At 46.8% G+C, this 58,548-nt stretch overlaps 5 protein-coding genes and 1 long non-coding RNA gene across 8 annotated transcripts in view; 4 read left to right on the forward strand and 2 right to left on the reverse strand.

Annotated features, from left to right (window-relative positions):
- The window catches only part of LOC120671260, a 2,319-nt gene extending 1,535 nt beyond the window's left edge, over positions 1 to 784 (reverse strand). Inside the window, exons 1-2 of one of the 3 annotated variants that reach the window (XR_005673574.1) lie at positions 249 to 784; positions 1 to 154 (exon numbers count right to left, since the gene is read on the reverse strand). The exon at positions 1 to 154 is cut by the window's left edge and continues 722 nt beyond it. This is a non-coding gene — a long non-coding RNA (uncharacterized LOC120671260). The remainder of the gene's footprint in view (positions 155 to 248) is intronic. The other 2 variants (XR_005673573.1, XR_005673572.1) reach the window with 2 other exon arrangements.
- Positions 785 to 8,477: 7,693 nt separating this feature from the next.
- LOC120671262 (E3 ubiquitin-protein ligase KEG-like) lies at positions 8,478 to 11,925 on the forward strand. The gene is made up of 5 exons (XM_039951550.1): positions 8,478 to 8,654; positions 9,068 to 9,435; positions 9,545 to 9,636; positions 9,999 to 10,472; positions 10,734 to 11,925. The coding sequence occupies exons 2-5, from the start codon at positions 9,070 to 9,072 to the stop codon at positions 11,692 to 11,694; spliced, it is 1,893 nt and encodes a 630-aa protein (XP_039807484.1). The 5' UTR covers positions 8,478 to 8,654; positions 9,068 to 9,069; the 3' UTR covers positions 11,695 to 11,925.
- Positions 11,926 to 12,358: 433 nt separating this feature from the next.
- Positions 12,359 to 15,568, reverse strand: LOC120671263 (elongator complex protein 4-like). The gene is made up of 8 exons (XM_039951551.1): positions 15,421 to 15,568; positions 14,414 to 14,667; positions 14,250 to 14,325; positions 13,556 to 13,712; positions 13,296 to 13,374; positions 12,999 to 13,158; positions 12,828 to 12,919; positions 12,359 to 12,753 (listed from the first exon to the last, which is right to left on the reverse strand). The coding sequence occupies exons 1-8, from the start codon at positions 15,566 to 15,568 to the stop codon at positions 12,589 to 12,591; spliced, it is 1,131 nt and encodes a 376-aa protein (XP_039807485.1). The 3' UTR covers positions 12,359 to 12,588.
- A 2,347-nt stretch (positions 15,569 to 17,915) lies between these two features.
- On the forward strand, positions 17,916 to 20,277 carry LOC120668972 (zealexin A1 synthase-like). The gene is made up of 2 exons (XM_039948797.1): positions 17,916 to 19,020; positions 19,155 to 20,277. Exons 1-2 carry the CDS (start codon positions 18,127 to 18,129, stop codon positions 19,791 to 19,793), a joined length of 1,533 nt encoding a protein of 510 aa, XP_039804731.1. The 5' UTR covers positions 17,916 to 18,126; the 3' UTR covers positions 19,794 to 20,277.
- Positions 20,278 to 31,754: 11,477 nt separating this feature from the next.
- LOC120669415 (Werner Syndrome-like exonuclease) lies at positions 31,755 to 32,441 on the forward strand. The gene has a single exon (XM_039949173.1). It carries the CDS (start codon positions 31,755 to 31,757, stop codon positions 32,439 to 32,441), a length of 687 nt encoding a protein of 228 aa, XP_039805107.1.
- A 3,288-nt stretch (positions 32,442 to 35,729) lies between these two features.
- Positions 35,730 to 37,820, forward strand: LOC120671264 (zealexin A1 synthase-like). Its single transcript, XM_039951552.1, has 2 exons — positions 35,730 to 36,725; positions 36,831 to 37,820. Exons 1-2 carry the CDS (start codon positions 35,832 to 35,834, stop codon positions 37,452 to 37,454), a joined length of 1,518 nt encoding a protein of 505 aa, XP_039807486.1. The 5' UTR covers positions 35,730 to 35,831; the 3' UTR covers positions 37,455 to 37,820.
- The last annotated feature ends 20,728 nt before the right edge of the window (positions 37,821 to 58,548 follow it).

The following is a 58,548-nucleotide window of genomic DNA, read 5'->3' on the forward strand; positions in this document are numbered from 1 at the left end:
TTTACTGCAGATTTCATCAAGATTGAGGAAAAAATTGATACAAAGCCTAAGGGATTGCAGATCCAGAACTTTGAGCCAGCAACGTGCAGATCCACCAAAGGCCTTCACGGGTTGGGGGCAGAAGGCGAGTGGACTACCCAGCAGTTGACCCAACCTAGCACCACAAGATTTGGAAATCAAGACCATCACAAAATTCTTGAAACGGAACACAAATTCACGCGCATTGCATGGAGCTCCTTTTGCATTACCTGTGGATGTCGTCTTCCCAGCAAGATGGATCAAAAGAAAGGGTTCGAGGGGGGTTTCAAGATTGGGCTCGAGGGAGGAGGCGCTGGACCTTGGGGACATCAGGATTCAGCGGCACTGTGGGCTGCGAAACCCTAGATCGAACCTTGTCGGTGAGAGGCGGTGGCGACTGGTGGAGGCGACCAGCGGCTTCGAGGTGAGCGCAGGAGCCTCCTGCGAGCAAACCTGGAGGGCCGCTCTCCTAGGCCCCCTTCTGCGTCAATCTTGGTTGGCATGGGAAGCAGAGAGAATGGGGAGGGACGGGGAGGCGTGAGGCGAGGAGTGCACGGGGCGGCCCATGGCGAGGAGTGGTCAGGGTAGCGCGCATGAGAGGAGTTGGAAGGCGGCGGGGATAGGGCGGCGGCGGTGCTCGACGAGGATGGGCAGCGCGCGGCTAGCTCAACGAGGATGGGACGGCGCGTGCGAGGAGCTGTCGGGGCAGCACCGCAGCACGCGCAAGAGCAATTGGGGGTGGCGGCGCATTGTGTTGGGGGTCTCAGGCTAGGACACGGGGTGATGCAAGTTAGGGTTTGTGGTCTGATGGGCCGGCTAGGTCCAGGTGACACCAAAAAAAAACTCATGGATACGCCAAAATCAGTTATTTTTACGGACTGATTGTTCGATGTAGTACATAGATTTGTCGACTGGCCATTCATAAGTAAATGTGGGTACATTTACCGACGGACAGTTCCTCGGTGAAACAAGAATCAACGACGAATCATCCATTAGTAATATTTACCTACAGACTGTCTATTGGTAATATTGCATTTTTAACGACTGACTCCCGTCGTTAATTTGGTATCGTGGTGTAGTGACGTGAGTGCACGACAAATTTCATAATTTTTTTACCACATTTCAATTTTATATAATTTATAAACGATTACTCATATTGTTTGTATTCATGTGCTGTGCGTAATGATTTGACTGGTTTCTTTAATTTTGCCGTGTGCTTAAGGGTCGGCTCACGGCAAAGCCTTGTGTTTGCCGTGTGCCTAACGTCAGCGCACGGCAAAGACAACGTTGTCCAACACCCGTTAAGATCGGGCACATGTGGCTATACCTTCACCGTGTGCTACCCTGAGGCACACGGCAAAGACAGATGTTCGCTGTGTGCTGCGCCTTGGCACACGGCGAATCTTGACGGCGTCATACGGCAGCCAACGACCGTTAGTGGCAGCGCACGTGGAACCAGCTTTGCCGTGTGCCGTAGAGTGGGCACACGACGAAATCTGGGGTCGTTGTGTGTCTTGTCCGCAGCACACAGTGAAGTTGAATTTCGCCGTGTGTTCCTGTTTCGCCGTGTGGTTTTGGTGCTGCGCACGGCAAATCTGATTTTTACCGTGTGCCCGAGAAATTGCACACGGCAAAAATTTTGGCACACGACAAACTCTTGATTTCCGGTAGTGGCAGCTGCCATCTTCAGAGCGTAGCAGATTTACCAGCACCAAATTGTCTACCTCCAGGATAACATTAGCATGGCCTTGCTCTCCAACTAACAGCCCGTCTCGTGTTGCTAGCGCTTCCCCGGTGAGATCAGGGATATGCGAGTACCTGTGGGCTGCGGCCAAAAGAAGACGATGGTCCGCGTCTGTGACAATAACACCACCTGCCCCAGTCGAGGAAGATGACTGAAAAGCCACATCAGTATTCACCTTGATCCATTGCTCCTGCGGTTTAGCCCAGCGGCCCGGCACCTTTGCGGTATCGAATCGGACTTGGCAAGCATGACCGCTTAATAAGTTTATTATTAGACTAGAAATTATACCCGTGTGTTGTTACGGATAGAGTTGCTATAAGTATTGAATACGTATAGTAGTTGATTAAAGAGGGTTGTTCCGATTTTCATACGAGATGGACTAAAGTCCACTTGTTAATAACACATGATGGACCAAATCAAAAATTTAGGTGGAAATCTTACTTGTTTTAGAAATAGGTATATGTATAGATATAGATTAGTGAACAAATTTTCAGTAATAATCGCTATGCACGATTACTGAACATAATTTAGTAATTTGACTGTGATGACTACTAGGTGTAGAATAAGGAGTAGAATAATATTACCGTGTATATAACTATATATATGTTCAAACAAAATGAGAAGCTAATATATATTGTGGTCCTTTGTACGTAACTTGGCCGCAAAATGTCAAATTGTCATCAAATCATAAAAAGCAAGAAATAAAACGATTCTTGCAGATGCTACGCCACGGCCCATCTCCCTTGGGCATTCCGTCAGATTTGATCAGATGAACAAGATAACCAGGATGACCGCCGTCGCCACGAGGCCGGCGAGCCCTACGGCGCATGCCCAGCCCTGCACCAAAATCGAAAGGAAACAAATCAAAATCAAGCCCGGCCCGGGTTGATCGATTGGATCATGATGACACGCGTTTCGATCGGTCGATCAAAAGAGAGAGAGAAGACACGCGTACCCACTACTACAAAAACAGTCTTTTGTCCCGGTTCCATAAGGCCATTTGTCCCGGTTTTGGAACCGGGATTCGGCCGCCGGGACAAAAGCGCTGGAGGCTTTTGTCCCGGGTGGTAGAACCGGGACAAAATGTCCCTCGTGCTAAAAAATATTTGCGCCCTGCGGGATTGGAACCCAAGACCTATTGCCTAGCGCATGGCCTGCTTGCCAACTCACCTAAGTAGTACATGTGACTCAGTAAAGAATAACTCCCTTTTGAACTATCACGTGGAGGGGCCTTTTGTCCCGGTTGGTGGCTCCACCCGGGACAAAAAGGGCCTTTTGTCCCGGTTGGTACCACCAACCGGGATAAAAGGGTCACCCTTTTGTCCGGGTTGGTGTTACCAACCGGGATAAAAAGGGTTGGACCTTTTGTCCCGGGTGGAGCCACCAACCGGGACAAAAGGGGGGCCTTTTGTCCCGGTTGGTGGCTCCACCCGGGACAAAAGGCCCCTGTCTCCCCGCTCCTTTGGACCCGGGACAAAAGCCACCTTTTGTCCCGGGTCCAAAGGTAACCGGGACAAATGACCTGGAACAAAGGCCTATTCTGTAGTAGTGACCGGACAACCGCGCTCCGACTCCGAGCTGTCTTCGGCGTCGACTGGCTTGGGCTTGGGCACGAGGAGCGGCGCTGCGGGGGACGGCGACGGCCGCGCCGGGCGGCTGCTTCTGGCCGGGTTGTACATGACGGGGACGAAGGTAGACGCCGAGCAGGCGCAGTGGCACGCCACCGCGCAATGCCCAACCATGGTCGCCGGCCGTGCGCTAGCTAGCTTGCTGCCCGTGCACGAAGCCCCGGCCCGGACTTCTTCGCCGGCCGCCGCGGGTTGCTGCTCGGGAGGATTGTGAGTTACTTTGGCTGTAGATTGCACCGCCGCCGGCGTAGCTGCTGAGGACTTTGGATTTGCAGGAGATCAGCTAGGATAGAGCTTGTGTTGGGAGCTCAGCTTATATCCGTAACAAACGTCGAGGGAAACCGGATTCGAATCGGGTGGCCCGTCAGGACTCGATTCGCCCTTTCCATGGGCGTCGCGTGCTGGACCTGGACACGACGATTCAGGGAAGCGCGGCCCAGGCCATGTAAGTCTGGCCTGGGCTGGCTCGTTAGCTCGTGGGCCACCAAAAATTGCCACTTTGATGATTTGGGTCCTTTTTTGTGAATTTTTTAAATTTTTAAATTATTTTTTTCCGATTTATCAAAAATATATACCAATTTTATTTTTGCAAAAATGTCATCCTGCCGCCGGTTCATCCGGCGGAAAGGCAAGTACCGCCGGATGAACCGGCGGTATGGTTACTGTAGCGACTTCCAGCGGCCCGCCCTGATCGACAATTCAACCGGCGGTTACTGTAGCGAATCACTGTAGCACGTTTTCAAAAAATTATAACTAATTCATATGGATTCGGATGGAGATAAAATTTATATGAAAATTATAGATCTCGACGAGATCTACAACTTTGCAATTCAAACTTTTTTCATTTAGAATCATTCTGGTGTTTAAATAATCGACACAACATTTAGATCTAAAAAATCAGATCTAAACAAAGTCGTGCTGCTCATCGGGAGTGCACCGGGAATTTTTCATCTAAACAACGCTAGACTTGTTGTAATTACAAAGTTGTTTAGATCGGCGATTTCCGGTGCACTCCCGATGACCAGCACAACTTGTTTAGATCTGATTTTTTAGATCTAAATGTTGTGTCGATTATTTAAACATTAGAATGATTCTAAATGAAAAAAGTTTGAATTACAAAGCTGTAGATCTCGTCGAGATCTATAATTTTCGTATAAATTTTATCTCCATCCGAATCCATATGAATTTGTTATAATTTTTTGAAAATGTGCTACAGTAACCGCCGGTTGAATTGGCGGTAAGTCGCTACAGTTCCGCTGGAAGTCGCTACAGTAACCATACCGCCGGTTCATCCGGCGGTACCTGCCTTCCGCCGGATGAACTGGCGGCAGGATGACATTTTTGAAAAAAAAATTCGACATATATTTTTGATAAATCGGAAAAAAAAATAATTTAAAATTTTAAAAAACTCCTTTTTTTCCAACTCAATGGATGATTGCAAGACGGACATCCTGGGCGTGCGGCCCGTACGCAAGGCTGGGCTGGCTTGTGGGCTCGTGGCCCATGAGAATGAAACGCGAGCACGACGTTGAAGCAGATTGTCGAGCAGCTTCATTTGCCAAGACTTATCTGCAAGATGCTCGAGCGATGTCCACAGTGTTCAGAGTTTTGGAAGCAAGCAACAACGTATGCGCATGCGCCGTGTTTGGATGGAGGTTGTAAAAATTTTCAGGAAAACTTTTCAATTTTTTGACCACTAATTAGAGGTATTAAATATTGTATAATTACAAAACTAACTCCACAACTATGTAGTAATTACTGTAGCAAAAGAGATCTTTAACCATATGATTAGGGGATGATTAGGCACGGTTATTGGAGTACTAGTGTAGTCAATTATGGTGGAACTTGGCTCGTTAGATTCGTCTCCAAAAATTACATCCATCCATGAAAAAATTTCGCAAATAAATTTCGTTTAGTACTCCATACATATATTCGTCTTTTTGTGTAAAATTTTACAAAAACACGGTGATTATCGAGTTCGTCGAGACTTCTGAACTTGGACAGGAACCGGACCGTGTACGGACAAAAGCTTCACTTTTGACAGGAACCGAACCGTGTATGGACAAAAGCTTCGGCATCCCTTGCATCATCCCGTTCGGCTCGCCATGTCCAGATGCACAAGCGTGCCGCAACTGCTGGGCTCGTCAAGCCAGGGGTGTTTCGTTTTTCCTCTCGATTTCCAGCGATACTGCCTGCAATCCTGCAAGTTTTCACGCAGCTTCGCCCAGATTTTTTTTTTGCGTGTGCAGCGCACTTGATGATGAATGGTGGGTCAACTTCACTATCTTTTTCGCTAATCAAATGGATGAAGGGTCCACTGATATCCTATGGCACCGACCTGCTCCTTGAGCAATGAACATGGGCGGACAAAAGGTAAAGATACCTTGGTGCTTTGTTCTTTTCCCAGCATAAAAAAGGAAAGGAATGCTGCAACTGCCCCTGTCATCCATTGGGGATCAGGACTCTGCGTCCAAGGCTTGCCACTTTAATGATTCGTGGCTTTTTTCATGATTCCAGCAGCTCATGAGATGAGATGACACACCACTTTGGTGCTCTCTCTCTCTCTCTCTCTCTCTCTCTCTCTCTCTCTCTCTCTAATCCATTTATGTGAATTCACCCAGGGCTTGGTTTTCTGCATGCCTCTTGTGTCCTGTACTAGCTGAGTCCTGGTCCAAGGCGTACAGGCAGGGGCCAGGGGATACCAGTGGAGTGCTCTGGCAGAGAACATGTTGCCGAAGAGTGCAGCATCTGGTGTCCTTGCCCACCGCACATGCAGGGCCCTTGCAGAAAATGGAGCTGGATGGCCAATGACCAATTGGTTTCAAGAGTCCTGGGGTGGCAGCATTGTGACTCAAGTTCAGTTGAGTAGACTGGTTAGGGTTGATTCCTTTCTTGTCGCAGTCGGCTCTAATCCCAAGCTCTTTCAAACGCAAGCAATCATGCTTAGGTATTTCTTAAGGTAGAATCAGAGCGAATCAGTAAGGAAAAAAAAAGAAAAAGAATGAAGAATCATAAACCTTCATGAGTTAATCCCCTTTAGTTTGGCTTTGTCTTTGTCAGAGAGATAAGTGGGAATAAAGAAGAGCTAACGACAATAAAATGTGCCGGAACAGTCACATCATCTAGTGACGTGCCTGTCACCAGTGTTCTAGGACAAAATAATGTGGCTGCCAGCCCTGGAGCAGCATTGAGCATTGGTGCTTTGGTTTGAAACTTTTTGTTGCAACCCAAAATGATGATAGCTGGCTGAAAAGAAGGTTGTTTGCCCTCTGGACTTTTGGCATGCACTTGTGGTTGCATCGACCTAGAGGTGCTACAGAGTTTAGTGCCACCTGTTCAGAGCACATGGTAGGGAATGATAAAGAGTTTTCTTCAAAAAAAAAGGAATGCCAAAGGCAATGGTTTTTAAATCACTTTGAAAAAATGTTTTTTAAATCATACTCAAACATTGTGCAAAATTCATTTTTATGAGTTTAATTGTTTGCCAATCTTGAAGACTAGAAGTTGAGGTAGCATGTTCTAGGAATTCATAGAAAATTGATAGTTCCTCCATTTTACAAAGACGGTTCATTTAGTATCTAAAATATGTCCTACAATAACTGTTTATTTAGATCGTAAGGAGGTTCATCTAATTAAAGCAATATCAAGTACCAAGAAACTATATGTAGAGAAAGGTATGTAGTCAATTAAATAGTTAAGTAGATTTTATTTTTCTGTTTCCAATGTATTTGCGTTTATTAAGAATTTTAGAAACAATAAACAACGCGGTTTTGAATCATAACTTTCATAATTAATTAGGGGTAACAACATCATTTCTCACTACTTGTAGTGTGTCTAAAATTTTATAAACAGACGCCTTTGTTGTTGGATGGAGGGAGTACGCAGTTTTGTAATACGGCCAAGCCGAATGTTTTCCTTGGACTATGTGTTCATCAGTTCACCTACAAAGCCTCATAGTTGAGATGGCACCATGGTTAGAGTAACTAGTGGTGGCGGGCATTAACCCGTGAGAGCAAGGTTAACAATACAGCCTGTTATTGACTGTAAGGATTCTTAAAGTCTACCTCCCAACTCACTCATATAGTAGCTTAGTTAGTCTATCATCATTAACACGTGGTCCACTTGTCTCTCTCACAAGCTCAATGGTTCTTGTGTTGAAACCGAATGCAAGTTTACAAATCGTTTATTTTCTCTCTAGTCTCCATCTCAGCATTCAATCTGCTTACAACCTCTTATAATACTTGATCTAAGATCTAATAAGATGGATGGTGCCGAAGCATCGAGTTGCCCCAAGTAGGAGGTGGCAGAGGAGTTGTCCACAGACCTCAACACAGCTAGGGTAGGGTTTGCATAGTGAAAAGGGAAGCTAAGGAGGAGCTGTAGCAACGTTTGTGGTTGAAAAAGGTTAGAGTTAGAGAGATGGGAGTATGTAGTACGCCAATGATGCTATATAGCAATGAGAAATTTGGCATTCATTACAAGAAAATATCAATCACAAGATATATAGAATAATTTTTAAAAAACTTCATAATAAATAAAAAAGAACTATAACGTTAGTTTTGAATTAACTCTATTATACAACTTAAATTAGTTTTGCATTCATACCCACTCATCATTTAAGAAATTATCTGAAATATCCTTTATATAGGATGACGTTCGCGAAGAGAGAAATTCAAATAAAATTAGGCTTCCTTTGATCTGGAACTTAAAAATCATATATATTTAAATATGAATTGACATTATTTTTGAAAGAAAATTCAGCTAACTAAAATAGATACGGCAACATATAAAAAAACAAAAGAAAATAGTATGAACTAGTCATTCCGTTTTAAGGGCCAGCTTGGATTGCTACCAAAATTTTAGTCACTATTTGGTTGGATACCAAAATTTGCTCACCTCTCACATTTACTTTACCAAAATGTGGGTATATTTTTTGCCCAACATTTGGATAGCCAAAACTTTGACATGCCAAAATTTTGGTAGCAATCCAAGCAGACTCTAAATTACTTGTCAATTTATAATTTTATTCCAATCAAAATTTTCTACTTTAATTTATATTAAAACCGCTGTGGGTAAAATATATAGGAAAAAGAAAACCCTCATTCAGGGCCTCAAGTTCATCTCTTCCTCTTCCTCTTCCTCTCCCTTCTCTCGGACTCTCTCCTCCCTTCTCTTCCTTCCCTGTCGGCGGCGACTGGGCGATAGGCGGCGCCATTTGTCCTGTCTCCGCCGAGCCCTTTGCCGGCGACGAGCGCATCCTCCAGGTATGCCGGCCGGCCCCTTCTCTTTCCTTCTGCTGTGCCAGACGGAGCACTCCAAACCCTAACAAAACTATCTGTATTCGGATCTGAATCCAGTTACAATATCTTACCTACTAACTTCGATTTCGTTTGCAAGAATTATCGGGTGTTCATGTGTACACGCATGTCCTATGCTGGGTCCGCCCCTGGTTGGGAGCCTTTACTTTCTGCTTGCTTACGGTGCAAGTTCAACTGGACAACTGCAATTAGCAGCAAACGGCGGCTCTTCTCTGTTTAGCAGCGCCACTGAAATTCGGAGCAAGAAAATCTCGGCGATTAGATAGAACACCATAAGCGTGGCTAGAACACTATGAAGTGTTGAGACTTTCCTGCTCAAAAAATTATTGGGGTTTGTAATGGTGAAATTTGCTCTGCAGGAATGGCAGGTCAAGACTCCGACTCCCAACCCACTGATGCATTTGAGTACATGCTGCTTGAGAAGGACCCTGATCTCTACCGGATGGTCTTCTCTGGTCCAAGCCAAATAAGCCCGTGGATTGACCCAAATGTGCTGAACCTGAAGCACAGGATTGGAAGAGGCCCATTTGGGGATGTCTGGATAGCAACTCACCATCAGAGGACGGAGGATTACGACCGGTACCATGAGGTCGCGGTGAAGATGCTGCATCCAATTAAAGAGGACCAGCTGCAGCTCTTCTCAGTGAGGTTTGATGAAATCTTCAGCAAATGCCAGGGTCTCGGTAATGTTTGCTTCCTGCATGGCATCTCCACACAGAATGGAAGGGTATGTTGGTTGCAGTGTGCTGATCTGTATTGACTGCTATACAGTCTCACTATTGTTGCCTTGGTAATGAAGTTTAATTCTCAGCTTATTTGGCTTCTTGGGTTTTCAGATTTGTATAGCAATGAAATTTTATGAAGGATCCGTCGGAGACAAGATGGCCCGGCTCAAAGGTGGACGGCTCTCTTTGTCAGATGTTTTAAGGTGCGGTGGAAAAGCCCAATGATTAATTTACGCATCCAGTACACCATGAGCCATCTATATGTAGAATATAAAACCTTTAGACTTGAGCGAATAGTTTCTATAAGGCACCAATAATTGTATTATAGAGTTTAGAAATTTGTTATAAAAATCATCTGGGGCATAAATCTGTTGGTTGATGGCTAGAAGCGAAGGAGCAGCATGGCATCTGCTCTTTACTGTCACACTGCAATTGTAGGGGATCTAAAATCTTATGTGCAGGCTTACTGTCAGTTATCCTTTCACATTGTACTATAACTTCAGTGTATTTTTTTTGTACGGCTATTTCCTTGAATATATTTTCTAATGAATTTTTAAATTTGCAGATATGGGGCTGATTTGGCACGTGGAGTATTGGATCTACACAACAGGGGAATATTGATCCTAAATCTTAAACCTTGCAATTTTCTCATAGATGAACATGACCGTGCTGTGCTTGGGGATTTTGGAATCCCGTCCCTGCTGTTCGGACTTTCGCTGCCTCGTCCTGACCTTATCCAAAGGCTTGGGACTCCAAATTATATGGCTCCAGAACAATGGCAACCAAACATCAGAGGTCCGATTAGCTATGAGACTGATTCATGGGGTTTTGCCTGCAGCATCCTTGAGATGTTGAGTGGCATTCAGCCATGGCGTGGAAAATCACCAGATGAGATTTATCAGTTGGTTGTCCTCAAGAAAGAAAAACCAATATTCCCATACAGTCTGCCTCCAGGCGTTGAATCTGTGCTTTCTGGATGCTTTGAGTATGACTTTAGAAACCGTCCCTCGATGAAAGATATTTTGCATGCGTTTGAGAGGTAACATGCCAAACATCATGGTTTCACATTATCAGCGTCATGCAGGTTGTTTGAATTTCAACTAGATGAGTTATTTCAGCCTGGTTTATTGTAAGATTAGCTTCTGAGATATCTAAGACTGCTAAGTTCTATCGTAGTATTGTCTATCTTTGGTCAATATCAATTATCATAGCCCCCCCCCCCCCCCCCCTCCTATTTTCTTTTGATCAAAATGTTGGAGCCCCAGTTGACCTAACTTATTTTCTATTTTTCATTGCTTAGTGCTAAAGATGCTGATCATGACAACACTGTCTGGGACAATTCTGAAAATGTAACAGTGGAGAGGCCAACCATGGCAAATCACACCAATTGGTTGCTCTTCAAGGACAAGCTGCAAGTGGGAGATAAGGTCCGCTCAAGAAAGCTTAAAAGCTCATGTAGTCCTGAAACTATGGAAATCCCTGATGGAACCATAGTTGGCATGGAGGATGATGGGGAACGTGATGGTTTCATTCTTGTACGAGTCCATGGGTTACACGACCCTTTGAAGGTTCGCTGCTCAGCTGTGGAGAGGGTAACATATGGTTTTGCTGCTGGAGACTGGGTACGCCTGAGGGAGGAGGACAAGAAGCGTTCTCAGGTTGGTATTCTTCATAGCATTGACCGTGATGGTACAGTGACTGTTGGCCTGATAGGAATGGACACCCTTTGGAAAGGTAATTATTCAGATCTCCAAATGGCTGAAGCCTACTGTGTAGGTCAGTTTGTGAGGCTGAAAGCCAACATTTCAAGCCCAAGGTTCGAATGGCAGCGAAAAAGGGGCGGAGGATTAGCTACCGGTCGAATTACACATATACATCCGAATGGGTGCCTTGTTGTGAAATTCCCTGGCAAATTTAGCCTTGGTGAAGTATGCAGTTGCTTGGCAGATCCCTCTGAGGTTGAGGTGGTGAGCTTTGACAAATGTGAGGGAATTGCGAAGAAGTATGAGCATCTGGAAGACTTCCATTGGGCAGTGAGGCCCCTGTTTATCGCTATTGGTTTCTTCACCGCGCTCAAGCTGGGTGTGTTTGTTGGGAATAGCATTGTGAGGCCAAGGAGTCGGAAGGTTGCGAGCATCTCTGATCAGGGTGATGATTACCAGCAACAACAGCAGGTAGTGCAAAACAATGCCAATGCAGCATGGCTTCCTTCACCAGTTGCAAACATGCTTTTCGGAGAAGGTGTTGCATCTTCTGGATGAGAACCATAAGATCAATGTAAAGATGGGGATATCCTGAAAATAACATGGGGAATCCTGGATCATGTACCGCTTCAACCAATCCTAGTTGTGCATATTTAGGCCTGGAATGTTTTATCTAAACATATGTAAATATCTCTACTGCAACTCTGCATCTTGGATTCTGTACATCTACTCCACAATCATCTCTAGATGTCTTAAACATACAATTATATGAATCTAGAGTTCCAATTTGGTCGACTGTTTATGCCATCTAGGGGTGTTAATTGGTGACCTTTAGGTGCACCTCCAACCCTCTTTAGTTCAAAGTTTTATACTATTTTTTCAAAATGTGAATTCATTTTGAAGTAGTACAAAATTTTGAACTAAAGAGGATTGGAGGCGCACCCAAGGGTCACTTAACACCCCTAATGCCATCCTAGGCACGTGCTGTGTCTTGGTATCTCATGTTTCCGTGCTTATGTATGAAAGCCTGAAACTGCCATTTGCATTTGGCATTACATAGCAAATTTGTTGCAGTCGGCCGTAGCTCCTTCCCGGAGTTTCCTCTTCATGAAGACCACTAATTCTTCAACTGCATCAGCACGCTATCACATTACGCAAATATCATCGTTCGAGACAGACATGTGCAAATTTAAAATTCAGTAACGTGCTGAGACAAGTCGACTAACTTGGAAAGTTACCTTCCATCAGGGGAGAGTAATATACAAGTTTAGCCTGTTCGAATGCTATTGAAAGTGGTGTACAACAAGCTGATAGATACAGTAACGGGTGAACCATCAAACTGCCTCCTATCTAAAACCTGAGCCTCCTAAGGTTGCATTTTACCCAGAGTAACAAGTACACAACACTGCCGAGCTCCTCTTCGTAGAACCGGCCATACCATCGGAATCCAAACTAGAAATCGAGTTGTGGACCTTGTGACGACGAGCAACTGCCTGATGCAGCAGCAGAAGGCCCACTTGACCCGTCCACTGGAGCCTGATTCAACCGTTCTAGCACCAGCGACCTCCTCTTTCGCAGCTTCAGAGAAAGTGTGGACGCCTCTAAGATCACAGGGACCTGCTTGTCAACATAAAAGTCGTTAAACAAACAAGCACAAAGTTTATTTTATAGCAGTTGTAAGACTTCACTACCTGGCTATTAGCTTGCGCCACCTTGTGGACGTGCAAAAAACCAACCATATCTTGGTATCCTGTGAGGAGTTTTGCCAAGTCGTTGTCCTCATCTGTAACCATGTAAACAGGCTATTAAAAGTCAGGATAAATTAGATGATAGAAATGGTTATAAAAAAGGGTCAAGCTTGCCTGGAATTGCTTTGATCGACAGCAGTGTATCTGCCAGGTGCTGCCATCTCTTACAGAATGAATTTGACAGAACCGTACTCGGAAATGTTATAACAGCGACTGAGTTAGATGACCGCACCATGGCCTTCACTGATCTGATAAATGAGACCATGTCCCAGTCCTGTAGTTCATAAATCAAATGACGTGCAAGTTGCAACACCATCAAAACTAGATAGAAAATAGGAAGCAAAAATAGGTTTTGAATTCTCAACAAACTGCGGTCACCAGCCAATGGATATCATTGAGCTAAATGCTTACCTTCTCAAAGTATCCACAATGCGGTGCACAGAGTGATTGTATAGCAATTCTCCCAGCAGTTAAACTTCCACCATCTTTTCTGAATGCAAAAAATGAAAGAGGTGTCCAGAATCAATACAAGGACAGGGCATGGTAGTAGAACCAAACTATCATTATTGGACAGCAGATATATTCGATGCTGATAAAAGGGCACTGCAACTATACCATGATATTCCTCAAGGAAAGCAATTTTTGAACATCGAATCACGAATTAAGCTCACCTTGGAAGCTTGGATAAGAAAGCAGAACAACGATCCTGGAGGTTGTTTAGAGTGTCTGCTTCTTGAGTGCTTACGCATTCAATATTCTGTCCATTAAGTAAATGCCTTTCCAGGGGCTTCCTCAAATCAAAATCAGTGTTAAATTCCTGCTTATTGTCTGCAATGGTACTAAATGAATCAGATTTTTCATGAACATCTTGAGGGACTAGAAGCAAAGCTTATGTTAAATAATAGTACTGGAAATTTTGCTAATAGAATCCAAATAATATATATTATGTGCCTAGTACTGTATGGTTGTCTTTAGACTATATTTTGCTGAGATGCTATCCTGTAAGCTGGTAATCCCAGCACCAGCAGATCTGAACCGTGACCTTTGTTTCTTTTGGGTTTCATCTCTAGACTACCCCAACTCGCTTGGGGAAAAAAGCCTATGTTGTTGTTGTTGTTGGGGGTAGGGGGAGGGGGATGAATAGCTGTTTGTAGTGTCAGCATCAGGTTGCAAACAATGATACTCAGGAATGAGCTGATCAAAAGGCAAAGAAATGATCAGCGTACTAGTGATGAATATTTCTCTCTCTTTTTAAATAGATTTGTATCACATCCTTGCAAGAACACCTGCAAAGTGCAAACAAAGCATGGTTCTGCAGAAAATCACAGAACAAATGGGAAATTAATAGAGGGAGCTAAGGGCCACCTTTATGTTCAGCACGAGAAGTCTTCTCATCTCCGAAGTATTTCTTGTACTGCCAAGCTATCCTCAATCCCTCATCCTGCACAATGACAAATTCAGAGCAATATAGAAAGAAGAATACTCCTCGGCAACTCCAATTATGGAATAAAATAATTCCGGAGACCTACATTTGCTTGTCCATCGCTACTTCCCCCGATCCCCATCGCTCTGTGCCGCCCATCCTCCTTTGAAGATGAAACCGGAGCAGGTAAAGTACCAAGGAACAACCGTGGCTCCTTCATAGGCCCTGCAAAGAGCAGGGGCTGCTTGTGCACAACACCCTGTGCCATGAAGCAGCGAAGAAGCAGAAGGTGATGTGGTGCATCAGTATCCTCCATGATCATTACAACTGAGCCTAGAAGGAATCCACCACCCAAAATCCCTGAAAGAGAGGGCCAAATAAATGGTGATTCAGAGACTACCAATGCGCAACATAATTTTTCTTTTTATATGAGCATCCTTTTCCTTTTCAATTTCTAAGTTCGACTCTTATGCTCTCTTCATCACGTTAAGGGTGTGTTTAGTTGGTGAAAAAGTTTGGGTTTTAGTATTGTAGCACATTTCGTTGTTATTTGACAAATAATATCCAATTATAAACTAATTAGGCTTAAAAGATTCAGCTCGTGGTAATCAGTTAAACTGTGTAATTAGTTATTTTTTTCAACTGCATTTAATGCTACATGCATATGTCTCAAGATTCGATGTGACGGATACTATGCAAAAAATTTTAGGAACTAAACAGGGCCTAACTTCCATGGAATCTTATTTCTACATATTCTGATATTCCTACCATGCTAATTCCTTCACGCATATGTTCCACTTCCACATATATCCCGGATAAAAAGCATATCTATTCTCCCATCCCAAGCCTGGAGGTCCCTTCCCAAGCCCAGAGGCAAGGCAGATTATAAAATATAAAGATGGGAACAAATTAAGCATTTTGCAAATATATGTAGGTCTCACAACATTCTAATTGGCAATGTTTCCGTCGAAACGCTCAAACATACAGCTAAAGGAACTCCCGAGCATCGTCGGTGCTAAAAGAATGAAATTTTCCTCAACGAGAAGATGTTACATATCATCCGGGAACAGAAGAGCGAGCGATGATTTCTAGTTCAAGCACGAGGACGCTTACTGTCCAGGTCGGGGATGCCGGAGGAGACGAAGGCGACGCCGTTCGGGCCAAGCTTGACGCCGGTGGCGCCGGACGAGGAGGCAGCCGGGTTGGACGTGACGCGGGAGAAGCTGCTCCGGCCGAGGGTTTGGCTACCGGCGGCGGCCATGGCGGCGGCGGCGATGATGGTTTTGTTTCTATTCCTTTTCGCCCCTGGGCCCTATTAGCGGCAGACGGACGGGTAGGGGAAGTTGCGATCAGTTTTGCAGATTAGTTTTGGGCCAAGCCCATCTCAGTTATGGGCCTATTTCCTTTTACCTGGGCCTTCTAACTGACATGTGCCGACGTGCGAAGATACAAATGAAATCAATTTATTTCTTTTTCTACTGAGTATAAATGAGTAGGCTCCTAGTTCTAACGAAAAAGAAAGATCTCAACTTCCTTCCTACCTCTGCATTCGAGTTATGAACCCAAGCTTTTCCAGCAAATACCAGGAGCGGAAATAGTAGCATTTAAGCTTAAAATAGTAGCATTTAGTATAATTTTAATCAACTTAGTATTTGTCCCTTGGTTTAACTGGGGCTGAAGAGTTTTTCTAGCTCCACCCCTGCAAACACGTTTATAATTAGCACCGAGACATATTACATATCATATGATTAAATGAATCATATTTTCGTGTGAATTTTGCTCTTCATATTTTTTTTCCCACACAGTCCTCTTTAGCCATTAGTGAAAAGAAAAACCCAGCATATAGTAATTGCTTCAGTCCAAGATTCTTGTGTCCTTGGACAATCGCAATTCGGTATCTTCTCTGCATGGAACGTGACAAAAGAAAAGGAAGTCACACCTAAGCCAATCCTAGTGCGCCGACCGTGACAGTGGTTGCTACGGCATATAGTTTAGTACACGGCCAGCACACTGTCATGCATAAACATCGCTGTGTTCGCTTGTCTGTGGCTGGTGCTGATTTGTTATGAGAGAACAGTACTGCTGACTAGTTGATAGCTGGTGGCTGGTGCTTTAGTATGTGAGAACAATACTGCTGGCTGGACAAGCCAAACAAACAGAGCGAGTGGCACATTGCTGTCGATCTCATTGTTTTGTCGTCCGAATCGGCATCTGTTTGGTGCCACATTCTTGGCGCGCCACTGCGTCCAACCCATGTCGTTTTGGGGGCTGGCAAAAGAACATCAATTACTCCACGTGTTTGCTTAGCAGGTATTTGTACGTCATCTTCTAACTGATTTGTTTATTTCATCGAATACCGTTTCGTACACGATTGCATTATTTGACTAATGAAGCTTGTCTTACTCAAGATACAAAGTCGCCGATAATATATGTGAGTATGTGACCAATTACGTGAGTAGCATGCGTGTTGTCACGACAGAAATATTTGAAAGTGCAGTGCAGTAAAGTCTCAGGTACAAAATGGAAACAAAATGAGGGAGATGCACATTCAGAGATTCGCATCTGAATGCATGCATGTCACAGCTTATTAACATAATTTTCAAATAAATTACTATAAAATTTGTACAAAGATCGTAAGTTTGCTTGACGAAATTAAATGTATTACAGCTGTGAGCATAAATGTACTGACAAAAAAAAAGCCTCTTTGATAAATTGTGTTGGGTCTTAACAGGCCCGTACATGGGTAGGCTCCCAAAGTTCACCAAATAGGGCCTCCAAATTTAAAGGCCTCAAAATTGGGTGAGACAGTAGCACATACTTAGCCGTCACCGATTAACAACAGCATGGACTCATGCTCAACCGTTAGTCAAACCTTTCCCCATCCCACCACTTGCTCTCCTCGTCTCTCCAAGTCTTTTTCTCGTCCGATTGATTACTTCCGTACAAGAACTCTTCAACTTCAACCACCATGAAAAATCATTCAGCCACTCTACTTCCCATCCTACCCCTTCCATTCCAAATTATAGGTTTTTTTTTTTGTAAATCTAGATGTATAATTTTTACTATATATTTGGAAATAATGTTTATCTAGACGCATAGCGAAAAATATACATATATATATTTGCCAAAATAATCTATAATTTAGAACGTAGGGAGTACCAATTACCCAAAAAAACCAAGGGTGCAAATAAATTAGTGACTCATAGGTGCACCTCCAACCTTTTTTAATTCAAAATTTTGTATTACTTTTTCAAACTAAGATTTTTTTGAAGTAGTACAAAATTTTGAAGTAAAGAGGGTTAGAGGTGTATCTAAGAGTCACCCATTCACACCTCTACCAAAAACGATAATGTTGGTGGCCATGGACTTAATTATCCTCTCACATCTCATATATATATTCCTTGTGTTTATTCCAAAGCTCAAATTTGGGCCGTGCTGTGATCATATCCGAGGGGTGATAATTTTGAAAGTATAATTGAAGATTTCATTTCAGTACCAATATGATCTCATGAGGCCACCAAATCTGTGATCGGTCGAGGCCGGATTTCCCTTAATATAAAAAATGAGGCCACCAAACGCATAAGCATGTGTGCAAGCCTTGTCTTTGCTCCACGGCGCATCTGCGAGTCATCCATACATTTGGGTGCTTCCCCTACAAAACGACACCGCGAGGGGCTATAATTTGGCCTCCATGCAGCAGCTGGTGGAAGACCAGTTCTCGCCATCCCAGCGACACCCAAGTTGCAAGCACAAGCATAAAGTGACAAGCCGGCAATGTCGCCATAGCTGGGCTTGGAAGCATCATTGGCGCACACACCAATGGAAGACCTCTACTACTTGTACCTCGGCTTGGCCCTGGTGTCGCTGCTCGTCGTGATCGCTCAGCGCCGGCGCGGCCCGGCGCACGGCCATGGCCCGCGGCTGCCGCCGGGGCCGTGGCAGCTGCCGATCATCGGCAGCATGCACCACCTCGCGGGCCAGCTCCCGCACCGCGCGATGCGGGACCTGGCGCGGCTCCACGGGCCGGTGATGCTGCTCCGGATCGGGGAGGTGCCCACGCTGGTGGTCTCGTCCAGGGAGGCGGCGCGCGAGGTGATGAAGACGCACGACACCGCGTTCGCGTCGCGGCCGCTGAGCGCCACCACGCGCGTGCTCACCGCCGCCGGCCGGGACATCATCTTCGCGCCCTACGGGGAGCACTGGCGCCAGCTCCGGAAGGTCGCCATCACGGAGCTCCTCAGCCCGCGGCGGGTGCTGTCGTTCCGCGCCATCCGCGAGGAGGAGGTCGGCGCGATGCTGCGCGCGTGCGCCGCCGCGGCCGCGGCCGCGGCGCCCGTCGAGCTGCGCGCGCGGCTGTCCGCGCTCGTGGCCGACGCCACGGTGCGCGCCGTGATGGGCGACCGCTGCAAGGACCGCGATGTGTTCCTGCGGGAGCTCAGCCGCTCCATCGAGCTCGCGGCGGGGTTCAACCCGGCGGACCTGTGGCCGTCCTCCCGCCTCGTCGGCTGGCTCAGCGGCGCCGTGCGGCGCGCCGAGGAGTGCCGAGACACGGTGTTCGGGATCCTCGACGGCATCATCAAGGAGCACCTGGAGGTCATTGACAGCAGCGGCGGCGGCGAGGCCGATGATCTCCTCGATGTGTTGCTCAAGATACAGAAGGATGGCAGCCTCCAAATCCCGCTCGACATGGACGTGCTTAAAGCCGTCATCTTTGTAAGCACTCTTCGCCTACACGATCACGTGCGCCGACAAAACGCCACCCATGGCCGTGATCTTCCCCGGCGCGACGTGTCGTGTACGCAGTGCGCATACGCGCTGACAAGCCTCTCCCGATCTCTTCTCTGCAGGACATCTTCGGCGCCGGCAGCGAGACGTCGGCGACGACGCTGGAGTGGGCCATGGCGGAGCTCGTCCGGAACCCCAAGGCGATGCGGCGGGCGACGGCGGAGGTGCGCGGGGCCTTCGGCGCGCGCGGCGCGGTAGCGGAGCACGCGCTCGGCGAGCTCCGGTACCTGCACCTCGTCATCCGGGAGACGTTCCGGCTGCACACGCCGCTGCCGCTGCTGCTCCCGCGGCAGTGCCAGGAGCCCCGCCGCGTGCTCGGCTACGACGTGCCCCCGGGCGCCACCGTGCTGGTGAACGTCTGGGCGCTGGGCCGCGACGAGCGGTACTGGCCCGGCGACCCCGAGGCGTTCCGGCCGGAGCGCTTCGAGGCCGAGGCCGCCGGGGTGGAGTTCAAGGGCGCCGACTTCGAGCTCCTGCCCTTCGGCGCCGGGCGGAGGATGTGCCCCGGGATGTCGTTCGGGCTCGCCAACGTCGAGCTCGCGCTCGCCAGCCTGCTGTTCCACTTCGACTGGGAGGCGCCCGGCGTGGCCGACCCCGCGGAGTTCGACATGGCCGAGGCGTTCGGCATCACCGCGAGGCGGAAGGCCGACCTCCTTCTCCGCCCCGTCCTCCGCGTGCCCGTGCCCGTGCCCGGTGTCTAGTCGCCGTCGCCGGCGAGGCTGTGGATTGCTCATTGCTCGTCTCGTGTCAGTGTGTCCGTGTGCTCCTGCCGATGTTTTGGACACCGGCGGCGGCCATGGTCTGCAGGAGCAGTATCTGTTTGCCATGGGCCGGCTCCTATAATCTATCATCAGTGCAAGACCGATAGGTCCAAGCCCAACTAGATAATTAATGGGCCGATCTACTTAGATATGGGCTTTTAAATGATTGGGGCAAGCGTGGACCTCTTCCAACTCGGCGTGAAATTTGTTTCAGGCTTGGTCCGTATGGGCATCTGACAAGCACAAGCACCCCTTCTATCACATTGTTTGGCATGTCTTTTCTTTTTCTTTGTGGGCTTGTGGCCGTAGCATAAGGTTAGAGTCAGACCATTAGCCCGGGAACTCAAGTATCACTTGAGCTTTGAATCCGTGTCATGTATTAAACTCATTACAAGCATGGTGTCTAACAGAGTTCATACAGTATCAGATAGTTTTCTCCGCAGGTTCAGAGTTTCTAATACATGGCTGCAAGGACAAAAAAAAGAAAGATCGTATTCTCCCGCAGAAATCATCAAGCTACACCAAATCATCTAGGACCAGAGTTTTCCTCACAAGGCGTACCATTTTTGTGTCGTGGTAAACTGGCAGTGGGAAACGAAACGAGTGGCAACGGGATACTGACCAGAAGCAGCTCACTGATGTTCAGGCTGGTGGTACCGTGCGTCACCTACACCTTCTGCTCTCCTGTCTTGCTACCTTGATCCAACAGCGACACAGCGACTGCATCTCGCTTTCCAACAGGATCACAGAAGAGGGATGGCTTCTGACCTGACCGGTTGTTCTGTTTGCGATGCAATCCAGCAGTGAACTTTGGTCCAAACCCCTGTTTGGAGAACTAGCGTAGCGAGAGCTATTTTGAGGGCTAAAATTTTACCAAAAGAAATAGCTCTCTAACAAATTAGGTTTGAGGGGTTTGGATCCAAGAGTTATTTGATCTTTAATGCACTCTCCCAGTAAAGAGAGAGAGAGAGAAAAGTCACTTTTCCAATGAGCCCCACCTCAAATATCCCGATTAGCACCCCTTAGAGCAACTTCAGTAGGGAGAGCAAATGGTCTACCATACGAAGATTTAGTCGGTGGACATTAAAAATCAATATCCAGCAGGGGAAGCAAATGGACTGCCATTTTAGTAGGGCTTCCAAATTTCTTACCCCACACCCCCAATTTGGTGGCCCACTATTTGGACTGCCAACTGTGGGCCCCACTGTTTTTTTTTTCATTTCCTTTTGCCCGATAGCTGGTGCCCGATCCCGATCCGATCGAGCGGCCAGCGACCGGGGAGCTTCGGCTCCTCCGACGCCACGCCGCCGGCCGCACTCCGCCTCCTCGCCATCCCCGCTACGGCCAATTTGAGGCGGACTGTCCACATCAATCACTCTCAAATCCGCGCTCCCTTTTTCCCTCCGTGAAAAATCTGATCCCCGCTCTCCACCATGACCACCAAACCACGAGATCCGCCGCTGCATTGGCCGCGGCCTGTTCGCATTCCAAGAATCTTGATCCGAGTAGCCGCGCATGCGGATCTAGCTCCACCAGGAACATCCACGACAGGATCATCAGGCCACACAGCGAGAGCTCCCCGGCGGCGCGGCCTCCCGAAGAGGAGCCGGAGCCGGCGTTCTTGGCCTCGAAGAAGAGGTAGGACATGACGGGGAGCAAGAGCGAGAGCACCGAGGAGAGGAAGAGGCGGACCTTGGGGTCGAGGGTGGCGCTGACACCGGAGATGACAGGTGGGGCCCAGTTGTTAGGTTAAAAAATAGAAGCCTCTTTACTTAGCTCTGCTGGAGTGGAGACTCATGTTTGGGTGAATAAAATTTAGAAGTGGGCTTCTAAATGAGCATTTGCTCACCCAAATTTAGCAGCACAACTGGAGTTGCTATTAGATCATTAGCCCGGGAACTCAAATATCACTTGAGCTTTGAATTCATGTCATGTATTGAACTCATTCCAAACAAAGCGAGCGGGCGCCGCGACTATATGTCGCAAGCGCAACACTGTCGCCTGAACAGGCTTGTCGGGATGATTTCGTCCTAATAATGAAGATTTCAGCCTAAGAGAGTAGAAAGATGATAGCCCATGAGAAGCAAGGTCATACATGCTCAATCTCTTAATCCAACTTAAAGACATGCAATCTAGTTAGCACAACTCACAAAAAGTGTTGAGCAGAGCTTGCTGGTGTACAAAATAGGTTCAAGAAGCTCAAAGATACCAGGGAACTAGCAGCCCACAAAAGAGAGGGCCAAGGGTTATACCTCACTCCTAAACAAGTCCTCCAGACCGGTTAACCAGTCCCCCTAACCAGTCAGACCAGTCTAGGTCAATGAAATTTCGAGACCCAAGTTAAAGAGCTTCATTTGATCCTCCAAGTCAAGACTTGATCAACCAAGTGGATCAGAGTTACTTCACAGGATTTCTCTCAAACTTTTCACATGGGTGACCTATGAGCACTTTTGACCATTGTCAATCAACTAATGTTGCATCCCTCTTGATAGAACGACATTCCTATACTCAAGATTAAATATAAACACAATTCAACCACTTGAGCTTTCAATCACTTCAATATGTGCCATACTTTTACTTTGTCAACTTTGTGAGTCCAACATTGCATTTTTTTCTCTTGAGCAAATCTATACTTGAGCTAGTGACTTAGAATTTTCATCATTCTTATAAATCCGTCCTTGAAGCTCTAAGTCTCTCCATTGTATCATCCAAAATGTATTTGATGTATTGCATGGCTTCTCCCAACAAGGCTTAGATACGATACTTTGAAAATCCCATGGATACTAGCCACTGCACCTTAGCAATTTGCACATGGTAAGCAATCGCTTCACTAAATCTTGCTTAGTCCCTCGCACTAGTCATCTCGGTTGTTTTTTTCACCACTTATCTTTACCTCATTGAGTTAAGTTTTGCACATCAACAATGAATTTCTTTTTTCACATTCAAGTCATCATGTCTTTGTCTTGCTTTCTTTGTAATTATGAACTTTTGATTCTTTAGACAAAAACTCTTCATTATGTCAATCAATAATTAGAAATCCTCATTGATCATTGCAGGAACATCTTGTTTCTGTTTTCATTCACAATATGCTTGACATTCAACAATATATCCCTTTTATTTGATTCTTTATTACATGAGCCTATGAGATCAACTCTTTTACAAATGAATCCCTACTCATGATATTATTAACAATGGCATTAGTCCTTTAATCATGTTGTCATTCAACTCATGAAAGCACATTAGGGATCTGGATGCACTTACACCTATACAATGTTCATAATGTTTAATTGTTTGTTGTACATTATTTTTTGTTCGTAAAAAAATATTTTTTCATGGTGTTAAAATATTTGTTCCCAGTATCCAAAATCAATTACTTAGTATTAGAGAAAATGTTTATAAAGTATTATGCAAATATAGGCAAGTGTGGTCGTATTTGGTAGATCATGTCATGAAAAAGATACAACCCAAATTTATATGGATGCTCGGTTTCATATTTATAGCATTTTTAGCCCTGAATCTATGTGCATGTGGGTGACATCAGCATCGTTATCCTTTTAAGCATGCGTGCACCCTTGATTAGCTAGCAACATACGCAACACAATAGGCAAACTATTTAGGGCCTGTTTGGCAGGGCTCCGGCTCCTCAAAAAATGGCTCCGGCTTTTTTTAGGGAGCGGCTTTTTTGATGGTGCTGAAGCCGTTTTGGAAAACATTTGGTAAACCTTCTCCTTCAGTTGTCATATATCCATAATACCGTTACCTTTTTATTTCCCCCTCTTTTTTCTTACCTTCCAATCTGATCTCTCCTTCTTATCCTCTTCTTCCCTCCCACTCCCGCACTGTTATCGCCATAAATTAACACGGTTAATTAATGGGTCGCAAGCGAGTTGGGCTTGAAGCAAGGATTAAAGAAGGCTTGAGAATCGGCTCCTGCGTGAGTATTTGAGCCGTGCAGGCCATGTATCTTTAGATTTAGTTCAGTTTGGATTAGAGATAGAGTCCGATTTGGACGCTTTAAGTTTAGATTGTTTCCCAAGTCTCCGGACTATAAATATGTACCCTATGATATTCGTAAAAGAAAAGAACATCATCACGTTCTGCAACAACACATTGGCGCAACGCCGCCCCTAATTCTAGGGTTTCATCCAAGTAAGCGTCATGCTGCCCTGATCGTCTTCTTGCGATCAGGGCAGCATTGTTCTTGCCTTTAATTTGGTATTACTCGTACTGAAGCGTTTTTTATGGCGAGTAATGCTAGTTATCTTGATGTTCGTAGCATGATTTTTAGTAGATCTATTATGCTTTTGTTGTTTACCATCTACGAATATCATGTTTTCTCTATGCGTTCATGGTTGATCTTAAGCTAATTCTCGTCGCAAAGAATTAGTTGCGTAGAGTTAACACCTTGCTTCTTTTCTATCTAGTAGATCCAATCTGTTATGGTTTATTCTTATTTTATAAGGATTAACTCAATATCTGCTAGGTTAGGCCTTGCAAACGAATTGGATGTTCCGGTGATGTAATAGATGCTTTGTTCTAACCTTGATAGGGATTGTTCCGGGAATCGGCTCTTGCTAGTTCTTAGGCCTTTGTTTTTTTGTTATGGTTTAGTTATCTATTATACTCTTTAGGCCTAGTTACGTGTAGGATGTTCCGATCTAGCGGTGAAGTTCTTACTGTCGTGGGTTGTATTAGCTAGGTTTAATTGAAGCAAGTTTTCATAGTTATTTACTTTATCCACTGATATCTGGATACACAGATCAGATCTGACACCGGGACTTGATCGGTTCTTTGAAAGCCGATGCAAGAGTCGTCCCGGGGAGCCGACCACGGCTCGGACTAATATTTACACATATTTGTGCATGCAAACAAATCGTGTTGCCTGTCGCTACTCATCGGTGAGTTTTGACGGACAACACGCACTGCCTCACTCGGTCGCCCCATCGCCACCACCGCACCGCTCTCTCTGTCACTGCCTAGCGCTTGCGCCGTCGTCATCCCCCTACCTCGTGCTTCCACTGCTGGGCGCTGCAGCCGCCCTTGCCTAGTGCTCCCACGACTCTCGCGTTGGTCGATTCCTCCGCTCCTGCTGCGCCTCGCGTTGTCCCCTCTGTACCCATTGGCCCCCGCACTTGCCACCATCCACCTCCTCCACGCCTGCCTCTCCACCTCTGTGCTCATTGCTGGCCGCCTTCGCCTCCATTCGCGCCACTCTCAGACGTCAAAGGTGGCCCGCGAGATGGAGGAGTATGAGGAGCCGCGCGGAGCCACGTTTTGTGACTCCTCCTTTTGCGTGGAAGCCGCAAGGGGCTTCGGGTGCGGCTCCTGGCCTAGAGCTGCTGGATTAAGCACCTTTTGGCATGGTTCCGGCCTGATCCTAGTGTTGGGCTCTGATCACTTGAACTACGCTTGACTCCAACTGCCAGCAGGATGACCGGTCACCTTCTCCTTGTGCTTGTGCAGTTGTGCTCTGACCTTGTTCTAGTGTTGGCGTGTAGCCTTTGGACCAAAGCAAATGAGATCCGTAGACGTTTTTTTTAATAATCTGTATCTGTATTTCAAGTATGGGAAACGTACAAGTGATTCAGAAACATACGAATAAGGATACAGAGATAGCTGTAGCTGCCAAATTACACAAAGGACTCTAAGAAAAGGGGGGGAAATACATTCAGATCCCTAGAACCTTTGCGATCCGACGACGCCCGAAATCCCCTTCCCTGGCTGATGCCACCGATCAGGGTAGGCATTCGGTTTCTTGGTTCGGTTTCTCAGTTTTTGAAGAAATTCGATTCCTAAGAGATATAGGAATCAGTCGGTTCCCAGAAATTTTAGGAACTAAGCACTTCGGTTCTTGGTTATTTTGGTTCGTTTCGGTTTTAACCGAATAATCGAAATTTGTTAGCAGAAGCTAAGATAATAAAAATATACATATTCTATGGTAAATTTAAACAATACTTTCTCTATTTTAAAAAAATAATTAAGTAAGAAACAATAATGATATAATAAGAGAAATACATAACAATCGAAAAATGGCATATCACAAATTATCTAAATATACTTTTATAAAAATAAAATATTTATGTAATTCGGTTCTTTCGATTAATTCGGTTAACTGAGAGTAGAAATCGAATATTTTTTAATTATTTTGGTTCCAAGATTTCTAAAATTGAATAAGGAACCGATTTTTTGTTTCAATTATTTCAATTTGGGTTCCAATTAATTCGGTTCGATTTTTATTCTTGATTAACTATGGCAACCTGAGCAGACACCGAGCGCAATCCCGAGCTAGAAGAGCCCCATCGCGCACTGGTATGAGAGTAGTCGAAGTAGACGCCCGTCGTGAAGCACGGGATGGTGCCATCAGCCGTCCATCAACAAGCTCAGCTCTTGGACCACCACTCGCTGTCGACGACCATCGCCATCGAGTGAAGCCCGAAACCCGCAGCCTGCTCTGCAGGCAGACTTGAAGTCAAAGGCCGGCGACGCCGCCGTCCAGACTCCAGATCCGTAGACGATTTGACTCGGCTGCAGAGCAGAGATACGCAGTCAGTACTCAGCAGTCGGCTTCTCCAGCAGCGGCGGACTGCACAAGACTGCACGCGTGCATTTCCTTCCCGACAAGACTGCCCAGAGCATTCGTAGGCGCCCTGTCAGCGCTGTGACGCCTCCAGAGTTCATACAGGATTAGAGAGTTTCTCCAGAGTTCATACAGGATTAGAGAGTTTTCTCCATGGGATCAGAGTTTCCAATACTCCTAGATGGATGCAAGGACAAAAAAGAAATATTATATTATCCCGAAGAAATCATCAAGCTACACCAAATCATCTAGGATCAGAGTTTTCCCAAGAAGGCGTACGTAGGAGTATTATCTTTGGGCGTGTTTAGTTCACGAAATTTTTTAGATTCGACTACTATAACACTTTATTTTTATTTGATAATTAATATTCATTATAGATTAATTAGGCTCAAAAGATTCATCTCATTATTTACAGCTAAATTGGGTAATTAGTTATTTTTTAAAACTATATTTAATACTCTATGCATGTGTCTAAAAATTCGATGTGTCGTGATAAACTGGTAGTGGAAATGAAACGAGAGTGGCAACGCGAGATGTGTTTAGTTTATTTTGGATTTTGGATTATTGGACTTTTGAAAGTGAATCTTTCATATTTGAAGTATTAAATATAGATTAATCACAAAATTAATTATAAATCTCGTCTGTAAACTACGATACGAATCTAATGAGCCTAATTAATCTATTATTAGAGCATGTTAGATTTACTATAGCAATTTAATGTCTAATCACGACCTAATTAGACTCATTAGATTCGTCTCGTGATTTACAGTCTATTTGTGTAATGCGATTTATTTTTTAACTATATTTAATATATCATACAGATGATTTACAAAAATTTTAGATTTTAGAATTTTGGATGTAAACAGGTCACTAATGTTCAGGCTGGTGGTACTACCGTGCGTCACCTACACCTTCTGCTCTCCTGTCTTCTACCTTTGATCCGTCAACCGAGACCGCGATTGCATCTCGCTTTTCGCCTTTTCCTGTGACGCAACAGGGATGGCTCTCCGACCTGATCTGACCTGACCAAACCGGTTGTGTGAACTCTGCTGCTCACAATATTCATACATACATGTCAGCTTGCGCTAAAAAAACGTCGATGTAGAAGTGCTAAATAAAATTTATTTATAAATCTTTTTTTACAGATGAGTGTAATTTTACGTACTAAATCTAATGATAATAATTAATTCATAATTGGCTACAATAATGCTATAGTAATCATTCTCTAATTATGCAGTCAAAGACCTCATTAGATTCTTATCGCGAAATAGCACAGGAATTGTGGAGTTAATTTTGCAAACTGATTTTATTTAATACCTCTAATTAATAGTCAAAATTTACTACAATAGCTTGTGCTACTTAGGCTGTATTTAAATCCCAAAAACGCAAAATGCAAAATTTTTGTAAATCACTTGTATGGTGAGTCAAAAAAATAAATCGCATTACACAAATAGACTGTAAATTGCGAGACGAATCTAATGAGCCTAATTAGATACTAAATTGCTACAGTAAAGCTACAGTAACATGCTCTAAAGATCCTCTCATTAGGCTCATTAGATTCGTCCGTAGTTTACAGACGAGATCTGTAATTAGTTTTGTGATTAGTCTAAATTTAGTACTTCAAATATTAAAGATTTTTTTAAAAAAAACATAAAAATGCAAAATATAAAGTGAACTAAACACAACCTTTAACCAAACAGAACCTCAGTTCAGTTGAGACAATAGCGCACCGTACCGGTACCCCGAAGCAGCGTTTGGGTTCCAGCAGGGCCTTTCTTCGGCTGCCGTGCCGTGCATAGACCCAGGACCAGGAGAGAAGGTTTGAACCAGTGATCTCCATGCACTAGGGAAGCTTGACCCTGTTTGGTTTGGAGCAGTGCTATTAGCACGAAAAAAAATTTATATGCATGAAGTACTAAATGAAATTTATTTATAAATTTTTTTCACATATGGACATAACTTTTCACGACGAATCTAATGATCTTAATTAATTCACGATTAGCTACAGTAGAGCTACGGTAAAAAAGGCTCATTAGATTCGTCTCGTGAAGTATCATAGAGTTTTGAAGTTGATTTTGTAAATTACTTTGATTTAATACACTTAATTAGTGGTCAAAATAAGCTACAATAAATTATGCTACTTATGCTACTTGAAATCAAACAGGGCTCTTGTCGTCACGCGGCTCACTTTCAACTTTCAGCGTCGGCCTTGCCATCGCGGTCACGGTTCACGGGTTGAGGGTTCAGGGAGAGAGGTCATCTTCTGGTCATGTACTCGTGCCAGGAGCCTAATTGCCTCGCTAGGGCATCTGCATCTGCGCCTGACCTGCTGTCTGAGCCCGAGGAGGTGGGCAAACTTTGCATTGGCCGTGTTTGGTTACGTGTGATTTTTTTCGCGCACATTTTTCGAGAAGAGAATCTCGTACGCATGGAGTATTAAATGAAGTCTATTTGCAAAACCTTTTCAGGGATAGTATTAAATGAAGTCTATTTGCAAAACCTTTTCAGGGATGGGTGTAACTTTTCGAGACGAATCTAATGGTGGTAATTAAGTGATGATTTGCTACATTAATACTACAGTAACCATTCTCTAATCGCGCGGTCAAAGTCCTCATTAGATTCGTCTCGCGATTTACACGGGGGTTGTGGAGGTGGTTTTGTAATTAGACTTCGTTTACTACTCTAAATTTTTAGTCAAAGTTGCTACAGTATTTTCATGGTTGCGTGTCTTGCGTGTTGGTTATAGCAAGCAAATGAGGAATTCCATTTCTATCTTTTAAGTTTTAACCACTAGTGAGACGCCGGTGCATTAGCCTGTGGTAGATGTTCGTCGTCGTACCTATACCTTAGCATTGGCCTACTTAGAGCCTGTTTGGCAGGGCTCCGGCTCTTTCAAAAACAGCTCCGGCTCCGGCTCATCAGATGGAGCGGCTTCTCTGGTGGAGTTGGAGCCGTTTTAGAAAATGTTTGGCAAAACAGCTTCACTTGTTAGATTGATGTGTAAGCCGCGTGAAGCCACGATTTTATGGCTTCACCTTGCCTGTGTAAGCCGCCGATAGCTTCAGGACCGGCTTCACACGTGAAGCCGGTTACAAAACAAACGTTTGGGAGGGCTTCACCTGGGAGCCGTTCGTGAAGCCGCTCCAGAAGCCCTCCCAAACGGGGCCTTATTCGGCACCGTGCTCTCAAAGGTATGGAACTGCATCACTGCTACTTAATTAGGGCGCGTTTAGTTTCCAAAAATTTTCACCTCGAAATTTGTGCCTCTCCTTTTGGACACGTGTATGGAATAATAAATGTAGTTAAACAATAAAATTAATTGTACAGTTTGGATGTACACGACGAGATGAATCTTTTGAGCCTAATTAGTGTATGATTAGCCATAAATACTACAATAACCCACTTGTGCTAATGATGCGGTCAAAGGCCTCAAAAGATTAGTCTCGCGATTTCCAGGTGAGTTTTGAAATTAATTTTTTAATTAGTGTCCGAAAAGTCCTTCCGACATCTGGTCAAACTGTTGATTTGACAACTAAAAATTTTTGGTTTGGGAACTAAACGCGCCCTTAGTAAGCAACTTAGAAGTTCAGGCCCTGTTTAGTTCTCACCCCATAAACTCCGTAAACGCAAAAAAGCCGTCACATCGAATGTTTCGACACATGCATGGAGTACTAAATGAAGTCTATTTACAAAACTTTTTGCATAGATGGGCTGTAAATCGCGATACGAATCTAATGAGCCTACTTAATTTATGTTTTGCAACAATGATGCTACAGTAAATATCTGCTAATTATTGATTAATCATGGATTAATTAGCATCATTAGATTCGTCTCGCGATTTACAACCCATCTGTGCAAAAAAATTTGTAAATAGATTTCATTTAGTACTTCAAATTAGCAAGATTCCAACGCAAAAACTTTTTGCGTTTCATCTAAACAGACGCTCAGGCCCTGTTTGGTTGCATAGCATGAGTAGCACGCACAATTCCCGAAAAAAGAATCTTCAATACATGAAGTCCTAAACGAAGTTTATTTGCAAAACCTTTTAATGGATTGGTGTAACTTTTCACGACGAATCTAATGACAGTAATTAATCGATGATTGGCTACAGTGATGCTACAGTAACTATCCTCTAATCGCGCGGTCAAAGGTCTCATTAGGTTCGTCTCGCGATGTAGTGAAGGGTTGTGGAGTTAATTTTGCAAATTGCCTTTATTTAATGCCCCTAATTATTGGTCAAAATTTTTGTGCTACTCATGCTAACCCAAACCAAACAGGGCCTCAGTAACAATGCACTCTTCAATCACTCGTCAATTCAGCTGGGGGCATTGGCGCATTGCTTTGGGAATTCAGGGGTGTTTAGTTGGTGAAAATTTTTAGGTTGGGTTACTGTAGTATTTTTTTTGTATATAGTAAATATTGTCCCACTGTGAATTAACTAAACTCATAAGATTTTTCTTGCAATTTTCAATTAAATTGTATAATTAGTTATTTTATTTAATTACATTTAATACTTCATACATCACGAAAAAATTTAATATAACAAGATACTATAGTACTTTTTGGGTTTCTTTTGGAACTGAACAGCCCCTCAGAAACCTTGTATTCCACAGAGATCCTTGTGAGATACGACTGTCCAGCAGTAGTCTTGGAGCAGGTAGGCAGGCATTGCCCGTTCCCTCCATCATGTCTTCCTTGCCGATACGATAGAAATCACTGCCATACTGCAGTGTGAATAGTACTGAAGTGACATGAGCCTTTATATTAAAAAAAGATTTTACTAGTAGAGCGTTCAGCAGGCAGCAGCTACAATCTTGAACTAGAGGTACAGCCGCACAGAGCTATTTCATCAACCTTGTTTAGATTTAAAGTTCAAAGTTTTAAAAGATATAATGTATTAAATATAGTAAAAAAATTATATTGCACAAATGAACTATAAATCACGAGACGAATCTAATAAATCTAATTAAGACATGTTTATACACTAAATTATTACAGAGCTTCAGTAAACATATATAAATGATGGATTATTTAGGTTCATTAGATTCGTCTCATAGTTTACGGACGAGATTTGTAATTAGTTTTATAATCAATCTATGTTTAATATTTTAAATGTGAAAATTTTCTTTTCAAAATTTCAAAATAAGTGAACGTCTCGACAAACCACCAGGCTCGGCTCGGCTGCCTTGCCTATATTTTATAAATATGATCACTGGTCAGGCTTTGTAACACACACAAGCTCCCACCCCCATTCTTCCGTTTGCCTCCGTCCGGTCCATCTGGCGCAAGGGCTCAAGCTGCTGCTGGCCTCCTCGCCGACAGCCATGGTGGCTCGTAGACTCGCCGTGCCCAGGCGCACTGTCCGCGTCGCTGGCCATGCCGTCCGGACGACGGTGACCGCGCGGCCGGCCGTCGCGCGCAGGTGGGTCCATACCGCACTGTGGCGCCAGCGCCGCGCGATCCACTCCGCCGGCGGCCTCACCGTGGGTCTGGGCGTGCAGTGGACGCCGCCCGTCCGCAAGCTCCCCGCCGGAGCGGAGCCGCGCCCGGGCACGCTGCAGCTCTGCACGGGCGACTACTGCCTGGTGTTCCAGGTCGCACAGGCCGGCACGGTGCCCCGGATCCTCCGCCGGTTCCTGGCGGACGCCCGGATTTTGTTCGCGGCCTACAACGTGGGCTCCGACTGCCGGAAGCTGTACGCTCACCACAGGCTGGTGGTGCGGTCCCCGTTCGAGCTCCGTGGCGCGGCCGGCATGGGCCGCGCGTCATTGGTGGAAATGGCGGCGAGGCTGCTAGGGATGCGCGGGGTGGCGAAGCCGCCAGAGATCGGCGCCAGCAAGTGGGACGGGCCGAAGCTGTCCCGCGAGCAGGTAAGGTACGCCGCTGTCGACGCGCATATCTCGTGCCGCCTTGGCGTGTACCTCCGCGCCGAAAGTGAGTCCTCGTCGGAAACCGAGTATTCCGACGACGACGCGGGGTCGGCGAGCCAAACGTCGTCGGAGCCATGGTAGCTAAGGCTGCCATTGGTAGCGATGCGTGGGTTCCTTGCAATGGCTTAGTGATACAGTGTCAGTGGTCGCCAACCAAAGGATTGATGTAGTAAGCATGCTGCTTTGAATGCTAGTTCGATCAGGGAAGGACGGGCCGTGATGTGACCCACTACCCTATTGCTACAAATGCTTCTTGTAAATGCCAGTGGCGAAATTATATTCTTGCAGTTGATCATGTTTCGTTTATGTTCTACTTGTATTTTTGCTGTCGCTGGATCCATCTCTGGGTGATTGTATGGAGAAACTGGACCTAGCGTGCCCGCGCTGGTGATCTTTGTTACGAACCAACCAACATGGTAGGCTCCTACTGATTCTGTCAATTATAGCACACATAAATTATATACTCCCTCCAACTCCAAAAAGAATGCAATTCTCGATTCTCAAGGTGTCAAACAATTTTAAATTTGATCGAATTTATATAAAATAATATTTATATTACAAATTAAGTGTCATTATACTAATCATGTAATATATAATATATTTTCATACTAAATTAATTTGGAGACACAAATGTCCCTAGTTTTTCTATAAGTTTAGTTAAACTTGAAAGCTTTAAATCTTTGGAAAGCGAGAGCTGTATTTTTTTTGGACGGAGGGAGTAAAAAGAATTTTAGTAATTGATCAAAATTTTGTACATTTGTTACAACTACTAGCATCGTATTCTTAAGAAACAGTATATTGAAAAAAGAGAACAGTATATAGTTTGTTTTGAGGAGACGAAGACAGATACTAGGGGCGTGTGTGTGTGTTCTTTTTGTATTTCTTTTAGACGCTGTAACTGTGTGTTCTTTTTGAGGAGCAAAGTTTGTATTTACCTACCTGAGAGAGCGAGGCTAGAGAGACCGATGAGATGCACTTGAGCAAACATGTAAAACTTATATTAAAGCCCCTCTTAAAGCTCAGTTACACATATAAAACTTGCATGAGGGAGACTGACAAGAAAACGAGTTTACAGTATAAATCCACATTTCAACTCTTAAAAGCCCAGTCAAAGCGATTTAGGAGGACTGACTTTTTTTTTTTTAGATAATGGAAGCATGTTCCAGCCTCTACATCTATGAAAGATGTACACAGCCGTAGGAGGACTGACTTGGCAACAATTTTTTAGTTTTGACAATACCTCTAGAAATCTCAGAAAAAATCCTAGAGATATTATGATTGGGACATAGGGAATCACACACTACCAAATCAGCTTACATGGTGTGATGTTTCAGGGATCATTCAACACTGTTGGTGCTAAGCAGAACTGAGGGAAACCTCAAATTCTTATCTCACTAGCTCAGAGCTAAGTATCGACAGCCGGTCGATGAAGTGGTCAAGTGAAATTGGCAGTGCAATCCGAATTGCATGGTTACTTTTTTTTTGGAATGAAACTGAAAATGCTAAAGTAACAGCCGCAATTTATCTTACATCAATGTTTGCAGCAATCACATACTACCACCACAATATTCCACTGCGATTAATCAACGGCTTAACTAATAGAATCCTCTAAGCTAGTTCAAGGCTGAACTCACCAACTAATAGAGCTTATGACGTTTCTTGAAACCTTCAGAGTTTTTTTTTTTTGAGGGGCAACCTTCAGAGTTCTCAGGGTATCCATTAGCTTCTGTGGTCAACTTCAATTTTTCTACTGTATCAGCCAGAACTTCACGGGCCGTCACCATCTCCATGTAGATGGCCACGGAAGTTCGCTTCCAAAGTATACCGTCATAATCTGGTCCCTGAGTCTTCAACTTTAATAGCTCATCATCTGAAAAGTCCAGATCCGGATCATTATGTGGTATATCATCTTTAGGAATACATAAAATCTTCAAAGCTGTTGCAAGTTTCATTGGACTCCATCCCTTACATTCAATGTCAGATATTTCCTCAAGCCAGTCACCACAATTAGTCAAAGAATCCAGAATGCTTGGTCTCGTATAACTCACAATCTTTACACGATACAAGCATACTCAATGATTTGTTGAATAACCATCTCTGGTGTGACAACAATACCATGACGCACGAGGACTGTTTCCAATTTTCCATCCCCAAACTCATCTGGAGGCGTTCCTCTGCTAAGCTCAGAATCTTCATCAGGCAATAAACTCTTCATGAGATTTTTTTACGCCCCAGATGACTTCCATCACAGTATCATCATATAGGCAAGGTATATTCAGCTCCGATTCAATGATGATTTTGTGCTCAAGCTTTCCAACAGCTAGCAGTTGGCCAGGGACATGGCACCCGCAGATCATCTCAACAAGTTCCTTATCAATTCCAGCATGACCCAACACATGGACCTTGTTCTTGAAAGTCTTGAAGTCTTTCAGCCAAATGATATTAGGTTGCCCCTGCCGGCTTGGTGAGCTTTTTTTTTTTTTGAGCCTCTCATCTGGGTACAGCTGTAGTATCTGTTCATGTATAACTCACACCAACCCTACACACGCACACCACACTCACACCACACGTACACAAACAAACCTACAACTACACTCAGATCAAATCGCGTCCTTCGTGAGATCACCGGATCCATCTAAGGCTCCGTAGGCGACGGCCGCGTCGCAATCCCTTTATGGCTCCACACGTGAGAGACAACTGAATTTAATAGAGCTTTTCCCTATGGGAAATCCGGGACGAGCAGCGCTCGAACCCGCTACCGGTGGCCTCCGCACTGGAGAGCGCACCAACCGAGCTAAGGCTCGGTCCCCCCCACCGGCTTGGTGAGCTTGTGGCGCCTGCCTCCTCCCTGCTGGCTGGGGCGCTACGCCGCTGCCTGCGCCTGGCCGCCGCCCGCCGCCCGCGCAACTCCGCCCCTGCCTCTGCCTGCCGCCGGCAACTCCGCCTGCTCGCCTGCCCTCGCGGTCAGCCGCCGTGCCGCGCTCCGCCGCGGCTAGGGTTCAGAATCAGGGCGGTTGGGACCCAGCGGCGGAGCGGGGAACCGGGAGTCGGGCAGGGCGCCTGGGCTGCTGGGCTGCTGGCCGGCTGGGCCAGGGGCCCAGATGCTCCGCAGATTGATCTGGCTGGAGGGGCTGCAGACGTGCATGACAGGTTTGGGATGACACAGATGAAATGGGGCCACTCCAAATGAAACCTGCCAAAACGCCAAGAAACTTTTGCGTTAAATATATAAAAAAAACCTTGACTATCACTAGTATAGTATATGCAAGATCAACATCATAGACCTGTTCTTGTGAGAAAAAGAGTTGCATCAGACTAGGATGGACAATGACATGGATTGGCTACCTCACAAAGCAGGGGCAACACTCTCTGCCCTTGCATCAGACTAGGATTGTACAATTGACTTTGTGCTCTGCTTCCACCAACCACTTTGTGCTCTGCTTCAATCATTCGAGCACCAAGGCCACGACCATGGCGTCGCTCCCGCTGCACCTGCTCCTCTTCCTCCCACTCCTCGCCGCCGTCTCATACCACTGGCTCAACCGTGCCGCGTCGCGCTGGCGAGGCGGCGACGCGCGGCTGCCCCCGTCGCCGTGGGCGCTCCCGGTGATCGGCCACCTGCACCACCTCGCGGGCGCGCTCCCGCACCGCGCCATGCGCGACCTCGCGGCGCGCCACGGCCCGCTCATGCTGCTCCGCCTCGGCGGGCTCCCCGTCGTCGTCGCCTCCTCGGCGGACGCCGCCCGGGAGGTGATGCGGGCGCGCGACCTCGACTTCGCGACGCGCCCCGTGACGCGGATGGTGCGGCTGGTCATCCCCGCGGGCGCCGAGGGCATCATCTTCGCGCCCTACGGCGAGGGCTGGAGGCAGATCCGCAAGATCTGCACCGTCGAGCTGCTCAGCGCCCGGCGCGTCCAGTCCTTCAGGCCCATCCGCGAGGAGGAGGCCGGCCGGCTCCTCCGCGCCGTGGCGTCGGCGCCGCCGCCGCGGGCGGTGAACCTGAGCGAGCTGCTCTCCGTGTACGCCGCCGACTCGTCGGTGCGCGCCATCATCGGCAGCCGGTTCAAGGACCGGGACACGTTCCTGGTCATGCTGGAGCGCGGGCTCAAGCTGTTCGCCAAGATGAGCCTGCCGGACCTCTTCCCGTCGTCGCGCCTCGCCATGCTCGTCAGCCGAATGCCCGGCCGGATGCAGCGGCAACGGCAGGAATCGGTGGCGTTCATGGACGCCATAGTCCGGGAGCACGAGGAGAGCAGGGTAGCCGACGACGGCAAGGAGGACCTGCTCGACGTGCTCCTGAGGATCCAGAGGGAGGGTGATCTGCAGGTTCCGCTCACCGCTGACAACATCAAGTCAGCGGTCGGAGTAAGCACTCGCGCACTTAAACCCCAATCAAACAAACAAACACCGGCCATGGTGTTTTTCCAGTAATGCAGAGTAAAGAAATTAGGCTGCGTGCGTGCCGTGCAGGACCTGTTCGCTGGAGGCAGCGAGACGGCGGCGACGTCGCTGCAATGGACCATGGCCGAGCTCATGAGGACCCCGAGAGTGATGCGGAAGGTACAAGACGAGGTCTGGCAAGCACTTGCCGGACGGCCTACAGTGACGGAGGATGACCTTGGCGATCTGCGTTACATGCGGCTAGTGATCAAGGAGTCTCTCCGGCTACACCCACCCGTGCCACTTCTACTTCCACGAGAATGCAGGAACACATGCCGGGTCCTAGGGTTCGACGTGCCGGTGGGCACCATAGTGTTCGTGAACGCATGGGCGATCGCGAGGGACCCCAACTACTGGGAGAAGCCGGAGGAATTCGTGCCGGAGAGGTTTGAGAACAGCAAGGTTGATTTCAAGGGGACGGACTTCGAGTACCTGCCGTTCGGGGCCGGGCGGAGGATGTGCCCGGGAATGGTGTTTGGGCTTGTGCACCTGGAGCTCGCGCTCGCCGGCCTCCTCTACCATTTTGACTGGGAAATGCCGTCAGGAATGAAGGCGGCGGATCTGGACATGACTGAGGAAATGGGGGTCACAACCCGGCGGCTTCATGACCTCCGGCTTGTTCCCGTCGTCCGAGTGCCGGTGCCGGTGGAGTAGTGGTCCGGGTGTGGTGCTTTTGTGTTTCTTGGTGCACCAGCAATGGCGGCGTTTGGAGACATGCACTTCTCATATGAACATGAGACCCGCCGAAACTACTAATAAGGTCCCTGTATATTTGTACGAGTAAAGTCCCTGGAGTTATGCATTCGGAACTGCATGTCCTAATATATTAATGACTTATTTTATCAGTGGAATATGCACACAACTACAATAGGTTAAAGATATTGGCAGGAGTTTAAGTAATTTGTTAGGCCTTGTACCTATAAGTGCCGGCCAGAAACTTTTTTACAGGTCGTTGGTTAAGATTGTCGAACAGAGGGATTGTCTCTGGTTATAGGCATTGCTGCAACGACTTAAGAATCATGAGGCGCTAGTCCTACTTTGATATGCCAATATTTGGAGTCGACAGCTATGTATATTTTTGCTTCCCAAGGACAGCCACTTATTGTCGGAATTGGTCAACAATGTCGAATTCTTCCATCTGATGGTCATCGTAGGTATGACCACATCTTTGTAAAATCTATCGAATTTTGGAACATGGGATTTAACATTGGATTTGTGCTTCTTCCATCGTTCACGGGTTGTCGACCCTCACCCGCAACCTATGAGCTTAGGGAATTTTTCAAAATCCGTGCCTTTTTCTCTATAACTAAGAATGTAAACGGATAGAATACGGACGGATATTACCGATATTGTATTTGTTTTCATATCTTTATTCCAATACGGATAGTGTTAGTTTTAGCCGATTAAGATTGTAATGGATATCGAATGTAACTTTTAGTATCCAGATACGGATCGGTTACGGAATTAAATATCCAGAATCGGATACGAACGGATAAAAACTTTTCCAAACCGTATCAAATTCGAATACGGTCAGAAAATATACGTACCATTTACATCCCTAGATTATACCCACCCCCCACCCTCGATTCCCCTCCCCCGTTCCATGGCATTTCTCTCCCCTCTCTCAAAATTTCCCAAGTCTGTGTCTTTCCCCTCCGCTATCGCCCCCTCCTCAGGAAGCAGCCGAGTTGTTCTCCAATTGATGGAGGGGAAGAGACTGACTGGCGGCGTCACATCGCATAGCAGAGACGCACCCACAACCCCCACGGCTGCGCCACCGGTCCCTTAGGCTGTCCGCACCGGGTCCGGTAAGACCTCCGCTAGGCCATCCTGGAGTAAACTTTTACCGTAAAAATGTCCGCAAGGGCGAATGGTAAGATGTACTATCTTTCAGTATTGGTCTCCACACGCCAAATTAAGGGGAGATAGAGGAGGAACGGGACTGCCCACGTGGTGTGGGGCCCGCGCATTCGTGCGCCATCGCAACCACCAGCGTGCAGGCAAGGGAGCAGGGGCGGCGTGGCCGCCGGGATCCGACCCGCCTGGCGCCGGCAGCCCTTGCTCGCGCGCGGAGCCGGTCGGCGGGGCGGAGCAGCGGTGCGAGGAGGCGGCGACTTCGGCCAGGGAGAGCTCCACCGAGCCTCCGCCACTACGAGCTCGAGGCCTCCGCGGCGCCATGGAGGGGCGCGGCCACCGGCGATGAACAAGCTGTTTGGTTGGAGGGGCGGCGGGCGGTCGGCGAAGGTTGCGCCGCCCTGGACGAGGGCGCGGTGCGCGAGACGCCCGTCGGCGACGAAGACGAGCGTGCGGGCATGGCGGAGGGCGAGCGCAGGTTCATGTCGCGGAGGAGCGGGCCGAGGTCGAAGATGGAGTGGTGGAGTGCCAGGAACATGGCGAGGAAGAGCAGCGCCGGCGGGCCGGGAGGAAGCAGCGGCTTGGGGTTCCTCTTCCTCTTGCGGCAGGCATGAAGAACCGAGAGGAGTGATGAGGCTACGAGGAATAGGATGGCACAGGCACAGAGCCAGAGGATCTGTTCCTCCATTGCTGCTACAGAGGAAGAGAGCTGCCCTGGTATGGATGGATGGATGCTATGGTGTGCGAACGGCGATGCCTGCGCGGCCCTTATTACTCCTCCTATCGATTAATTTCTGCACCGCGCTCGCAGAGGGGGCCGCCGCGACCTTGACGCGCTCCACGCCGCGCTCGCAGAGTTGACCACAGGGGAGGGAGAGGCCGGCCGCCGCCGGCCTCGCGCGCAGCAGCCATGGAGGGCCGTGTAGGTAGCGGCGTTGGCCATCACGGCGAGATCTGGGTTGGCGGGCGAAGCCGAGACGACAGACGGGAGCGAGTCGATATGGCTGCGAGGCGGGCCCGCGCCCCTGCGGAGCTCGTGGCGCTGCTCCGCCACGATCCAGCCGTCGAGATCCGCCCGCGCCGGACCGCCTGGCCTGATCCGAGCCCCACCTGTCCGGAGCCGGCGGACCTCCATGGCCCTGTGCTCGAGCTGCCACGGAGCTCGGCCGGCGGCGCCAAGATGCCCGAACTCGAGGGAGGAGGAGGCAGCGCCGGGGATGGCCCGAGCTCGAGGGACGAGGGGGCTGCGCCGCTGCTCGCCGCGAGCAGGGAGGGAGGGCGTTGGCAGGGGTGGAGGCCGCCGCGCTACCACTTGCTCGAGGAGGGAGGAGGCAGGGATAGAGGCCGCCGCGCCGCCGTTTGCCGCCGCCGCACGCGTGGGCAGGAGCTACGCGCGCCACCATGGATCTCACCGGAGAGAGAGGGATGGATCTCACCGGAGAGAGAGGGAGGAGCAGAGGACCGCAGAGAGGGAGGGAGGGCGACGGGGAGTAAAAAATGAAATGGGAGGCTGACATATGGGCCCCATGAATGGGTAGTTAGTATAGAGGATGAATAAGTGCTGAGAAATTGAATATGGAGGAGATAATTTTGATGACTAGACAAGAATATTATTTTTAGAGGATAAATTTAAAATATGACGAGTGCAGACAGTCTTAACCCCCTCACGCATCCTGCATCCACCCTAATGCCCCTCATCGCCGCCGGCAGAATCGCCACTGGCGACGAGCCCCATCCCGAGCGTCCCCTTCCGTAACGAGCCTGAGGCTACCCGCAGTGGTGCCTGTAAACGAAACGCGAAACAATATAGCGTGCGAATATAATGGAAAGGAGCGCTGCAGCGGGGCACGGTAAGCGGTACGCAACTTTAGCGCAGTGCTACGTTTCCTGGAAATCTAGGGGAGTACAGGTCGCACGCTATGTGCCACGCTGGCCCACCATGCCTTCGCTACCGTTGCTGCCCCGCCGCCTGCCGGTGCTGCCCCACGCCGCTCGCCACCCGCCATTGCTGCCCCGCCGCCCGAACGCACGTTGCTCCGCCCCCGCCGCGGCCGCTTTCCCGCGCCGCCGCCGCCGGCGTGCAGGGGAGGGTGAAGGAGGGCGGCCGCGCGCGCAGGTAAGGGGCCGCCGCCGCCAGCACACAGGGGAGGGGACGCGTGCGAACAGCCCCACCTCGTGCCACGCAGTCGAGGCCCCGCTGCTGCTGCCGCACGCGCTCGCCACCCCGCTGCTGCCGGCTGCGCGCTCGCCGCTGCCACCGCGCGCTGGCCGCGAGGCCGCGCACGGGCCGTCGGGGGGGGAGCGAGGAGAGAGGACCGCGCGGGATCTCGGTGGAGAGGCGGGAGGGGCCCGCGTGCGTAGCTCTGCGCCGCGCCGCCGCCGCTTCCGCGCGCATGTCGCCGCGGCTCCGCCGCTGGCTCACCACGGGCCCGCCGCTGCGGCCACGTACCGGCCCGCGCGCGCCTGCCGCCACGGCCGTTCGCGCGCCCTCCGGGGACCTCGAGGGCGGGGAGAGGCTGGGTTGAGGGCTCGCCGGCGCCGGATCCGGCCGCCGCGTGGCTCCTCGGCTCGGTGCTGGGGAGGCCACCACCGCCCGCCCGCCAGGCAGCGCTCCGCCGACGCTCGCTGCAGCACCCGTTCCGCGCGCCGCAACGCCCCGCCGTTGCTGAGTTGCGCGCTCGGCCCTGCTCGCTATGGCCCGCGCGAGTGGAGGAGATGCGCTGCTCGTTGGAGGCAAGGTGGCCGGGGAGAGGGACTTCACCGGTGGTGGTCGAGCTTGAGCCGGCGGCCACTGGAACTCTAATACCCGGCCATTGGGGGCATGCAGCCGAGCAACAAGTGGTGGAGGAGGTAGCTGGGAATGTGTGCTAGCTGTGGGCAGCGGTGATTTGGTTTTGGTGGCCGGAGGTGGGATTAATCGGCCGGCGGAGGAGCAAAGCTTTGCTCGGCGGAGGAAGAAAGAGAGCAGGCGAATGGGAGGGGGAGAGAGGTAAAGAAAAAAAATGATGGTGGTAGATGAATAAAATATATAGTAGTTGATATAGAGGGGAGATATAGAGTATGGATGAGTGCGGGAAAACTGAATATAGAGGAGAGAATCTCGATGACCAGACATGAATATTTTTTTAAAGGATGAATTTAGAGTATGACGAGTGTAGAGAGCCTGAGGTTTGTTACTAATTTTGTATTTCTCTTCATAGTTGTGTAGACTGTTCTCCCTTTGATTTGTCAATTTGGTCTTCTTTTTTGTGTTGTAGGCAGGGAGTTCTGTAATCGGATAGTTATAAAGGTGGTTTTTGGGTCTGTCAAGAAGCATGTTGTGAGATATAGTCGGTCGAGATGAGATTTGCCCCTCTCTACAAGAGAGAGATATCTCTGGGCCTCTCGAGTGATTTGGATCAAGAAATGCATGGCCATACTAGGGTTAAGAGTTAACCAAGGATTCCAAATTACAGAATCGAGAAAGAGTGGTCGGCTTCAAGCTAGACCAAATATCGTGAGGCAAAGGGAACATCATGTATAAGATTGTGACGGCTCGACAGATATGATTCGCGCGTGCTTAGGAGTTGACACGTCTTGCTAGATGTAACACCCTAATTTAAATTTCAGTATTTAATAATAAATTTAATTGGCTTTATTTAAATTTCTAAGGTTTATTGTGTTTAGTATGGCATATAATCCCATTTTGTTCCTCAAGTAATTAAAATTTTATCATAGGTTTAATTGTTGGTGTTGCATTCATGCTGGTGCATTAATTTATTTGTTTGAGTGCTAGTTGTGAATTCAAATTTGAATTTGAATTCACCTAGTTGTGTGTTAGTTTGAACTAGAAATAGAAAAGGAGAAATAGAAAGAAAACCCAAAACTAGAAACCAGCCCAAAGCAAAACCCAAACCCAATCCAACCCCCGTTTCCTGCGGGCCCATTTCTTCCCTTTCCCCGGGCCCAACCCAGCTCCCTTCTCTCCCGCACTGGCCCAACGCCGCGGCCCAGCTGGCTCTTCCCCGCGCCCAGCCCAGCAGGCCTACTCTCCCCGCTCGGCCCCCTCACCCGCACGCGGCCCACCCCTTCTCCTTTTCCGCTCGCTCCACTCGCGCACGGCCCCACGCTGTCAGGGCCTCCTTCCTCCTTCAGCGCGCGCACAGCGGACCGGCCGAGATCTCCGGCCGAAACCACCGCGGCCTTCCTTCCCGAGCCCGGACCCCGAGATCTCCGGCCCGCCTCCTTTAAATCGCCCGCGGACCCCCTGCTCCCTATCCCACGCGCTAGCGCCGCCTCCAACCGTAGCCGCCGCCTCCACGCCGCTCTGCCTCGCCGCGCCCCTGCTCCGCCGCGGACCGGCCACGCCACAGCCTCCCAGCCCCGGCCAACAACCGCTGGAGCTCCGCCCCGTGCCCAAGACCTTCCCCGAGCTTGATGCCCACGACCTCCAGCCTGCAGCGCCCGGATTTCGACTTGGACCTCCGCCGCCGGTGAGCCGACCTCCAAGCAATTCCTCGCCGCCGGTGGGTTCCCGACCTCCCTGACCCCCTTGGACTCATCGTAGGAACTCCACGAAGCTTCCCGTGGAGCCCAGGAGCCCGGAGCACCCCCGCGTCAACCCCGTCCGCGACCACCACGCCATCGCCGCCGCTGAACTCCGACGTCGACGCCTCTGCGTGCCTTCGCTACTCACTCCCGAGCTTAGGTGAGCACGCCTTGATCCCCTGCTCCCTTTGCGCCAGTTCCCGAGCTTATGTATTGATGTACTGTTTCTTAGCTTTTGTTAGTGTTTGCTTGTATGTTTATGTTGTTGCCTTGTTTGTGGCTATGTGTTCGTGAGTAGACGTTGAGCTACCGGAGGAGCCCCAGTACCAGTACCCGGAGCAGCCGTCTTCCGACCAGTTTGAGCAGCAGCAGGAGCAGTACGAGGAAGGCAAGTATAACATGAACACCACCTATCACATTTAAATACATTTTCATATTGCATTCTAATACTGTATGCCTATAAGGACTTTCCTAGCCACTTTATATCCTTTATATATATATATCCTTTGGGTTGCATTTTGGTTAGTTGTGCTAGGTGCCGCGCTATAACACACTTAGTCCTTTTTAATTAATTTGATTAATGGTATATACAACTTAATTCTGAGAGTGGCCCTCTGTGTTGGCTTGAGTGGCTCACGTCTCGTTAAAATTGGTTTTGTTAGAAACATGGTTTAGGGGGCCAGCACGGTGCTTAGTGCTTGGTTGGCCACTCTCCATAAGGTCCGGTTCATAGAGCGACAACCTGTGACAACAGCGCTACCACAAGACTGGAATGGGACGGTCTTGGCTTACTAATTAGGTCTTTTTGGTTTGGAGTAACTTACCTGCAGGGCAAAGGGTGGTAAGCTTCAATGGTCCCTGCTCCTCCGGCTTGGTCTGTGCTTGGTTTGCGCACCTGTGCTTGTACCCCCGTGAGGTGGGCCCCATCGTCGCCGATCTAACTCTTCGCGGTTACGCCTTACCAACGAGATTCTTTGTAACGGCCTCGTAGTGAGTTTGCTTGTCATCTCACCTAAGGAAGTGTGATGAACAACTAGCGTAGCCCACGACTTGTGGGTAAAGATGTGCAACCTCTGCAGAGTGTAAAACTGGTATACTAGCCGTGCTCACGGTCATGAGCGGCCCAGATCCTCCTTTTGATTAGTGGGGTTATCTTCCTTTGACGAGGCAGTTTTCCCCGGGTGGTTTGGTTTGGTATGGTTCTCAGTAGTTCTTAATTAATTTTGATTAATTACTATATAACTGGGTTTATGGAAATTCATCCACTTGTAGTAAATAGCTTTAATAAAATTTTGCCAAGATTAAAAGCTAATGCAGTTGAGTCAGCCAACCTTAGATCCTCATAGTTTGTGTTATACTTGTTGAGTACAAGTTGTGTACTCACTCTTGCCTACTCTACTCTTTTTTCCTCTTGGGACACTCTACTGCTGCTCAGTTCCTGTCGACGCGAGGGAGTTCGCTCAGCGCTACCAGGACTACGAGGACTTCTAGGCGTTCGTCTCCCAGTCGACGTCCCTGTGGCGCCCTGCTCAGCTTCGGAGAGTTTTATCGTATTTGTACTTCGCTTCCGCTGTATCAGACATTTTTGTCATTAATGTAATAAATAACATTCGTACTCGCTTTATTATATCTTTTACGTGATATGTGCTGTGATATACTGTTCATTCAGTTGTATATACGTGTGACTTGATTCTGGCACGTATATGATTGCTCCGTTTATGTCCTTTTATAAACCGGGTGTTACAGAGTGGTATCAGAGCCGTATCAACTGTAGGACGAAAGCCTAAATAGAACTTGTCGAGTTTTAAGTTTTTTTCTCTCTCAGCCTTGTCTGCTGAAACTATTTTGCTATTATACCCCTTGAATTCCAAGATTCTTACTCGTCTTGTCTTGAATTCTCTCTATAGAATAGTTTCCGTAGATTCTGGCCTGGAGTAAGTCGTCTGGCCATCATAGGTGTAAGTTAGATGACCCCTTTATAATAATACGATAGCACGTTCTGCGACGTGTTGTGCTAGTCGAGTCGTGTGTTAAACTCGGGTAAGTTGTGAAATTTGTATGCTTGTTATTATGCTACATGTTTGATTTGGATTTTTGGTTGATTGCATAGCTTAATAGTTAAATTTGTTTAATGAAAATCAGTTCTAAGTTAAAGTTAATTAATTAATAAAATAAGTTAGATCGTTGGGGGTAAAACCGTCCACTCTATCCTGTCTACTTTATCATGTCTAAGTCTTTCTTGCAGAAAAATATCGTATCCATCTGAATTTATTTCTGCAATATCCTTACTCATGAAATGTTTTGTCCAAAATCAGATGGTGAACACCAGGCGTGGTTCTGACCAGCAGGGAAAGAACAACCAGGGGCAGAACAACCAGGGAACTCGGATCCCGATGCCTCCGCCTCTGACCCCGGAGCAGTACTTCCAGCTCCAGATGCAGATGATGGCTACCCTGAACAACACTGTTCAGGCACTTCAGCAGGCTCACACTTAGCCTCCGCCTCCTCCACCGCCGCAGCCCCGCGATAGGCGTGCCGAGTTCCTGAGGGGTCACCCGCCGACGTTCTCTCACACATCTGACTCTCTTCAGCCTGACGACTGGCTCCGTACAGTGGAGCGTTAGCTGGACATCGCCCAGTGCGATGATCGGGAGCGAGTCCTGTACGCAGCAGGACTGCTGCAAGGGGTAGCTTTGGACTGGTGGGAGTCCCACCCAGTTCAGGACCGCGAGGCTCTTATCTGGCTCCAGTTCCGGGAGCGGTTCCGCAGCCACAACGTCCCCGCGGGCGTTATGAAGATGAAGCAGAAGGAGTTCCTTGCACTGAAGCAGGTAATCTCAGATATAATCATTCAGCGTTTCCTTTTGAGCTAATTGTTGACGTTCACTAACGCCCCCGATTTGTATACCGCAAGCGCACGGTTCGTGGTAGCTTTTCCCTTAGAGTATTCCCCCAAGGTTTATCAATCCGTGGATCGACAATGAACTTACTAGGGTTTTCCATCTAATCTAACGGATCTATCCTAACATGAAGCATTAATTGCATATAAAAGGTGAACCTTTGATAGATATGAGTGATGTACGAAGGTTGATCTCATCCATGAACATCGGTAAGGATAAAGCATGACCGAAGGCATGACTAAACCTATCACACGCATTCTAGTTGTAGTTCTAGCTAAACGAGTAAGCTCAACATGCATCTCATCCAAAGCCTCTTTAAATCAAAACCTCCAATCCGATCCCTCGATACCCAACCTACTCTGTGGAGACGGCCTGTCACGACGCCCCCCTTTTCAACGGGATACCCTGAAGCAAGTCGAACCCCCTTTGGGTAGATCCGGTATGAACTCCTAGCCACCATAGCTACAAGAACACCCCATGCAATCTATCTCGAGAATAGATCTAGGAATAAGCGCACCCAAAGCAAGAACGAAATCGAAAGAGGAGAGACATGATCGCTAAATAGATCGGATGACATGAAGACATTACTCACATAATAGATTCGTTTGGATCGCCACCACCGCGTATACACCATTGACGACTCCAACTAGCTCATGAACTCCACCATGACACAACCACGCAGGGAGGCCATGGCGGCTAGGGATGGACTAAGCCATCTCTTAGACAACTTCGAAGACTTGCGGCGGCCGTCGTCTCCCTCCGGTCTTGGCCCTAGGTTTTCGTCGAGTTCTGGTTGGATGGATGCCTCGAGTTGAATAAGGTGAGAGCTATTTATAAGCCGAGGAAGCCACCGGTCGAAGGGGAAGGCAAACCGCCTCAGAAAAGGGCTGGGCCGGCCGGCCCCATGGGCCTAGGCCGGCCGGCCTACCCCTTTTCGGGCTCGTCTCGGTCTCATTTTTGGCATGTAGACTCCTCGCATCTTCTAGAGTTTCTGTCCTTCACGATTGCACCCCTTTGGACGTTGTTATCTTGGAGATATCTTCGAGGAAAGGATAGGATAGGAAATCCTTCCTTAAATCTCCATTTGCTTTGCTTAATCCCGAAGTATCTTGATCTCATCTTCGTGGGCTCGGTCCATTGGGCTCTCTTGGAGGATGGATGTGCGTGAATGGGCTTCGAATCAACATGGGCTTTGGTCCTTCCTTTGGGCTTTGGCCTTCGTCTTTCTCCGTGTTAGCGCTCGATCACGGGTCTCGTCATTTCATGCTCCAAAATAGGCCAAAAACCTGCAAAAACGAAGTTCCTCCAAAATATATGTGCATATGTGAAAATGACCAATAATTAGGCCGGGGTTAGGACGGTTAGTGATTTTGATATTAAATTCATGCCATTATCAAGGATAAACAAGGGATAAAAGGTGTACTTAAGGAGCGCCAACATTCCCCCCATGCTTAAACCTTGCTCGTCCTCGAGTAAGTCCAGGAGCTTTACTTATAAAGAAATCAGCGTTGCCCCTCAATGTCCTCTCTGCACTTAGTCATACATAACAAGACATATTGCTCTCTCAAGTATTTAGCATTTAAGTTCATGTTTTGACCGGCTACTTTTTCATTATGGAAGATAGACTAGCAATCAAAGAACAAGCCACAATAATAGATAAATGCAATGCTCTCAAACTTAAGCGAACTTCAAACCTTTACCTTGTTTCATCGTGAAGATTTTTCAAAAGAATGCATATCAAACATAAGTGAGGTTCTCTTGCAAAAGATCATAGAACTACTCATCTCATCAAGTCGCTCAAGCCTACGTTAGATTGTCTTCAACCTATTCTACTCATATATAAAAGTGGAAGGCTTATGTGGAGCTTGGTAGGTTAAAACAATCCTAGCAAAACATTATATCTGAAATATTGTCAAACTAAGAGAGAGATCTATTGGATTTACTGAGACTAGTCAAAAAGGCCATTGGAAAATAATGTTGGAGAGGGGGAAAGATGAAACACACACATTTACAAAGGTGAACATGTGCAAGTGGCAAATGGATGATCCCGAGACACAAATGAAGTTCTCGTTATCGGATTGCACATGGTTGGAAGATTTGAGTATGGAATAATTCTTCAAAGTAACTTGGAAAATTAATGAAACCAAAAAGAACTAAGGAGCATTTTATTCTTCTCTTTTTTTTCTTTTCTCCCCTTTTTTTCATTTTTCATTTTTCTTTCTTTCTTTTTGCTCCTTAGAACTTTTGATAACATAGAATACTTACCCAGCCATCCCCCCATGCTTGAACGAATGCTCGTCCTCGAGTATGAATAGTGGGAGAACCAACTAGCTAGGGTAAGTATCTCAAATTCACCTTCTTCTTCGTAGAACCTCTTGAATCTCCGTAGAGCCTTGTCTCCCTAAATTTTTCTTTATATGGTGCCCTTGATTCTTTTGATTCCGTCGAAATGATAATCCATACTCAAATTGGGTTGTGGTCAAGGAGGTAATCACAAAAAGATATTTTTGGTTTAGGGTGGATATCCAGCGAGGTTTGCAAAATTCCCGAGGTAGAAACTCACAATGCATGGATAAATAGGCTATTAGAAAGAAGGTTACACAAAAAAAACGGAATGACCAGCTTCTTAGTCTCATACCAAAGAAATCAATCTTAATCCAACTCATCAAAATATAAGTTTGCAGTCTAAAGGTTTCATCATGAAAGAATATGCTTCTATAGGCTTTGGTCGGTAGAACTTTACAAGAGATTCACAAATGTAGATAGCATAGAAATTAAGTTTTCAAATTAAACAACACAAGGTGTAAGGTCATCGGTAGACTTAAATCAAAGAGCAACATATAATATGTGGGTTTAGAATTTAGTCATTTAACCTCCACAAATAAAAGAGCTGGTATTTAATCATTTTAATTCCATTTAATTGAGAGCAAATGGTCAAGTCATATACAACATAGCATAGGTAAAACAAAGGAGCAACTTTCATCATTTTTCCATAAGCATAAGGCATTGCCAAAATGTATCAATGTGGTGAGCTCAAAGTGATGGTGATCCTACACTTATTGAAAACAAAAACCAAACTAGGTTGTCCTCCTAGAAGCCATGTGATAGGTTGAGAGATATATACAAAGGTTGCATCTATGGTTGAAGGCATATATGTACAGGCATTTAGAAAAAGAGAGAGTTGAGGAAGAATTACCGTCCTTCTCGATGCTCGTAATGAAGTGTAGCGCGGCCTCTCCCATACTTAAGCATTGTGCTAAGCATGGAAGAAGAATCATGAGCATCTTGTGGCAACCGTGATTATCTTTCTCCATGAGATCTTTCTTCCTTGTCCACGAAATCCTCCCCCATGCTTAGCATGATGCTAGGCGTGGAAGGAGAAGATGGACCATCTTGAAATTCTTGAAGTCCTTCCCTCATGTGTATGAATATCATCTTCAATATGTCTTCACCTTTGTTGCCTCAATTTCCTTCAACTTCTTCTTGTACTAAGTCATGGTCCCAATCATTGCTTCACATCGTCGTCGCCTCCTTCAATTCCTCATTGTCCCATTGCTGCCTCATCTTCACGAATTTTTCTTTCAATTTCCAGAATAGAACATGTACTGAAACATTGCTCCATTGCGAAGTGCATGAATTTTCCTTTCCAACGAGTCCTTATTCGCCCAAAATTGATTCCCAACAAGAGAGTTGTGTCCATTTTATCCCAGCGCTGCAATCTGTCCCGACGAATTTCAGAACGCGCAACGTCCAAAGTTTTTGCCATATCTCCTTGTACGGGTCTTCAAATTCATTGATCTTGGATGCGTTGGAACGGGAATTTGATGGAGCTTATGAATATCAACTTTTTTCTTCTTGTACAGCTCTGAACATGTTCTCAAATTGATGAAAACAGCTGTGTCCTTCTCGGGTTTCGACGATGTTGACGATCTTGATTGAAATTCTTTTGGCCTTGAACTCATGGGAGCGCTTCTTCATGCCTGCAAAACATTTTAAACACACACTACCCCCGGGGTGACGGTCGGGAGTAGAAACAAATGCCAAAAAACCTACCATTCCTAAGATCTCAATTTGTGGCAAAGTTAGCTTAGCGAAACTAGTGAGTGTACGTGTGTGCTAGTGTAAATGCAAATGAGAGGAAGGTATATAAACAAAGACAATGTTTACACCTAGTTCTAAACACCATGTTTACAACTAGATTGCCGAACTTCTCCATAGCCACAAAGACTTATTTAACCAAGGTCAAAACACCATGTCTATCCCAAGATCAATAGGCCTTCATAGCACAAGAAAAAAAATAAAGCGCATTGCAAAGCTTATAAACCAACCAAATGCAACCTCATAGCTTGGTAACTAAATGATGATGGTCTTCAATCATGTCTAAACACCATGTTTACACAAGATTGCAAAAAGGAAAATGCTATCATGATAAGCATTACATGGATAGGAAAGCATACATCAATAAGATTGAGACCAAGCTAGCAAAATGAGGGCACGAACAATGGAATGGATGCAAAGTGCAAATGCAGAGTTAACAAAAAACAAGTGTTAGCAAGGTTGAAAGGACCTTTCGATGTTGTTCCGCAACTAGCTTATTCAAAAACAATTGCTAAGAGTGACAAAAAGCCTTCGCGACACTTCATAAGAAGTGAGGCTTTTGTCAATGAAAAGGTTATTTATCGAAAAAGGATCAAGCAACCGAGCTAACAAGGTTTTAGAAGTAGGGTTTATGGGTTTCCTATATTTTTGGCTTAAGACAAAAAATTTGAAGAGAGAGAGTGTTGGGTATAGAAATTCTATCTAATGTGGTTTCAAAAAAACTAGAGAGAAACAAAAGTTTGATTTTTCTTTTGAATGAAAAACATACCCTATGGTTTTAGGATTGCTCTATGAGTGGTTTTCCTAAGGGTTTTAGGATCTCAAAAGCGAGGCTAGTCAATGTTTTTAGAAAAGGTTTTTTTTAAACGCAACATGCAATGCAATGCAATGCAAGGGTGAGACGAACAACATGGTATGCAATGCAACACAGGGTGGGTGAACAAAATGATATGACATGATGAGGTGGTCTAAAACAAAACAAAAAGTTAGCCTAAGTTAACTAGCCACAAGTTTAGAATCAAAGGGTGGTGCAACACTTCATATTTCCCTCTAAAAGGACACAAAGAAAAAGGCTCAAAACGCTAATAGGCACACAAAAAGGTCTACAAGTTTCCCAAGATCAAATAACAAAGTGCTCCCTCAATAACATTTAGAATGAACAACATGAAGTTGTGGTTTTTATTAGAGCAATGGTACAATGTTACTTGATATTCCGATTAAAGAGTGCAATGTAGACGGTCAAATTAATATATATAAAATAAAAGATCGGGTTGCCTCCCGCAAAGCGCTTCATTTAAAGTCATAGAGCTCGACTTTCTTACATACCTTCTCATTGATGCGAAGCCATGGTCCTTCATGCAAGAGGTGAAGGTGTTCCATGCAGCTCTTATTCCACTTCCCATGTTGGACATGATCAATCACGCTTAATGGAAAACTTGCCCAATCGTCTCTCACATCATGGTCACCTCCTTCTTTGTTGTCCTTCGTCGCTACCTTTTTTTCACGGATTTTCCTCTCTGTCCAGATTGGGAATTGCGCCAAACAATTGATCCAATGCAAGGTGCACGAAATCTTCTTTCCAACAAGTCTTCATTTGCCCAAAACGCATTCCAATTGAGGGAGTTATGCCCCTTTTTCCCATCACTGCAATCTGCCCCGTGCTGATTTCAGCACGTGCATCTCTGATGTTTGAGACATAGCTCCTCCCGTGGGTTTTCAATTGTATTGATCATCGATGCGTTGAGCCGAGGACTTGATGGAGATCCTGAATATTTAACTTTCTTGCATTGCAAATCTCTGGACTTGTGCACAAAATTGATGAGGCTTAGCGACGTCCGTTCTTGAAACTTGAAGTTGTTGATGATGGTGTTCAAAATTTTGGGCTCAGTTTCCCTCCTCATCATTTGAGTTTCATGTCCTGCATGGTTAGTGAAATTCGGGGCTTCTCCCGATATGTGCTCTTTTAGGGTCATGAGCTTGACCAAGCGCAAAGCAAGATCGAGATTTGCAATTATTTGTAAACATATGCAACATAATCACATCCTCAATTAAATTTCATCAACAAGGCATGGTGTAATTAAATGCGGCATGTGTTTCTTGCATAGCGCGGCGCTCATTATTAGGCAGAGGTTCTTTTTTTTTAAGCATGAAATCAACATTCTCAAGAAACTCTAGCCTATCATCATGAAAAGAACAAGGCATAGAATTTAAACTTTCATTCCGACTATCGGTTCGAGCATGAGATTTTTAAAGATTATCAACAAAACCAATAGAAGCTTGAGAATTCACTGTATACCTTAGCCTCGGAGCCTTTTCATACTCATTGGAGTCGTGGTGCTTTGTGCGAGATGTCATCTTGATGCACTCCTCGTGGTCCGTCGTGATTTGCTTCTGACGTCTCCATGTGTTGAATGTTGCGCTCTTGTAATCCGACGTGGTTTGTTTGCAACATCCTTGTTTGTCGAAGGTCGACCGCTTGTGCCTTCATTTGCCAATGTCATTGGGGTTCTTCCTCTGCTTCAAGCCTCTGAATTTTATCATGTACGCTTGATGAAAACATCGCCCAAGCTCCTCTTCATTGTTGTCATCGTCATCTTTTCTATCTTGTTCTCATCGCGTTGCTCCTGCCTCTTCTTCGTGGAATCTCTCCTGTATACTCAATAGAACATATACCAAAATATAGCTCTATTGAAAAGTTTATGAAATTACCTTTCCAACGAGTGGTCACTCGCTTTAAATGGAGTCCAAACGAGGGAGTTATGCCCGTTTCACTTTTGGCGCTGCGTGCTGTCCAGAAAATTTCAGAGTGCACGACTTTCGATGTTTTGGCCATAACTTCTTGTGGGAAACTTTGATTGACTTCATTCTTGATTCGTTGGAATCGGAACTTCGTGGAGCTTTTGAATATCCAAAAATATACTGCAATTTTCTTCTGAGGTCGAGCAGAATATTGATGAGAATAGTATCTTCTTGTGAATTCATCCGAAGATGTCAATGATCTCAATCATGTGGTCTTTGGAGCATCTTGTCGTGCGTACTTGGCTTCAAGGTCATCACCATTGATTCACCAGCGAGTAGCATGGCTCCAATGGTCTGTCTCCATGGTTCTTGCTTTGCCTAAGGTGTCGGGATCGAAGGAGGCTCCCATGCTTTGTGTCGATGATCAGAGCGGTCTCTTTCTTTGATTACACTCGACTAGAAGCTTCTTGAGCATCCCATGGGGAAGATGGGTGGCATCATGGTTCCTCTAGTCTTGTTGCCTCTAGCGTTGGTCAACTTTAAATCATCAACTTTTGTGCGCAAGGTTCTCCAAACATCTTGCGACATCGTCATCACTTTCTCCATTGTTTGTTGCTGCCTCTTCTTCATTGAATTCCTTGATAATCCTGCACAGAACATGTACCAAAATTCTACTCCATGGAAATCCTTATGAAATTACCTTTTCAACGAGTGGTCATTGATCCCAAACGGACTCCGGATGAAGAAGTTATGATCGTTTTACTCCGGCACTATACTCTGTCCTGAGACATTTCAGAACGCGCAGCGTTGAAAGATTTTACCATAACTCTTCACACCGATCTCAAAAATTCACAATTCTTGATGCGTTGGAAAGTAGACTTGATGGTTCTTCAAAATAATCTATTATTTGCTCATGGTACTTCTCTGTTCTTTAATGAAAAACTCACTACAACAGTAACACTTTGGAGATGATGATGATCCGATCGCACGATTTTCTTCGCGGGCATGCTTCATACCTATTGCTTGAGCAAACAAATCTTCCCAAAAACATTAGTCTTTAAAACTAATTGACACGGTGGCATACCTTGTTTATCAACTTTTTTTCTTGGGAGTGGGGACTCGATAGCGGATGCTGGGCCACTAACAAAAGTTAGCACCTACCACTAAAGAGCAAAACTTGATGTTATTCACATCTTGTCGAAGTGGATCTAGGGTTTTCGATGTTGATGTCGAGAACTCCTCGATCGTCTTGTCGTCGATTGTCGAAGTTTGTTGGAGCGGGTTGTGGACTTCTCGAAGCCCAAGTTTGGTGTCTAGCTTTTTCCACCTGCTTTCAAGGACACGAACAAGAAAACAAGGGTATATGCAATAATAAAATTTAGGGTTAGCCAAAAAAAACTAGATAGATCGCCCTAGGGTTCGAGTTGCCGATCCCCGGCAACGGCGCCAGAAAAGCTTGTTGACGTTCACTAACGCCCCCGATTTGTATACCGCAAGCGCACGGTTCGTGGTAGCTTTTCCCTTAGAGTATTCCCCCAAGGTTTATCAATCCGTGGATCGACAATGAACTTACTAGGGTTTTCCATCTAATCTAACGGATCTATCCTAACATGAAGCATTAATTGCATATAAAAGGTGAACCTTTGATAGATATGAGTGATGTACGAAGGTTGATCTCATCCATGAACATCGGTAAGGATAAAGCATGACCGAAGGCATGACTAAACCTATCACACACATTCTAGTTGTAGTTCTAGCTAAATGAGTAAGCTCAACATGCATCTCATCCAAAGCCTCTTTAAATCAAAACCTCCAATCCGATCCCTCGATACCCAACCTACTCTGTGGAGACGGCCTGTCACGACGCCCCCCTTTTCAACGGGATACCCTGAAGCAAGTCGAACCCCCTTTGGGTAGATCCGGTATGAACTCCTAGCCACCATAGCTACAAGAACACCCCATGCAATCTATCTCGAGAATAGATCTAGGAATAAGTGCACCCAAAGCAAGAACGAAATCGAAAGAGGAGAGACATGATCGCTAAATAGATCGGATGACATGAAGACATTACTCACATAATAGATTCGTTTGGATCGCCACCACCGCGTATACACCATTGACGACTCCAACTAGCTCATGAACTCCACCATGACACAACCACGCAGGGAGGCCATGGCGGCTAGGGATGGCCTAAGCCATCTCCTAGACAACTTCGAAGACTTGCGGCGGCCGTCGTCTCCCTCCGGTCTTGGCCCTAGGTTTTCGTCGAGTTCTGGTTGTATGGATGCCTCGAGTTGAATAAGGTGCGAGCTATTTATAAGCCAAGGAAGCCACCGGTCGAAGGGGAAGGCAAACCGCCTCAGAAAAGGGCTGGGCCGGCCGGCCCCATGGGCCTAGGCCGGCCGGCCTACCCCTTTTCGGGCTCGTCTCGGTCTCATTTTTGGCATGTAGACTCCTCGCATCTTCTAGAGTTTCTGTCCTTCACGATTGCACCCCTTTGGACGTTGTTATCTTGGAGATATCTTCGAGGAAAGGATAGGATAGGAAATCCTTCCTTAAATCTTCATTTGCTTTGCTTAATCCCGAAGTATCTTGATCTCATCTTCGTGGGCTCGGTCCATTGGGCTCTCTTGGAGGATGGATGTGCGTGAATGGGCTCCGAATCAACATGGGCTTTGGTCCTTCCTTTGGGCTTTGGCCTTCGTCTTTCTCCGTGTTAGCGCTCGATCACGGGCCTCGCCATTTCATGCTCCAAAATAGGCCAAAAACCGGCAAAAACGAAGTTCCTCCAAAATATATGTGCATATGTGAAAATGACCAATAATTAGGCCGGGGTTAGGACGGTTATTGATTTTGATATTAAATTCATGCCATTATCAAGGATAAACAAGTGATAAAAGGTGTACTTAAGGAGCGCCAACACTAATACCCCCTTGTTCTATCTTTCTGAATCATGAGTTAATCCTTCGATATATACACCTGCCTTTTTCACTTCAGGGGACTATGACGGTCACGGAGTATCGTGATCGTTTTCTGCAGCTTGCTCGCTATGCCCCTGCCGAGGTTGCGGATGACCGCAAGAAGCAGAAGCACTTCATGGAGGGTCTTGAGGACTACCTCCAGTACTCGCTGCTCAACCTCCGCTTCGACGACTTCAACCATCTGGTTGACAGCGCGGTCAACACGGAGCGCAAGCACCTGGAGATGGAGGACAAGAAGAGGAAGATTGTCCCCGTTGCTTCCGGCAGCAACACTCGTCCTCGCCTCCAGCCGCCCCAGCAGTACCAGCAGCAGCAGTACCGGCCTCCTCTGCAGTACCAGCAGAGGCCACAGCAGTACCTGCCTCGATAGCAGCAGCAGGCAAGTCAGGGCCCGAGGTTACCAGCACCTCCGGCTTGTGCTACTTCACCAGCTCCGCCAGCACCTCAGGCTCCACGGCAGGCAGCTCCTCCTGCCGGACAGCAGGCTCATGGACCCCCTCGCACTTGCTGTCACTGCGGCCAGCCGGGGCACTATGCCAACTCTTGCCCCCGGAAGGCGCAGGCGGGACAGCAGGGGCGCCCAGCTCAGCCCAGGGCGCCACTTCAGGGGAGAGTGAACCACGTTACGGCCGAGTCAGCGGCCGAGGCTCCCAACATGGTTATTGGCACGTTCATGGTCAATTCATATCCAGCTACAGTGCTTTTCGATACTGGTGCTACGCATTCCTTCATTACTCAGTCTTTTGTCGAGCAACATGGTATTTGTACTAGCACATTAAAGAGGTGCCTGTTAGTATCTTCACCGGGAGGACAATTGAGATCTCATACTTTCTGCCCCAGAGTTAGTGTATCCTTGAGGGGAGTAGAGTTCATTACAGATCTGATGGTGCTAGACACCAAGGGCATCGATGTTATTCTTGGGATGGAGACTCTTGCTAAGTGGGGAGTCCGGATAGATTGTGCTCAGAGGACAGTCTTATTGTCGGCTTCCAGTGGTCAGGAGGTTACTATCAGTGCAGTGGAACCTTCTGGATTTCTTCATCAGATGGAGGCTAGACCCACGGATGGTATTCGCATGGTGTCTGAATTCCCAGATGTCTTTCCGGATGATTTGCCAAGTATGCCGCCTGAACGTGACATCGAGTTTTCTATTGATCTCTTACCTGGCACAGCTCCTATTGCAAAGCGGCCCTACCGCATGGTACCTATAGAGCATGAGGAAGTTAAGAAGACTATTGATGAGTTGCTAGCCAAGGGCTATATCTGTCGCAGCTTCTCTCCTTGGGCTTTTCCATTGTTGCTAGTAGATAAGAAGGATGGCTCGAAGAGAATGTGTGCCGATTATCGGGAGCTGAACGCAGTTACTATCAAGAACAAGCATCCACTGCCCCGTATTGAGGATCTCTTTGATCTGCTTCGAGGTGCTCGTATATTCTCGAAGATTGATCTGCATTCGGGTTATTTTCAGCTGATGATCCGTCCTGGGGATATTCCGAAGACGGCATTCACTTGCAAGTACGGGCTATATGAGTACACGGTCATGTCCTTCGGCTTGACTAATGCCCCGGCTTTCTTCATGCACTTGATGAACATGATTTTCATGGATTATCTGGATGTCTTCGTGGTGATCTTCATTGATGATATTCTGATCTTCTCCAAGACAGAGGAAAAGCATGAAGAGCATCTGAGGCTCGTGTTGCAGAGATTGAGAGAGCATCAGCTGTATGCTAAGTTCAGCAAGTGCGAGTTCTGGATTGACGAGGTTCCATTCCTCGGTCATATCATCTCCAAGGGAGGTATTGCAGTTAATCCGAGTAAGGTGAAGGATGTGCTCGAGTGGGAGACACCATAGACAGTGAAGGAAGTCGGGTCATTCTTGGGCTTAGCAGGATATTATCGGAGGTTCATTGAGAATTTCTCCAAGATCGCGAAGCCTTTGACTTCTTTGCTAGAGAAGAATGCGGCATTTATATGGACTGATGAGTGTCAGATGGCCTTTGATGAGCTGAAGAAGAGGTTGACTACGGCGCCAGTCCTTACTCTGCCAGACCAGAGCAAGAGGTTCACAGTGTACTGTGATGCTTCGAAGGATGGTCTTGGTTGTGTTCTGATGCAGGAGGGCAGAGTGATTGCTTATACTTCACGGCAGTTACGTCAGCATGAGCTGAACTATCCCACTCATGATCTTGAGTTAGCCGCAGTTGTGCATGCTCTGAAGATTTGGAGGCATTACTTGTATGGGCAGCAGTGTGATATCTACACTGATCACAAGAGTCTCAAGTATATTTTTATGCAGAATGAGCTGAACATGCGGCAGAGGAGATGGTTAGAGCTGGTCAAGGATTATGACCTGGAAATTCACTATCATCCGGGTAAGGCTAATGTTGTGGCAGATGCTCTGAGCAGAAGAAGCTATGTCAACATGGCCGTGGCTTTCCAGATGCCTCCAGAGTTATGCGAGGAGTTTGAGCAGTTGAGTCTGGGTTTCTTGCATCATACTTCAAGTGCAGCAATCGAGGCAGTACTCACTCTAGAGGCAGAGATCAGGCAGCATCAGAAAGAAGATGAGAAGCTGCAGGAGATCCGTGAGTTGCTCAAGAAAGGCAAGGCTCCTCATTTCAGAGAAGATGATCAGGGTACCTTGTGGTA

This window comes from Panicum virgatum, chromosome 4N (genome assembly GCF_016808335.1).
Source record: "Panicum virgatum strain AP13 chromosome 4N, P.virgatum_v5, whole genome shotgun sequence".
Taxonomy (NCBI): Eukaryota; Viridiplantae; Streptophyta; class Magnoliopsida; order Poales; family Poaceae; genus Panicum; species Panicum virgatum.

What these genes read in the sequence shown, in the direction of transcription:
- LOC120668972 (XM_039948797.1), top strand. Translation starts at nt 18,127, where the DNA reads ATGGAAGACCTCTACTACTTGTACCTCGGCTTGGCCCTGGTGTCGCTG. An exon ending in TGCTTAAAGCCGTCATCTTT is followed by an intron (nt 19,021 to 19,154) that starts GTAAGCACTCTT and finishes TCTTCTCTGCAG; the next exon opens with GACATCTTCGGCGCCGGCAG.
- LOC120671264 (XM_039951552.1), top strand. Translation starts at nt 35,832, where the DNA reads ATGGCGTCGCTCCCGCTGCACCTGCTCCTCTTCCTCCCACTCCTCGCC. An exon ending in ACATCAAGTCAGCGGTCGGA is followed by an intron (nt 36,726 to 36,830) that starts GTAAGCACTCGC and finishes CGTGCCGTGCAG; the next exon opens with GACCTGTTCGCTGGAGGCAG.
- LOC120671262 (XM_039951550.1), top strand. Translation starts at nt 9,070, where the DNA reads ATGGCAGGTCAAGACTCCGACTCCCAACCCACTGATGCATTTGAGTAC. An exon ending in TCTTTGTCAGATGTTTTAAG is followed by an intron (nt 9,637 to 9,998) that starts GTGCGGTGGAAA and finishes TTAAATTTGCAG; the next exon opens with ATATGGGGCTGATTTGGCAC. An exon ending in ATTTTGCATGCGTTTGAGAG is followed by an intron (nt 10,473 to 10,733) that starts GTAACATGCCAA and finishes TTCATTGCTTAG; the next exon opens with TGCTAAAGATGCTGATCATG.
- LOC120669415 (XM_039949173.1), top strand. Translation starts at nt 31,755, where the DNA reads ATGGTGGCTCGTAGACTCGCCGTGCCCAGGCGCACTGTCCGCGTCGCT.
- LOC120671263 (XM_039951551.1), bottom strand. Translation starts at nt 15,568, where the DNA reads ATGGCCGCCGCCGGTAGCCAAACCCTCGGCCGGAGCAGCTTCTCCCGC. An exon ending in GTAGCGATGGACAAGCAAAT is followed by an intron (nt 14,326 to 14,413) that starts GTAGGTCTCCGG and finishes GTCATTGTGCAG; the next exon opens with GATGAGGGATTGAGGATAGC. An exon ending in TTCTCGTGCTGAACATAAAG is followed by an intron (nt 13,713 to 14,249) that starts GTGGCCCTTAGC and finishes GTACCATTGCAG; the next exon opens with ACAATAAGCAGGAATTTAAC.